The following is a 72,089-nucleotide window of genomic DNA, read 5'->3' on the forward strand; positions in this document are numbered from 1 at the left end:
CATCATTAGAAGGTGTTCAGGAGAAATAAGAATTACTTCAAAATGTTTTAAATATAATTGGAAGAACTTAAACAAACTATTATATATTTGATCAAGACACTGCAAAGAGATTAGGAGCTGATAATGGAAAGTTCATTCAAATCCTTATGGCCTATATATAGATTATGACTGCAACCAAGTGGCCTCTACTAGATTGAATTAAAGAAAATTACAGGAAAAACCTTAGTCTCTGCAGAAAATGTGACAGGACTAGAAAAAGGTACTATTTTCTATAACAGAGTCCATTATTTTATGTTTATCTTTACAGCAAAACTCATACTTCAAGAAAGAAGTAAACGATTTTTTTTTAACTGTGGATTCAACAACCAGCTTTCTTTTCATCCTGGGGTTGTATCTGTTTCGTATGCTGAGAGAAAGACCAACCCTGATCACACCTTTCTCATGTCACATAAGGGTATGAGGATAATGGTTCAAGTAGGTGGCTTCCTTTAGAAGTGGTTTCAAAGTAAAACTCCACAGGTTTGCAGCAAATCTTATTTATTTATACTTTTACTAAAGTTTGAGAGACTACAGAGTCTGTAAACATTTTTTTCTCTTAACATGAGGCACAAGAAGAAAAACTAGCAATCACAGTCCACACATAAGGGCACATATTCAAAAAATGCACCTTCATTTTATGTTTATAGTCATCATTACTATGCATACTAGTATTTATGCATGCTATGCACAAATGATGATACTGTCTGGGAGGAAGAATTTTTCCTTTACCCTTCTAGGTTCTTCTGGCTAGTCTAAGAATTAAATTGACATGAAACAGATAAACAGGAGAAGATCACAGAAAAGTTTAATAACATGAACATATGAGAGAGACCTAGGAAACTGATTAACTCACCAAATGATTAACTCACTAAATACCATCCACAGCTAAAGACAAAAGAGGATGTTGAGGTGGGTAAAGTCAGTTATGGCAGGCTACTAGGAAAAACACAGTAAACAAAGGTAAAATTGTGACACAGATTTAAGTTGCTGCCTTCTCCATTGATGAGTTTTTAGAGATTTGGTCATCTTCCTCTTCCACGTACAGCAAAGAAGACACCAGTACAAATGGAGATTTCACTTACAAATGTAAATGCTTCTTACAAAAGAGTAAGTACTACTTGGTTTTCAGAGTTTTTCCCACGTCTGCTCTTTCTTCAAAAATAACCAGTTCAAAAGAATTAATAGGCCAAAGAGACATATTTCAGGGTTGCAAATTTTGCTCCCCTACAATACTCAAGGGAATCTGAATACAGATCCCCAACTAACAAAACTACATGAGTATTCGTGTAACAGAAGTAAATGATTGATTTCTTATTCTCTCACAAAATCATAACCTCACATTTCTCTTCATATATTCACAGCCTCCCAAAATTTAAAGAGAGAAGAGTTTAAAGCAAGCACTGCAGCTTATTACCTCTAATATTTTTGCCTTTAGCATCAAGTGTATAGCTGCGGGGCTTATCTCCTTAGAAGTCAGGGAAGGAAAAAGGCCTACTGTGCTATGGTCCAAGGCTATTCTTGCTGTTTCCGAAACTCAGCCTCCATATCCCGCTTACCAAATTGAGACTCAAGGACAGAGTTCTGGATGAAGTAGAAAAGGCAGCTTTATTTCTTTGCCAGGCAAAGGAGGTCACAGTGGGCTAACGTCTCTAAGACTGTGAGCCTACTGGGGAGAGAAGGCAGGGGGTTTTATAGCAAAAGTTCAAGAGTTCAAGGGCATAAAGGGTAACAAACTGTTGCAAAGTTATTCTTGTTTTTGCAGATGCAGTGATCCCCTTCGCTCTACTGAGTATGAAGTTCACTTCCAGCTTTGGGACATTTTTAATATTCTTGTACCTAGGGCAAAGGATGCATAGGAAGGGGGGCCAAAGAAAAGAGCTCTCGAGAAAAACTTGTGCAGTTTAAAGTCAGGTTGATAAATGCTTTTAGCCTTCTAAGCAGGCTCAGACCTGTGATCTCCTGCTGCAGGCTGAGACCTGCATCTCCAACAACAGAATACAAGTAAACCACAAGGGGCCAAAAACAACCGCAGACATGCAGTTGGGGCAAGTTATGAACAAGATGCACAAAACATTCATGCCATTTCTGAGGTGTCAGGGTCAAGAGGAGGGCACTGAGGGTAAAAGCAGGACTCCGAGCACAATCCCCGCACAAAGCACCATGAGAGGGTCGGGCAGACCACCCAAGTCCCCCTCCTCTCCAGCCCAACCCTGATTGGGAAGAGCGTGAGAAAAACCCTTTAAACCATTAGACAGTTAAGTAGTTACAAACACCATTACAAATGCCAGATGGTCACTAATGACAATAGGGTCCTGCTCAGTTACATTGCTACATCAGGATGAAGTTACCAGTGCCATAGAGATCATAACCTCTTATTGATTTCTGTCCAAAGCAAAGAGGAAGTAATATCAAGAACCTAGCTGTCAGAAGTAAGCCAAGATTAGGAACAATAACACTCGATGAAAAAGTTACGAAAACATAACTTTCACTCTCACTGCCAGGGCAAGGGAGAGACCTAAGAGGCAGGTTCTCAGCAAAGGCAGACTTATGAGGGCTCATTATATCTGGTGAAGGGAAGCAGTATATGACACCCCAAAATATTCCTCTTTACCATAAAGATTATCTTAAGCTGGTTATTTTTAAGAAACAGCAGATACCTGAGAAGCTCTGAAAACTAGCAGAAATTACCTCTTTATAAGAGGTATTTGCATTTATAAGAGAAATCTCCATTTGTAATGGTGTCTCCCTCTCTGTACTCAGAAGAGAAAGATGACTAAATCTCTAGGGAATTTTATCAATGCTATCTGCAGACAACCTTACCCTTGTTTACCCTACTTTCCCTGATAACCTCCCATTACAGCCCCCCTGCAACCTCTTCCTTCTGTCTTCAGCTAAAGACGGTATTTGAGATGATGGCTTGGGCCATCTTGGGGAGTTACTCAGTTTTCCTGGGTAACTTTCTAAAATAATTTAGATAGAGGGCTTGTTCACAGAATAGAGCTGCCACCATAAATATCTGCAAAGAATATGGGCTAAATATGGTGGGGGGAACTCTAGCAGGGCCTAGAGATCAGAGTCCATTCTGTGTCCCATTGTCTTCTGCATGGCCCAGCAAACATTTGTTTACCAAACATCTGCCTTTCCATCCCCATGTGAATTGCCTTCCTCTCCTATGAAGTCTCAAACCACTACCCTCAACAACCTCTACAGTCTTTGGCTGAAAATGGTACTTAAGGTGAGGGCTTCGGCCATTTTGGCAAGTCACTCAGTTTTCCTGAGTCTCTCCCATGTATACATGTTATTAAACTTTTGTTTGATTTTGTTTGATTTGTTCTCCTGTTAATCTCTCTTATGTCAATTTAATTCTTAGACCAGCCAGAAGAAGCTAGAAGGGTAGATGAAGGGTAGAGGAAAATTTCTTCCTTCAGGGGCAATGTGTATAGGTTACAGATTTTAAAGTATCAGAAACAAGTGAAAAAGAAATCTCAGCACTCTGTATTCCTTGTGTCTATTGAAAACATTATTTTACCACACCAGTATTTTGAGCATAGCAGTTAAAACTGTTCTAAAATTACATAGCAGAACTAATCTCAAATTAGTTATCTGCCTAATTTCTCTATATTAAAAGAATCTGAACTATTTTCACTTTATTTTGTTTTCAATTTAAGTCAAATTAAAATGTAGGTCTATTTTCCTTACTAATAAAACACCTTTATATTTCATCATTTAAACATCTTAATCTATTTCAGTACCTACTGACTGATAAACTGATTATTCGTAATGAATAAGTATGAATATACTGGTAATAAAACCTTTGTGATTTTACAAAATAATAATAGTTTTTTAAATGTTTAAATATATGCACTTGTTTTATATAACCTGCTCTGGAGACTTCTGAAACTTCATGTCCAATCAGTTATCTAACTGTATTTTCTTTCCAGGCATGCTGATTTTAATGCCCTCAGAGTAGAAATGCTTATAGTGTTGTACTTATAATTATCTGATACCAATTCACACAACTGTAATCAGATAAAATTATATTTGAATGAATTCACTGGCAGTATAATAAATAAGAACGTAAATACAAAACATTGGCTTATATATGTATTTGTATCTCTATATAATATATTGTGAAACTATGTTTCAAATTTCCAAACTATTATATTTTCTCATTGTGAAATTCTTTAAATAACACAATCTATAAAAAAAATAGGAGCATAGCATCTGATAATACATATCAAAATGTATTCTAAAGAATTGTGTAAAATCATCACATAAGGAGTCTTTTACCAATATCTGGAACAAAATACTGCATAAAATATTCTGTGGTTCTGAAAAATAACTCTTTAATTTACAGATGGTTGTCAGTAAACACATTTAATTATTTTAACTAAGATATGTGTCAGTGTAATACAAAATTAGCATGTTCAGAACATATGTTAAAACACGGCATTTCTCAAAGTGTGTTCTGAGGAATGATTCCATGGGATATTAAGAGATAATATGCTATGAAGCAAGGGAGAGTTTGTGATTAAAACATCAAGTAAGTATTGGAAATGACATGTTAAAAGAAGTTAAATAGTGTTGTATGACTTCTCAAAATTTTAATATGCTCATGTCCACTATGATTCTCTAAAAAGAAATATACATGCCTTTTATTTTTCCAAATTCAATTGTCCATGGAACAAACCTTCTTATCTTAAAGTACTTTAAGACAATTAAGATTCTATGGAGCATTTTTGAACACATGTTGCTATAATATGTAAAAACCTATGTGATAACATATATTACTAACAGCAACAGTCTTGGCTAAAGAACTAAATTAACAGAGATTATCATGTACTGACAAAGCAAATCAGAAAAAGGTAAATCAATAAAATGTCCTTTTTCTGTGTCTGACTTTCTCAAGGATTCCTCATCTTAATGGAGAACAAAAAAAATATGTAGTAATTTGAGTGACCATCTTCTCAATTCTTTCAAGGATAGCACATAACTACAGATCTTCCTGGACTTACTTACAATAAGGTTAAGTCTCAATAAACCCATCATAAATTGAAAATACTGTAAGTTAAAGACGCATTTAATACACCTAACCTTCTAAACATCAGAGCTTAACCTAGTCTACCTCAAAAATACTGAGAACACTTACATTAGCCTATAGTGAGGCAAAGTCATCTAACACAAAGCCGGTTTTATAATAAAGTAGTGAATATCTCATGGTATTTACTGAATACTGTATTGAAAGTGAAAAGCAGAATGGTTGTTAAGTGTATGGGCTGTTCACCCTGGTGATCGCAGAACTGACCGGGACTGCTATTCGCTGCCTCTGCCCAGCAGCATGAGGGAATGTAGTAGCACGTCCCACTAGCCTGGGGAAAGATCAAAATCCAAAATTTGAAGTATGGTTCCTACTGAATTAATATAGCTTTCACCCATCATAAAATCGTTAGGTCAAACTATAAAAAGTCAGGAATCATCTGTAGTACCATTCTTTATACATAGTAAATAAGTATGGCTTCTCTTGTAGAATCCCACTGAAAGGGGAGATTGTCCTTAGAGCACTTTTCACCCCTCTTAAGGCAGTTACAACTTGTATTGTCCCATATTGCGGTTATATATGTTATTTTAATGCTCCGCCCAACTAGATAGGAGCTCCTTCAGGTCAGAAACTCTGTATATCCAGTATGAAGCAAAGTACCTGGCACATACTAGGTACTGAACAAGTGCCTCTGAAATTTCTTCATTTTTAATAATGCTTTAGACATTGTACAGCACAGGGAAATATAATCATTATTTTGAAATAACTTTGAATGGACTATAATCCATAAAAACATTGAAAGACTATGTTATACACCTAAGACTAATATAATAATGTGAATCAACTACACTTCAATTTAAAAAAAAATGCTTTAGAGGAGTTTCTCTAAACTCTTATGAATTGGTGTTAATTAGTCATATTACTACTCTCCCATATATTTAGCATTTAAGACACCAGGGTCAGGCATGATAAAGCATACTTGAAGTTTAAGATTTATAGTCTCCTTAGGATCCAGCCTCAGCAGTACTACACAGAGGATTATAAAATGGCCCCAGTGAAGCCATTGCCTGCACTAGGCTAGATTTAATTATTTAGAAGAAGAAACATCTATTTTATTCAAACAGAAGGAATTCATTCTTTATTCTTGCAATCCCTCAATTTGTCATCCTAGAGAATTTCTATCCTTCAAGATCCAAATTAAGTGGTTCTTTCCCTGGGAAGTTTCTTTGGTCAGGCTAAATTGATCACTGTCCTTCGTGCCGCCATTTTTTCCTGAACTTACTTCTTTCATAACACTAATCACACTAAACTACATTTTTTTTTTTTACTTGTCTGTGTTTTTTCTATTACAATGTAAGTTAAAACCTTGTGTGGCTTTAACTTTGTGATGACAGGGGCCAAGTTTATTTCATCATTGCTTGATGTGTCTCCACCAACTAAATTATAAAGTACAGGAGTGCAGGGCCCACATCATTTGTTTTAATCGCCACTGTATTCCATTTAACAGGCATTTATAAAGTGCTTTCTTCTGTCAGGCCCTATTCTAAGTACTTTACAGATATTAACTCAGGTAATTTCTATCACTTAGCATAATTACTACCTACTAGTAGGTACTTAATAACTATTTGTTAAAATGATGAGTGAAAGGAAAGAAGGGAAATTAGTAAACGAAGTTGCCAATTTGTTGTTATTCATCTCCCATTTCAAATCAACTCAAAGATCCTCCACTGGCCTCCTTAATGTGCCAAGCATTATGCTAGACTTTTACATATAAGGGTAACTATTACAACAGTTATGCCTTTAAAGGGCTCACTACTGAATGGTCTTCAAGCATTTTGGTACTGATTAAACTACAGGCATAAAGCTGCTTTGTTCATCTATCTATCCATCTATTAAATAATTCCACAAATAAATATGTATTGTGTACTTACTCTATGCTAGCTACTCTGGCAAGCATTAGGAAATCAATGACAAGCAAAACAAAACAGCATAGTCACTTCTGTTGTGTGTCTTGTAGCGTAAAGGAAGAACAAACATTGATCAGAAATTCACACACATAACCTTACAACTAAGATTGGTGTTACTACTAAGAACAGGTAGATGGTTCAATGACAGCATAAAATGAGAAGCAACTGATCTAATCATGTAGATTAGGGATAGCTGATACCTGGAATTAACTAAACAAACAATAAAAAGAAGAGAATTGATTATGTTTTATATCTTTTCTGTTGTTTGGAGGAAGGTAGAACATTCAAATCCTAGGAAGCTGATTTCAGGGTGAAGAAGAAGGCAAATTCTCACCTGGTCTTCACCTCTATGGTTCTCTGACTTACCAATTTTTGGCTGTCAATTCTAGCTATCATGCCGGATGCTGTCTCTCTGGTTCTTCCTTGTGGGACAGGAGTATATCCCTTTGAAACATCACAGGCTTGAGAGAAGAAGCAACTCAGGGTAGGCACTAATATCCCATGTTATTGGCATAAAAACACACAGAGAAGTGGAATAGAATAGAGATCCCAGAAATAAGTCCACACACTTATGGTCAATTAATCTATGATAAAGGATGCAATAATATACAACAGAGAAAAGACAGTCTCTTCAAAAAGTGGTGCTGGGAAAACTGAACACCTACATGTACAAGAATCAGATTAGAATATTTCCTCACATCATACACAAAAAAATAAATAAAATGGATTTAAGACCTAAATGTAAGATGTGAAATCATAAAAATCCTAGAAGAGAACATAAGCTTCTGCCTATGACATAAATTGTTATAATATTGATTTTTGGATTTGTCTCCTAAGGCAAAAGAAATAAAAGAAAAATGAAACAAATAGGACCTAATTAAACTTAAAAGCTTTCTGCACAGCAAAGGAAACCATCATCGACAAAATGAAAAGACAATCTACAGAATGGGAGAAAATATTTGCAAAGAATGACAACTAAGGGGTTAATATGCAAAATATATAACAGCTCATACAACTCAATATCAAGAAAATAAACAGCCCAATGAAAACATGGGCAGAAGACCTGAATAGGCATTTTCCAAAGAAGACACAGATAGCTAGTAGGCACAAAAGCACATGAGAAGATGCTCAACATCACTAATTAGTAGAGAAATGCAAATCAAAACAACAATGAGATACCACCTCACACCTGAAAGAGTGGCTATCATCAAAAAGTCTACAAATAACAAATGTTGGCAAGGATGTGGAGAAAAGGGAACCCATGTACACTCTTGGTGGGAATGTAAATTGGTACAGCCACAGTACTGAGGTTCCTCAAAAATCTAAAACCAGAACTACCATATGATCCAGCAACTCCACTACTGGGTATATATCCACAAAAAACGAAAGCACTGATTTGAAAAGTTACATGCACCCCAATGTTCACAGCAGCACTATTTACAATAGCCAAGATAAAGCAGCAACCCAAATGCCCATCAACAGATGAATGGTAAAGATGTGGTGTTGTGTATACATATATATACACAACAATTACTCAACCATAAAAAATAATGAAATAATGCCAATTGCAGTAACATGGATGGACCTAGAGGGTATTATGCTTAGTGAAATAAGTCAGACAGTGAAACACAATTACTGTCTGATATTATACGTGGAATCTAAAAAATAATATAAATGAGTGTATATGCAAAACAGAAACTGATTCACAGATACAGAAAACAAACTAGTGAATACCAGCAGGGAGAGGGAAACAAGGAGGGACAAGATTGGGATATGGGATTAAGAGATACAAACTACTGTGTATTAAAATAGATAAAGCAACAAGGATATATTGTACAGCACAGAGAAATACAGCAACTATTTTGTAATAACTTTAAATGGAGCATAATCTATGAAAATATTAACTTGGTATGCTGTACACCTGAAACTAATACAATATTGTAAATAAACTATACTTCAGTAAAAAAAAAACTAGTAAAAGGTGGGGGGTATAGTTCAGTGGCAGAGCACATGCTTGGCATGTACAAGGTCCTGGGTTCATACTCCAGTGCCTCTGTTAAGGGGAAAAAAAATAAAAAGTAAATAAACTGTAAAATGAAAAATTATTTTTTTTAATTTTACCTGTATCATTGACAACTTATATCTATCCTTTATAATATTAATAGCTCTTAAAAGTTTCAAATATTTCAAACTCCTTTGTGAACTTTATTTAAATACTGAAAAATTACAGGAATACAAAGTCTGCTCACTGACAAGTAAATTAATATATAATTTAAATATTTATATGTTATAAATAACACAAAATATCCCTGAGAAAAAATAATTTGGCTTCTTTCTCTATAAGACATTCCAATACATTGTTTTCATTTTTCTTGCCACATTATTTGATGGAGGGGGAAAATTAGTTTCCCATAATTCATCATATTATTTTTTGCATGTGCTTTCAACAAATAACTATTAACTATTATATACCTAAACTGATACAATTAATAGAAAACAAAAGACCTCCCACAAATCTAGTAATAGATGATAGTCTATCAAAACATAAAAGCCTGATTTTACAAAAATGTGAACATAGAGAAAATATAATCTCAGTATGGATCAAACACCTGCCCTTTAAATGTCATTCCACTTATTGGACACTTGGTCTCCAACCTGTTTTCTTTCTGTGCCATGACTGAGTGAATCCTTATAAACTCAGACCTTGCATCTCAATAGGGCTTTTGAGTCAAACAGACATGGATTTGATTCCTAGCTAGACTATCTATTAGCTATGGTTATTCATTTGGCAGTAACATTTCCAGCCCTCAGTATCATAAATTTTTTAAATGAACCTTATAAACCCTAATCTACGTGGCTGCTGTGAAGATTAAATGGAGTTTCTTGAAATTCCTTTGTACCACATTTGGCATATAGTTGACACTGAATGTATGCTAAGACCTCTTCTCTTCCCCACATCAATCACCCTGTTTAATAGCTACTTCTTTTTACATTTGTTATATTTCTTGGACTGAAATAAGCCTTTCATAACACCTACCCTCAATTACAATTACAAATACCAACTTAATTTCATCCCCAAAATGCCAAACTGTGTTTATAATGTTCATGTTCCCTTAACTTTCTGTAGGCTAATTTATGTCACAGCCAGAGCATTATACAACCTAGACTAAAACAGAAAGACCAATTTTATATTCTATTACCTAGAACAGGAGTCATCAAACTATGACCATGGACCAAATCTGACCCACCTCCTATTTTTGTAAATAATGTTTCATTGAAACACAGTCACATTCATTCATTCACATACTGTCAAGGACTGCCTGTCAAACCTCTACAAAGGCAGAGTCTGAGACTTGCAACAGAAACTACATGGCTCACAAAGACTAAAATATTTTTTATCTGGTCCTTTTTAGAAAGTTTGCTGACACCTGACCAAGAACATATAGAAAGCAGCTCATTCGAGTGATAAAGTACCATCATCAATAATAACCTAAACCCAATTATTTTCTGACAAAGCTTTTATTTTAATATAGTGAGAAAGTACCATTTCAAGTCAGCAGCTACTTAGATTCTTCTATAGAATGTCAGATACAGATAGCAAGGGTATCAATAACATTTCTATCATCTTGCTGCATCAATTTCCATAGTACACTGCTCACCAGAAAATGTACATGACTATTCTGCTTAAGACTGAGAGTGTCACAGTTGTTACTAGGTCTCTTTCTATGAATTAAAAAATAATAATAATAATCAAAGAAAAAGAATAATTTTTCCAATCCTATTTTTTAAATGCCAAAATATCTGATAAGTATTTAAGATAAGATTTACGAGAAGTCAGGCTATTATATTTACTATACAGGGGGCACCAATGCAAAAGACATACATCCACTTGGAAGTCACAGAGAGCAGTCTAGAAATATGTAAACCTATTGAAAATAGCATCAAACATGTGCTTCTTTAAGCTGAAAAAGCTGAAGTTTAAAAGGAAGAATGGAACTTTTTGGGGGGTGGGGGAGTAATTAGGTTTATTTATTTAGTTATTTGAATGGAAGTACTGGGGATTGAACCCAGGACTGTGTGCATGCTAGGCATGCACTCTACCACTGAGCTATACCCTCTCCCCAATTCAAAAATGAGCAAAACACCTAAATAAGCAATTCTCTAGTGAAGACATACAGATGGCCAATAGGCACATGAAAGGATGCTCAATATCACTAATTGTCAGAGAAATGCAAATCAAAACTATAATGAAGTAACACCTCACACCAGTCAGAATGGCCATCATTAAAATGTCCATGAACAATAAATGCTGGAGAGGGTGTGGAGAAAGGGGAATGCTCCCACACTGTTGGTGGGAATGTAGTTTGGTGCAGCCATTATGGAAAACAGTATGGAGATTCCTCAAAAAACTAAAAACAGGCTTACCCTATGATCCAGCAATCCCACTCCTGGGCATATATCCAGAGGGAATTCTAATTTGAAAAGATACATGCACCTCAATGTTCATAGCAGCACTATTTACAATAGCCAAGACATGGAAGCAACCTAAATGTCCATTGACAGGTGTCTGGATAAAGAAGTTGTGGTATATTTATACAATGGAATACTACTCAGCTATAAAAAAAAATGATAAAATAATGCCATTTGCAACAACACGGATGGACCTGGAGATCATTATTCTAAGTGAAGTAAGCCAGAAAGAGAAAGAAAAATACCATATGACATCATCCATATGTGAACTCTGAAAAAAGAAAAAAGAGGACACTAATGAACTCATCTATAAAACAGAAACAGAGTTACAGACGTAGTAAACAATCTTATGGCTTCTGTACGAAAGGGGTGAGAAGGGATAAATTTGGGAGTTTGAGATTTGCAAATGTTAGCCACTATATATAAAAATAGATAAAAAACCAAATTTATTCCACATAGCACAGGGAACTATACTCAGTATCTTGTAATAACCTTTAATGAAAAAGAATATGAAAACATATATATGCATGTATATTCACGACTAGGACATTGTGCTGTATCCCAGGAACTGACACACTGTAAATGACTATACTTCAATTAAAAAACAAAGCAAGAATGATTCAATATCTTGAAATATAACCAAGATATGGATCAATAAAAAAATATAATTAAATGCTAATTGTAAGTAAGCAGAATTATTGACCAGCATTCCATGGTCTCATATCGATCTCAAAATTTTTCTGAGACAAAATAATCTTCTCCAGAACCAGAACCTTAGGATTTCTTATATCTCTTTGTACATATTTAGCTCTTTGCATATGAATAACTTTCCTGTGAATGTAAAATAAAACTTTTAAGCTTTGTGTCTTCAAATTAGAAGAAAATGACAATGAAAAATATTTCCTTTGATAAGCAGAGAAACATCTTATAGGGAGGTACCAAATTAAATATTAGAGAGGAACAAGGTCAAGGCCTATACTTTATATAATTCTGTAACCGCATTTGTGTTCACCACAGAAGTGGGCAAACCACAGTTCAATATCAGTGAAGTATTTATTAGTTTATTGGTTGTTGAATAAAAATCTTCTAATAAAAATGTCACAAAGCAATCATTAGAAATCAAAGATACTCTTTAGAATTAGGAATCTTATCCCTCCCCTTCCCCCAACAAGGTAGCTAAAAAATCATATATATATCTAGGAACTCTACCTATCATTATAAAGTAATAGCCTAACATGAAATACTTTCATATAAAAATATCACATTTTTGCCATTTATAAGCCCTTTTTCTAAAGCTCAAAACCAGGAAGCTTTTATATGAAATCTAAATTTCATAAACAAACTTCTTAGAAGCAAATTTCTACGATCTAGAATCAGAAAGCAGACTCACTTAACCCATAGCAGAAACATCTTCTGTGGGTTTGTAATGAAGAAAAGTTTCCTGTACAAAGAGGAATTATTAGGAGACTGTAACTCATCCTTATTGTTCAAGGATTAGACTGGAGATTTAAAATGTACTGAAAAAATAAAATAACATAAAAAATAAATAAAATAAATAAAATTTTAAATAAAATAACATAACATAAAATAAAATAAATTAAATTTTAAAGGAAAAGAAAGAAGTTAAATTGATACAAAATAAAATAAAGTAAATAAAATACAAATTTAATTTAATTAAAAATTAAATTATAAATAAATTAAAGTAAATAACATAACATGAAATAAAACAACAGCATAAAATAAAATAAAATAAACTGTAGTGCTCAGAGTTCTATGCCACTTCAAATTACACAAGAATAACCAATATAGCATTACTATAACTATATACTTCCAAAGGTCTGTTGTTCAGTCTGTTTTTTTTGAGAGATCAGCATAATTCTTTAGTGAAAATGTTGTCTCATGAGCAAACAGATCACAATTTAATTATTAACTTTTAAAATACTAGAAAATTTCAAGTAATTCCCATAAAATTAAAAACCAACACCCTGAAGCATAGTTTCTCAACAGCAACACTACTGACAATTAAGGCAGGATAATTCTGTACTGAAGGAGACAAGGGCTGTTCCATGCAATATATACAGGATGTTTAGCAGCATCCAGGCCTTTATTCACTAGATGCCAGCAGCATCCCTCCACCCCAATTCTGACAATCAAAGGTGTCTCCAAACGTTGTCAACTGTCCCCTGAGAAGAAAATCATTCCAATTAAGAACTGCTGCTAAGCTAATTTTCTCAAGTTCTACTAAACAATTTCATATTTTATATTTAGATGTGCACTATCTGTAGTTAAAATCTGTATATTTATCCAGGTCCTCATTCCTCTTGCTTATTTCACTGTCCTTTCTTTTCTCCATTTAGTTGTTGTATAGAATTAAATTTGTTTTCTGGAAGATGGAATGTTGTAGGGGGCATGTGAATTATAAACTGGACCCACGACCTGGTACCACTATTCTATCTTTGTTTAAAACAAGACATAAAAACATAAAACACAGGCAGGAGAGGGGTATAGCTCAGTGGTAGAGCACATGGTTAGCAGGCACGAGGCCCTGGGTTCAATCCCCAGTACCTCCATTAAAAAAAAAAAAAAAAACACAAAATAAAATATAAGAATTTGGGAAATATATGTATTAACAGTAGAAGTATAATTTCTATAGCACCCTCATTCCTAGTGAACTATTTTAAATAGTAATCACTTCCTAGGATAAACAGGATTCTACCTATCAATTTAGAATCACTGTTAACTACTTTACCCCCCACAAAGTTAAAGCATTTATTCTAAATGTAAAAGTTGAAATTAAAACTGAGCAATTTCTTTTCATAATATAACCTCCTAAAAATGTCAAACTGTGTTTATAATATTGCATAACAGTACATTTTATTATTCCCAGACCAACCTTGTACTGGTAAGTAACAAAGGTCATTTATTAGCTTGTACTCCTTAAATTTCAGTTATACATATGTAAAAAGATCACTATTTATAGGGTCAGGTTTTCTACGGTACTCAAGCCAAAAAAATTTTTTCCTTAAAAGACCCAATGAAGTGAAAGGCATAACAACTTTTCATAACCAACCTAGGCAGTAAGTATAACATTCTGAATTTAATGTAAGCCCAGGTGATGTATAAAAGAATTCCAGATTTGAGAGAAAGCAGTATTCTTTCATATAAACCACAGAAACATAATTTTAAGATTATTCAGAAGCACTGGTCCTAGCATATTTAAGAGACAAGTATTAAATTTAATTTGAAATAGTGAAAAGAATACCTGCTAGTAACATAGTGTCATTAGGCTGTATTTTAATTATTTATTTCATTAGCACAATGTTAAAAGACTTAGCAGAGAACAGATTTCCAGATGGTCTCTTCCATCTAGCTGTTAAAAATGAAAGAAAATATAATTGACCAATACCACTTTGTTATTTTCATTATCTAAATAGTTGAATGTTATTAACCTTTCAATATTCCATTCAATTCTTGGTGATATCTTTGCTATTAACCAAATCTCTAGTGAATGTGAATGACAGCAAAATTTGATTTTATGACATCCCATTGGCAGTTAAGGGAGAGAGGACCCTGAGAGAGTGAATAAAGTACTGATCTGGTGAATTCTGATTAGAGAGGGGAGAACAACTAGAGATAGGGATGGGGCCAGTGAGGACCTAAAACAGGAAGGCCTGAAAGTAGCTCAGGGTACACGCAAAGGGTTGCCTGAAAACTACAGATGAACTTTACCTGTAGTATGATTTTCAGAAGTCCACTCAATAACCAGGTCAGAATGTCTCACACTTCCTCAAATGATCAAATGCTTAAACCCTAACTGTATTTCTGAAGATGATATGAAGAGTGTTCTATTAAAGCTCTTCAGTGTAGTACATGCTCCTCTCCTTTTAAAGGATACAAATACAAATATTTACATATGTGTGTTTATAGGTAGGCATTCACTACTTAGGTCTTTATACATTCATTTGCCCTCTGTTTATCCATCCAACTACCCAACTATCATTTTATCCATCCTAACGCATTTGCTCATAGGAATATAGGGCCACTTGGGAAGGGAGAGAAGTTCAGCTGCCCTAAGTAGGATATGATGGCAGTGATGGGCATACAGGTATAAAGAACTGTATTTCCTAAGATCATGTTATAGACTGAATTGTCCCCCTCTAATTCATATAATGAAGCTCTAACCCCCAATGTGACTGTATTTGGAGACAGGACATTTAGGAGATAATTAAGGTTAAATGAGGTCATAAGGGTGGGATCCTAAGCTGATAGGAGTGGCAGCCTTATAAGAAGATATAAAACAAAGAATGCTGCTCATCATCCAGTTCTGCAAAGATTAAATCATTAGTCACTACAGTCGCTGATGGGTGATTAACCCTGAGACTAATTCAGGACAAAAAAACTGGATGAGGCACTCTGCTTTGGAAAAACAGGCCCGTCAAATAGTCAGATGTGTATCTCAGGAAGTTTTCATGAACCCAGATTCATGCATCTTCCCATACGTAGAAAAGTGCTAAAATCATTAACTTGAGTTATCTATTCTTGGTGACTAGCAGTAATCTTTTACCAAGAAGTATGCTTGACTGCATGTACTCCCTAGCCAAAAATCATATATACACTGATATCTCCCCTACCCCTTCAGAGCAGTTTTCTCAGAACTACTGGGCTGTCTCCCAGGCTAAAGTCCTCAGTAAGACCCTGAATAAAATTTAAACTCAGCTCTTACATGTTTTCCTGTCAGTTGACAAAAAGAAAGAGGGAGAGATCTCTCTCCCTCTTTTATCTTTCTCCCCGCCCCTTCTATCCGCCATGTGAGGACACAGTGAAAAGACAGCTGTCTGCAAGCCAGGAAGAGACCTCTCACCAGAACCCAACCATGCTGGAACCTTGATCTCAGACTGCCAGGTTCCAGAACTGTGCAAAAGGAAATTTCTGTTGTTTAAGACACTCAGTCTACAGAATTTTGTCAAGGCAACCAGCGCTAATACAGAATGAGACTCAAATGGTATCCCTCTAGAGCTACAGTCCTCAACTTGAGTTTTTCTCTCCCTGAAATTACAAATTGTGGGGCTACATCACCCATTTTCTCATTACATCTCTTTGGTTTACCCTATTCAATAGTGGTACCCACTTTTACTTCACCTATATTTTTTATGACTCTCCTGCTTTACATCAGAAGACGTTAATGCTAACAAAAGGTAACTAACCTGAATTTTAACTGCTCCCTGAATTAGCTTATGTACACCAAGTTTCACTATACCTACTTTTCATGTATTTATAAATCAGAGAAAATAAGTTCTTCAATGAACATTCTGACAGATATTTAACTATAGAACCATGGATTCTGACACCATAATTATACATAAAGATGTATTAAACACTTTGTGAAGTGTCAAGCAACAAGTTGTATGAATCAGATGACGTCTTATGCACTTTAGCGGCAATCAGTTCTGCTGACAACAAAGCTGAATGACAGTAAGCTTCTTAGTTTAGGAGACCAAATATGACAAGAGACTTTTCTTTGAAAATGTGACATGCTCTATCTCTCTTTCATTCCTTGTATCTCCTATCTAGGACATTAAAAAGACAGAGTGGAAATGTGCAGAGTTCTTTCATAAATCTAATATTTTTTGTGGCATTGCTTATAGCATGTAATAAGATAGCAATAGAATAAAATAAGTATTTCTGCACAAGAGTAGCCCATGCCTGTCTTGTTCATCACTGTATTCTTGATTCAGAAAAACCTAGGTTCAAAAGGAGGCTCTTTGAACTATATTCAATATCTTGTAATAACCTTTAATGAAAAAGAATGTGAAAACATATATATGTATGTATATACATGACTGGGACATTGTGCTGTACAGCCCCAGACATTCCCAGAATGAGAAGCACTGGTAGGATAGTAATAGTGTTTCCAGTATGACCTACACTCTATAGGAAATCCGAATGGACTGAACTCCACAGCTGCCCTGGAAAAGAATGGATAGAGAAAATGGGCATAAGAGTGACTCTAAGGAGGAGTATAATACACTGCAGATATAATGCTCTGATGAGGGGGCCAACTGCCTTAGCTACCCATTAGTTTCCTCGCACAAAACACTAGATTTTCTGAAGAATTCCTAGTACCTAAACCATTGAAAACGTCATATATTCCTGCATATTTGTGACCTATCCATGATTTTAAATTAAAAACTGTTCTTTTTAACTTTGTCTATCACCAACTGTACAGGACAAAATTTTGCCTGGGTGGGTTCAGCTCTCTTCAAATACTCTTCTCTGTACCTATATATTTCTGTTGTCAGTTGTTATTTTGAAGTTCATTTAAGTTTGATTAATTATATTCTAGCATAGCCTGGCACTGACTAGAAATAAGATAAGGGGATCAAATTGTTATAACTTTGAACCAATAGTTTAAATAAATAAACATTTTTGTCCTTCAGTAAAATCACAGTATGGAAAACCTCACTCTGGAAAACTGTCATGACACAGGTTGAAATTTACCTTTGTACTACCTATGTGAAAAAAAAAAAAAGTCTAGTGTTACTGTCATTTCAATGGTAATGCTTATCTGCTTGAGAAAAGTGTTTTCCATCATCTCAGAAGTGGCCATGTGCCTAAGATAATCATAACATAGACAATTCCATTCAAAATGTAAGTGGCCCCTTGGCTTCAGAGCCTAGTTATACTTTAAACCCTAACCTCTATACTATACAAACCATTAGCTCTGCTAAATTCCAGGACCCTTCAGTTTCTGCATACTTTCTAAGATCTGTATTTCATCTTGCTTAGCATGCTGATTCTTGCTTAGATCAGAGAAAAGAAAATGATAAGTATGCAATTAAAGAATAACTAGACCTTTCCTCCAGCACCTTTCCTTAAGCAGTCTTGTGAGTAAGCTGTGTGACCAAGATAGCATCAGAAAAGAACAATGGAGCCAGCTAGTCTGCACACAGTGGAAAAGGATGAAGACTCTGACCTCTTCCCTAAATGATTAACTGTTAGTAACATCCCCTTTTACTCTTTAGAAACTGTCATGGTCAAGCAGAATCTTCGGAGTTGGTTCTTGGACATGAGTCTGACTTCTCCTCAGGTTGCCAGCCTCCTGAATAAAGCAACCTTTCCTATACAACCAACACTTGCCTCTTTAGTATTAGCTTTCAAACAGCGAGCAGCCAAACCTGAGTTCGGTAACAAAAAATCATTAATTAAATCACATTAGTCCTTGCTTTAAACTTTCCAGTGGTTTATCCCACTCAGAGTAAAAGCAAAAGCCCTTAAAAGGTCTACCAGGTCCAACAACCTCTCCCACCACCACCTTTACCTTTTTGCTATCATCTCCTAATACACTCCACATACTCCCCCTTAATCCTCCACTGTGGCTACACTGGCCTCCTTGCTATTCTTTGACTGATGGGCTCCTGCCTCAGAGTCATTCCATCTACTCTTCCCTCTTCTGGAATGCTCCTGCCCCTGACAACCACATGAGTTAGCTCTCCTCACCTTCTTCGGATATAAATCCAATGGCCCTTTCTCAGTGAAAAGCCTTCCCTGGAGATTCTATCTAAAAGACAAACCCTCATATTCACCACTCCTCTTGCTGGCTTTATTTACTCTTCTGGGCTTATCACCCACTAACAGCATATGCATTGCTTATCAATGTGTTTACTGTCTGCTTCCCTCCTTTAGAAAAGTAAGCTCCAGGAGAGAAAGGATCTTTGTTTTGTCACTGTTGTATCCCCAGCATCTAACGTAAATGAGTGTTCTGGCACAGAGTGGTTGCTCAATAATCTCGATTTAATTACTTAAATCAGTAAGTACTGGTTAGTTGCTATGTAGGACACACAGTAGAAACAGAACCTATTATTTGAAAATGACCATTATATGATATTGTAGGGGAGTAAAATTTGTTACCCCAATATATCTTTTTAGCATGCAGATTATTTCCAACTGAAAATAATCAAGACCCAAAAGACTAGGGAGAAACTCTGACCTTCTCACTAATCGCCAAAAAAAATCTAGAGGGCAAGTACCTGGAATAGCGCTGTCACCAGAGCTATCTGCAAAAAATATGGGCTAGGTATTGGGGGAGGGAAATAGGGCCTAGAGATCAGATTTCACTCTGTGCCCCATTGTCTCTGCATGGCCCAGTAAACATTTATTTATGGAACATTTGCTTTTCCATCTCCAGGTGAACTGCCTTCCTCCCCTTTGAAGTCCCAAATGACTACCCCCCCCAACAAGATTCTCTTTTGTCTTTAGCTGAAGATGATATTTAAGGTGAGAGTTTCAAATATCTTGGTGAATTAATCAGTTTTCTGGATCTCTTCCATGTATACGTATTAACTTTTGTTTGATTTTCTCCTATTAATCTGTCTCATGTCAATTTTAATTCTTAGACTAGCCATAAGAACCTAGAAGGTACAGAGAAAATGTCTTTCTCCTTAATAATATTTTTACATATTCTTTAAATTAAAGCTTCTACTAGACAATCTTGGTTACTCTACTTGAAGTTCATGTACAACATTTAAAATAATAGTGCTTTTCTTGTAACATATTTTAAAATTCAAATAATTCACAAAATCCTATATCCCTTCCCTACTTTCTAAATTACACAGATTATCAAGTTTTAAGTTATATTCCAGGTCTGTTTCTGAGGTGTCTAGAACCTTAAGCTCTTATTATCTCTCATGTAAACTGTCTCCTGATCAGTTTCCCAGTAACCAGTTTCTCAGTATCTAGTCTAACAACACAACACTTTCATCATCCTCTTATCCAATAAATACACTCAAGCTGCCCCAATCATCTTTATCACTAAGTGGCTTAAGATCTCTTAATGATTCTCCACTACCATCATTAGAAAATTTAAAGCCCTTAGTATAACCCCCAAGATTTTCCATGGCTTGTTTGGTCCACTGTACCAGAGATCTTTAGACAATCCATCAGAGATAGGCTGCAAGCTTTCTTGCCATTATTATACCGCTTGTGTATTACTATGTTATTATATACCACACATGTGGTATAATTGGACTGCATTTGTGAACACAGAGAATTATTAAACTATCACTAGGTGGACATGGTACAGCAAGGCTTAAGCCATTCCATTCCTATGAGATAATTCGTGTAGGTTTTAACAAGTGAATAGACAAGAGTATGTTATGTTCTCCTGTCTTATATCATTTCATATTGTCTAATACTATCTTACATTATCTTTATATTCTTTCAAGGATTTCTGTTGGTTACTTCAGACTGTTCTGGAGAGGACAGAAGCTCCTTTTAGTGATGCAATTAAGAAAGAGAAAACTTTAGTTGTCTGTTGTCACTGTCAATCATTTTGGTATATAAAATTGTTCAACAAAGAGAAAGCCTTGAGCCTTGTACTTGACAGGAGGCAACCCTCTTATTCTTTACTCCTCCTGAAGATGGCAGTGTGGTCTTGAATCTCTGCTTGAAACTTTGAAATACAATTGCCCTTTGGTATCCATAGGGGTTTGGTTTCAGGAGCCCCAACAAATGCCTGAATCTGTAGATGCTCAAGTCCTTTATGTAAAATGGTGTAGTACAATGAATACAGTCAGCCCTGTGTATCTCCAGGTTTCACATCTGTATAGCCAACCAACCATGGATGGAAATTTCGATCTGTGGTTTGTTGAATCCATGGATGCAAAACCTGGGAATATGGAGGGCCTACCAAGGGACAACTATATATTTACTGAAAAAGAAATCCACATATAAATGGACCTGTGCAGTTCAAACCTGCGTTGTTCAAAGGTCAACTGAAGTTTGTGATGGCTAGTTTTATGTGTTAACTTGGCTAGGCCAGAGTACTCAGATATTTGGTCAAAAACCAGTCTAAATATTGGGTGAAGGTATTTTTTAGATAAATCTGACATTAAAGTAAGTAGACTTTAGAGTAAAGTAGATTATCCTGCAAAATGTGGGTGGGCTTCACCCAATCAGTTCAAGGCCTTAAGAGAAAAAGACTGATGTCCCTGAAGAAGCAAGAAATTCTGCCTCCAGACTGCCTTCAACTCTTGCCACATCAACATGTCCCTGTGTCACCAGCCTGTAGGCCTGCTCTGCAAAATCTAGACTTGCCAGTCCCACAATCACATGTGCCAAATTCCTTAAAATAAATCTCTGTCTCTCTCACTGTGTACCCAAGTCCTGTCTCTATACATAACATACACATCCTATTAATAGCTTCTGTTTCTCTGGAAAACCCTGACTAATAGAAAGTTCAACAGTTAGAGATATTTTACTATTGAAGGGCCAAGAAACCCATTCAGGTTGTATCTGACCATTTCTGCATCTTGCCTTTAGTAGAAAGTAAAGAGAATCTATAGAAATATTTCTCTGACTGGTTGCAAACATTTCACTCACTGGCTCCTCAAAGACAGGAGTCTCCCAATTTCATCCTAAAATGCAGAATAAAAAGTTAACATTTAATAACATAAATATCAACTTGCTGACAATTTTGAAAAAAAGTTTGAGAAATCTGCAATTCATAATAATATGAATATAAAAATCTGAAGTGGGGATTTCATGTTATGTGAGTATATTAATCTTAATAACCTATCTTGCTTTCTCAAATCATCTTTGGGGAAAAAAAGAGAGAGCTGCAGTACTACCTATAAAGTAACATAAAGTTGTGTTGCCAGTTGTCTCCTTTTAGCCACAGGAAACTTGACAGTACCTCAGTGTTCTCAAACATTCTAATAACTTCCTTACTGTAGGCACAAAGTTAGAAGAGAACCAGGAAATTACATCTCTGGCTTCTAGCCCAGTAGACCTGACTACCTCTCTGGAACAATCTTACCTAATTCCGGGGTGCTCATTCACATTCTGAACTTAAAAGAATCCTTATAGCCCTTAAAAAAAAAAAAAGAGTACATTAGATTGTATAGCTTTAGCTAAAATTGTGAACTAAAAATGTATAAATGTATGTTAATAATTACTTTTTTTTCTAATTAAAACTATTAACTAGCCCTTCTCAGTATAAAGATTTGAGAGCTTGTTATTCAATTATTTTCCTCATTTTGGAACTTACCACTTGTCAGGCCTGGAATGCCATTAATTTTAATCCTTTTATAGAAATTTGTCTGCAACATGTAAAAATTGATGGCCATGGCATAGAGCAGTCCAGAAGGAAATTATTAAAAAATAAAACAAACCAAAAATCCAAAGAAGGGGTTTTTCTCATTAGGCCATGATATTACAAAAACACACAGGTAAAAAACTTGACACCTTTTAAAAAATCTTCTTGAAATTTGTCTTTAAGAAACATATTTAGAAGAGAGGAGGAGGAACTAACTCAAGTGTATATAAATGTCAACCATTATAAAAATAATTTTACTAACCTGGAACTATTGTCTTGTGCTTTTGACTTTAAAGGTACACTGCCATTTTCCAATAAGAAAAGTCTGAAAACATTCCATCTTTTTAAGCCATGATGAATGAGCATCGATTAAAAGTAGCTAAAAGAAGAAAAGCCATTAATGTATTTTATACAGTCACTGATCAGTTACTGACATGCAATATTTCATTTTTTTAAGACATTATAAGAGATGTTGTGTACCTAAAAACAACAGCTTGCATGATAGTACATCTATCATTACATGCATCATAAAAGCAAGAAGAACATAAATTAGTTTCTGTCTATTAAAGTCTAATTATTTGTAAAATCATTACTTGGCACTTTAACAAATTGACACAATGAAGTTAATGATCCTTAACATATTAAAATTTGCAATGTGTTTTTGCCAAACTCATTCCTAAACCTCAGTCAATGTTTAGAGGAGTGCGTGACATCATATGGAGGAATATAGCTTAAATTTCTCTGCCAAGTGATAATAGTATCACTACTATTATTCATGCATGTGTTTATACAACTCTTAATAAAAATTAAAACACTGCTGATAGGTCAGAGTTCAGTTTTCATTACATTGCTAAACCTTATTGATAATATAGCTTCATGGACAATCATAGTATTAACTACTGTAAACAAGGGTATTTTCCTGGCATAGAAAATGACCAAGAATGAGAGTTTATTGTGAAATATTCCAAAGTAGATTTTTTTTAAATTTTAAGTTCATTTGGGACACTATTAATTTTAAAAAGACAACAGGGCTAAACCTAATATTAAGATATACAAAGTATCTGTACACATTTAGCTTAAATACAGAAGGTATAGCATCTTGCCACATGTATTCAGTGGGTTTGGGAGTTTGAAAAACTCTTTCAAAACTCAGCAGCTGTATAGCTGATGAGAAAACATCTGATCTTAACAAATGTGATAGAATTTAAGTGTGAATAATCTGCCCTACTGTATAATAGATATAGCTGAAAACAGTTTCAAAGTTTTAGACACTGCCAAGTACATTAGAAGCTAATGAAATCTAGATTATTTTAGAACCTTAGATTTCCTTCAGTATCTGTGGTACTATTGTTTCAACTCCCACAGAAGTTTAAATAATTTGAAATCTATAGTGACAGGAAATAAAGAGAACAGCAAAACTTACAGGAAGGCAAGGTGGTGTAGAAACAAAGTATGGAGTGCCAGACTCCCTGGGTTCAAAGCCTAGTTTCAACACTTAATATCTGGACAATCTGTTCAAGTTACTTAATATTCCTGTATCTCAGTTTCTTTATGTATAAAATGGCAATGAAAATACCAACTTCATAAGTTTATTGTGTAGATTAAACAAATTAATACAATTAAGTCACTCAATGTTTGCTTTAGTTTACTGCTTTGCCCTACAGATAATCTGTAAAGACTCTTTTACATGAACCTTTTAGAATAAGACAAAATAAAACACAAGAACAGCTGTATACTGAGAGAAAAATCTCTACTTCGTCATATGGAGGTTATTTTTGGAAGCATCCAAAAGAAAATATAATTCCTTTTTCGAGTTTGGGGAATTAGTAGGGAATTATGGAGTTACTGCTAATTTCCTAAATTTGGGTCCAAGATTCATTCTCCCTTCACACATATGGTGCAGGAATTCCCCAAACAGGGATGGTCAATAAGTAGTCTGGAGAACTCATCTCAGTTCTCCTTAGTGTCCCCTAATTCTTTCTTACTAATTTTATGTGTAAAAAAGTATTAGTACATCAGCAAATTTCTATCAGTCAATTCGAGAGAGACCAACAATAGGATTTTCTTCCACTTTGCTCTAAATGTGGTATTTTCCTACTGATATTTCAATTCTTGAAAATGTGATTAGCATCGAAAATTATCCTATTAAGCGGCTGGTATTTATTCCAAAGTAAAATTTTAATACCGAAGACAAGTAGTAACATGCCTAAAGAAATGTGATGCTATCAGGAAATAGTGAACTATGCATTTTCTTTAATTACAGTTAAACACACATATTTTACAATTTTTTTCCTTAAAAAAACCTTAAAACCTAAGCTGTTGTAGTCCACACTGAGAATTTTTTTTAACATCGCCCCTCCCTTCTTGACACGCCCCCCAAAAAGACTTAAAGAAAACACACACGGAGGGGAGAGAGGAGGGGGGAGGGGAGAGAACGGAGAGAGGAGGGGAGGGGATGGAGGGGGGAGGGGAGAAGCGGAGAAAGCTAGGGGGAAGTAAGGAATGAGAAAAAGCAAGGAAGTCGGGAAGGGGGGAAAAAAAGGACCCCTGAAGCTCGTGCTTTTCTACCTGCCTGGAGACTTACTTTCTTGCCTCTGAGGAGCCCGCGGAGCGGTCGCGGCCGAGCCAAGGAACTTCCGGCTGTAGCGTCCGGCGTAGCCACGCCTTCAAAGGCCGCGCGCTCGCCTTCCTCCCCTCCGCGCGAGGCGCTTGCGCACATGAAGTCAAACAAGCACAGGCTATGTCACAATTGGACAGGCTGAGAGTCTATGGGCGAGGTTAGCCGCTCACCAGAACCCTGGTCTTCAGTTTCCGCCCGCTGTGGGCTGGCCCCGGTCTGGCTGCGCCTCCTCTGCGACAGCGGTGGTGGCCCAGCCGAGCACTCCTGGCCTCCATTCCTCTTTTGATTGACTCTGCCTCCCACTGATAGAGGCCAAGTCCTTGAGCCTCGCTGAGGTCTCACTCAAGATCTGATTTAAGATGAGTGATTCGGTTCCACACTTTGAAATGTCCTCACTGTATGTCGGAGACCTACATCCCGAAGTGAATGAGGCAATGCTGTATGAGAAGTTCCGCACTGCCGGGCGGATCCTGTCCATTAGGGTCTGCCGTGATCTGGTCACTCGCCGCTCCCTGGGCTACGCATATGTGAACTTCTTGCTGCACGCGGATACTGAGAGGGCTCTGAACACTATGAACTTTGATATTATCAATGGCAAGCCGCTGCGTATTATGTGGTCCCAGCGTGACCCATCACTTCGGAAGAGCGGAGTGGGCAATATATTCATCAAAAACCTTGCCAAGTCTATTGATAATAAGTCCCTTTACGATACATTTTCTGCCTTTGGAAACATTCTTTCTTGTAAAGTGGTATCCGATGAAAATGGATCAAGAGGTTTCGGATTTGTGCATTTTGAGAAATCAGAAGCCGCTAGTAGAGCCATTGCAAAGATGAATGGGATTGTGCTGAAAGGTAGCCGAGTTTTTGTTGGGCAGTTTAAACCTCGCAAAGAAAGGGAAGCTGATCTCAGAGCTAAAGCAAACATATTTGCAAATGTCTACATCAAGAATTTTGGAGATGATGTAGATGATAAATGTCTTAAAGAGATTTTTGGTGAATTTGGTTCTGTATTAAATGTGAGAGTTATGACTGATGAAAGTGGAAAATCCAAAGGCTTTGGATTTGTGAGTTTTGAGAATTTTGAAGATGCCCAGAAAGCCATCGAAGGAGTGAATGGAAAAGTCCTTAATGGAAATCAACTTTATGTTGGTAGAGCACAGAACAAAGCAGAGAGACAATCTGAATTAAAACACAAATTTGAGCAAATAAAACAGGGTAAACTTACCAGGTGCAAGGGTGCTAACCTTTATGTGAAAAATCTTGAAGATGGTATTGACAGTAAATGGCTGAGAAAAGAATTCTCCCTCTTTGGCACAATCACGAGTGCCAGGGTCGTGATGGAGGCAGGCCGCAGCAAAGGCTTTGGCTTTGTTTGTTACACATCTCATGAGGAAGCTAATAAAGCTATCAGGGCAATGAATGGAAAAACTGTGATCACCAAACCCCTGTACGTGGCTATTGCACAAAGTAAGGAGGAACGTCAGGCTCGCCTCACCAAGAACTATATGAAGAGAATGGTGGCTCTGAAAGATAGAGGTTATCCTACATTCAACACTGACAAGATGGTAGCATCATCATCATCAGGTAACAGCATGCCAGCAGTTCCTCAGCCTCAACGTGGAAGTGCACATCTTTGCAAGCCTGTGGTCAACAAGACCAAATGTCATTCATCTCAGAACATGCGTTATTCTATCCATTCAGCAGGAGCACCTAAGCCATCAGTCAGCACCTCCAGCCCATCACAAGTGCAGGGAGTCAAGTCAGCCTTTCAGGTCACTAATACAACAACCCAGACCCTGGCTGTTCACCCTCAAACTTCTGCCTTGGGACCACGTGCAAGTCAGAGATTCGAAAAAGTTGCAGGTGCTGCAGGTGTTCACAGTCCTCTAAAATTTAAAGTAGGAAGGCCAGCATCCACCCAAAAGCCTGTCCCTGTTTGTACACAAGGTCATGATATGTTGAATGTGTCTATATTGGCATCAGCTGCTACTCAGAAGAAGCTCTTGGATGAAAAGCTGGTTCCTCTGGTTCAGTCCATTCACCTAACTCCGACTGGAGAAATCTCTGGCATATTCTTGGAGATGGATGATGCTGAAATGCTTTACATGCTCAAATATCCTGAGTTTCTCCGTGCCAAAATTGATGAACTCATCTGTATTCTGCAATCCAGCCAAGCTCAAGATACTGCCCTGAGAGCTAACAGCACTCCCAGTATTTGACTGGTATAAGATGAAATTCCCACTTGCAGAAAGTTCCAAACAGTGAAAAACATAGCATGGGAGAAAATGAGAATAAAAAATGTTTAAAAGAAAAATAAATTTATACTTTACCATGCAAATTACTGGTGTGTGCTTATTTACATTTTAAATACAGAATATAGAACAGGAAAATTTTAAATGAGGGTAAAGAAAAAGAATTAAAACATAGTATTTTCATAGGATGTAGTCAGAGTAAGGCAAAATTACACTGAAAATAATTTAAATCAGTTTTAACTTTCATATTTTTATTTTCATATTTTTCTTTACTGTAAACAGTGCAAAATGACACCGGTATATTACATTTCAGAACTATAATATTTGGATTTTAATCATCAATTACCCAGTAATTTCAGAAGGAAATGTAATTTGGATTTTAAAATTCTTATTTAGCAAAAAATGAACATAAGGTAAAAACATGAACTATCCCAATAGCTACAAATACCAGATTATTTCATGAATAGCTTCACAGAATAACACAGTATAAAATGGAAAATAACAAAGGGAAATTTTAAAAATATATTTTGCATTGACCTAAAATGAGGCAGATTGTTTTAGGAAGGGAGTTGGAGAGAAAGGGAATAAGAACAGAGACTATGACATGTAAACGTTTTTAAAAAGTAAAATCTCCTTTTTTATTGTCAGTATCTTATATTAAATCCATGCTGTTGCTCAAAAACAAAAGTAGGTCAGAAAAAAAAATCTGTAAAGGTTTTTTTTCGTTTTAAAATGTTAAAGACGTCACTTTTGGCGATACAGAACAGTTTCAGATTTCATAATAACAAATGATAGTAAAAATTGCTGTTAAGTATAAAAGATAGTTTTGGATTTTTTCATAATGAAGTTATTTAGCTAAAAAGATTTTTAAAGAAATAAGGTATTTGCTATCTCAAACTTATGATCTAATTTTAAAAAGGCCAGTTAATGGATGGCACTCAGTAAGTGCTATTCTTAACAAATGATTTTTAAAATTAAGGAAGTTGTGTTTTGAACTATATTTCCTTGGTATGCTTCATTCAAAAATCTCTATTACTAGGATTTCATATATATTTTGTAATTAAGTTTAGGTAACTTAAACAATATAGCTTAGGCCAGAAGAAGTGACAGTTAAACTCTTATCTAAATGGGAGGAAGAAAATGCTTACCTCATAAATGAAAGGAAAAAATAGTAAATTGAATTTTTAAAATATATAGTTTCTTGTATTAAGCTTGGACTATTCCAGTGTCTCAGGTGTTCTCTGGGCATGTGTATATAATTCATATTTCTTAATTGGGTATTATGTTAAACTTCTCCAGTAGTCAATAGGGTTGCTCCTTCAGGAAGAGCTCCAGCATAAAACCCATCCGTGGCAGCAACAAATCTATCTGGACTGATTCCAGGTCTTTTAGTTTCTTCCAGCAGGTCTCTCTACTACCTGGTAAGAATGGTGTCTTATAGAGGAGTGTGTTTATCCCCAAACACAGATTGTCCCTCTGGTTGAGAAGCAGGGATTTGACCTCTGATCTAAAGAGGCAATAATTGTTCAAACTCAGTGCAGCAGTACAGTTAGAACAAGGAAAAGTGATGAGTGAGATGTCAACCTGCCCAACTGGCTGGCATTAAAAAAAAAAAAAAGCATTGGACCCACCAATAAAATTTGAATCATGAATCACTCTGGGGCTGGGGGAAAAACTCAGTTTTACAGTTGTTGCTTGCCTAAGTGAAGCTAATATTGGGGCTGGCCCAACGATATCCACTTTCAGCTGGACCAGTAATAACCTGGCAGATTTCATTGTAGTCATTTAGGCCCATGGATTGAAGATTAAAAAAAAAAAGTTTTTCATAAATAAATAAATAAATAAATAAATAAATAAATAAATAAATAAATAAATAAATAAATAAATAACAGGGTTTCTCTCTTCAAGGGTATACTGGGTAGGATGTGTAAACTTCAGAGATTTATTGAAGACTCAGTTTGGATGAGGCCATGTGCCAAAAGGCAGTGGAAAATCCAGAGAGATCTCCTTGGATAGGGAACTGTAAAGTAGTGATGGAGCTGATGGGAAAAAGTAAGCAGAAGCAACAATGACAGGTGATATTAGCTTCATAACAATGTCAGACAAAAAAAAAAAAAAAAAAAAAGCCAAAGACTTTGAAATTGAGGAATGGAGAAAGGGAGAAGTGGCAGGACAGAGTAGAAATAGCAGAGTAAGAATAGGGAGCACTTCTATGATCAGCACTTGGAGATAATTTTAGAGATGTACAAATTCAAGATTAGGATAAAATGGGAGAGACTAGTGTTACAGCTGTTTTAGAATTTGTTTGGCAGGTTTTCGGGTCCACACCGGAAAAAAACCCACGCATGTCGCTCTCAGCAATAGGGTAACTCTGGTTGGTGCGAGATGGTCTCCAGCTACCAGGCTGGTTAGGTGTTGGAAGTCTAACTCGCTCCTGGGAGTTTAAGGGGGGGGGGACTCCACCGGGGGACTTCCGGCTTCCGGCTTCAGCCTGAGGCGGCTTCCCCTCCGCCCCTACCCGCCTGGAGATCCTCTGTAGGAGGCGGTTCGCTTTCCCTGAGCGTTTCCCTGGCGCTGCGGCACGTGCATCTTCTGTCCCATGGCGTCCACCTCTGCCCAAGCCGCGGCCCTGAGCACCGAACAGGCCAAGGTAGTCCTGGCCGAGGTGGTCCAGGCGTCCTTCGCCGCTGTACGCATGGACGAGGCTCGGGACAGCGTCTGCAACGACATGGGCAAGATGGCTGCAATTTCGTGCTGCCCGTGGCTACGCAGATTCAGCTGGAGGTTCTCAAAGTCTATGGCTTCAGCTGCGACGGGGAAGGTGTCCTTAAGTTTGCCCGCTTGGGCAAGTCTTACGAAGCCCAGGATCCCGAGATTGCCAGCCTGTCGGGTAAGCTGAAGGCGCTGCTCCTGCCTCTCAGGACCCAGCTGCCCCACAAGCCTGCTTCGGGTGGCAGCGTGGCCGCCTTCTGAGTTGGCCCTCCCATGACACTGCAGGGGAAGGGAAGACCTCGGTGTTCCAGAGGATAATATACGTGCCTGTAACTTTAAAAGAAAAAAAAAAAAAAAAAAAGAAAGAAAGAAAAGGCGAAGGGGTAGAGACTAAATTTGAGGCAGAGCTTTTGTTCCATTGTTCTGGGCAGAAGCTGCTCACGATCTGACTTCATCTGCCTTTTCCAGTTTTTATGGGAAAGCTGTCTCTGTGCCATTTATGTGCTTCAGAAAAATTTTGAGAAACCTCATTTTAGGGACTCTGGTTAAAGTACAAGTTGAGTTACTCAGAGGTGGATGTCTCTTCAGCTGGGACATGAGGATCAAAAGATCTGTATGTACGTTGTAGCTTGTCTGCCCTGTTAGTGCTAAGAAGGACCTGGTAGGTGTCCTTCTAGTGGGGCTCCAGGGCAGTATTTTTGTTCGTGTCTATTCCAGTAGACTAAATCGCCTGGTTTTAAGTTAAGAAGGTGGCTTCTTTAGAAAGGCAACTTGACCCTGTTGACGATAAGTCTGAGTATATCCCATTAGTCCTTTACATTATGGGGCTACATTGCTGGCAACAAATATAGAGTTACAAATAGGGATGTAGTGCCCAGTTTCCTTGGTCTGCCTATGACAAATCCATAAGATCAGACTCTGTTTGCTGTTAAGGTCTATAGGGAGTAGTTTAGGCCAAGGTAGTTTTATGTCTTCAGAGAGTTTAGCAAATTTTAATTTTAAAGTATTATTAGCTCTTTTGATTTTTTCCTGAAGATTGAAGATGGGACAGTATAATTTTTGGCCAACAGGCAACACTTTACAAAATTCCTTAATTACAGTCCCAGTAAAATGAGTAGCTCTTCACTACAAAGTTAAGTAGGGATTCCCTAAGTAGGAGCAACAAAATCTAATCATTTTAAGCCACAATAACAGCAATTTCCAAGTTTGGAAAGCCTTTCACCATCTAGAGAAGAGGTAGACAAAAATAAATTCATTTTCAAAGCTTTGTGATGCAGGGTGTTATATAAAGTCTATTTGAAAGTGTTCAAAGGTTCCCTTGTGGTTCCTACCTATGTACCACTTTTACAATTTTTCCAGAGTTATGAGTTTGGTAGGTGGGACGTACACTGGAGGCTCTGCTCTGCTGCCTAATTAAATTAATTAAAATTTCCCCATTAATGTTGTTCCAGAATAGTTTTTAAGTTTTCTTCACTGTGATGGGTCATTGGGTGCACATTTTTCACCAAGTTGCATTTCAGAGGGTCCAAAGAGGTCAAGTGGTCATCTTGCTAATCTCTTTATACAGAAGTGAAGAGCACATCCAGATTGCTCCAAGTATCTTTTCAGAAGCTGATTGTTGTGATTTTACTTAGCTCAAAACTTCATAAAATGATCTGGATGAACCAGATCATTTTAATTTGTTCATCTAGGTGAATTTAGTTAAGAGTACCTTGGTTAACATAGTGGTCAGCTGAAACATTTCCTTTTCCCATATGGGTTTGTTCTCTAATATGAGCTTCATTGTTAAGTATAGTCAATTTTGGGGGCAGAAGCAAGGCATTTATTAAAAGTCAAACTTGCTCGCTGTAATTTATGAGAACAGCAGCAGCAGTTAAGAAACCACATTCCTTCCATAGTATCACTAGACACACCAGAAGCACAGCTGCAGTCTCTGCGTGTTAGCCCTATTATCCTTTGCTATCTGAGGGGCTCTAGTCAAATTAGTTTAGCTAGTTGTGCTGATTTGATTTAAGGAAAGGAATTAGATTCAGTAAACTCTTGGAAAGTGGTAAAAGCCTATCCAGCTTGAAAATCTCCTTGTTCACCCTTAAGAGTTTACCTGTTTATAAAGAATTCTAAGTTTGTGTCTTATAGAGGATATCCAAGTGAAGTAGGGAACGTTCTTGGGATCATGTTAAACAGTTCCCTCCTCTGGAAACTGAATTAATGTTATGATAACTATAAATGTGTTACCCTTGCTCCTTGCTGGATCTGCTGTTCTCTTTCATTAAATGATATCAGATGTCAAAACACTCCACACAGAAGCCACTGGTTGTAAGTCATTCAAAGGTTTATTCCTTTTTCAGGAATTTGCAAAGGAAGGGAAGTCCCTGAGTGAGACAGCCTACTGGCAAGAGGGTCCTCTGATGTCCAGAAAAGAAAGAAGAAATGAGCCTGATCCTAAGGACTTCTATAGGACAGGCGCCTATGGCTGGAATTTTGTTGAATGATGTTAAGTGTGGTCTAATTTCAGATCAGCCATCCTGTGTAGGGAGTGAGGAATCAAAGGGATAGTTCTCCTAATGTTTCAGATTTTAGGGTTCCTAAAGGAATATAAGGAGAGGAAGCATGGGTTTTATATTGACTCATTAAAGTTCTATATTTATTTTTCCCAAATCTGTAGATGAGGTAGCCCAGAGGAAATTAGGTATTAAAGAAAGTAAATTAGAAAATTTAGGTAATTCTAAGGTGGAAGACACAAGAGCCTAGAGTAGTTAACTGGAACCATGTAATATGGTCAATGTTGACTGGTCAGAGTCTAGGATATCAAGAAAAAGTCTTTTGGATGTGCACCTAATAATAGTTACCGATTGAGCAAAAAGATCTCATCCTAATAAATTATTGAAGGTGAAAATAGGAGGAAGTCTCATTGAGAAGTTAATATTCCCAAGGAAATAGGCAAAGTGGGAAAGGAAGAGAAAGATGAGGAAGAGATAATGTGTTTAGTAAGTCTCAACACCAAGACCTTTTTGTTTTAATTGAAGTGCAGTCAGTTTACATAGTTGTGTCAATTTCTGGTGTACAGCATAGTGTTTCAGTCATCCATATACATACATATATTCCTTTTCATATTCTTTTTCGTTATAGGTTATCACAAGATACTGAATATAGTTCCCTGTGGTATACAGTAGAAACTTGTTATCTATTTTATATTTTTATTGCTCTGCAGAAGGGTGGTGGGAAATTGGGAGAGATGATCAATGGGGAGTGTGACTCCAATGTCTACTAAAAACAAGATTGGATAGCCATTTACTAATATACTTATTTCTCCTTGTCAATGCAAAGACAATTCGGTCACTGGAAGAGGCCTTCCTCAGAGAGGAGTTATTTTCTTTCTGATTGAGCTGATTGTGTGGCTTGTTTCCTGGCTGAAAAAAAGACAATTGTGGACACAGTAGCCTTTTTCTTTGCAATATATTCAAATATCCTTGCTTACCTGTATTTTGTCTATCAAGCTGTTTTAAATTGCAGTGCCATAATTTTGAAGTATGTGGTTTTCTTTCTTTCTTTCTTTCTTTCTTTCTTTCTTTCTTTCTTTCTTTCTTTCTTTCTTTTTTTTTTTTTTTAAAGGTTTCACTTCTTTAAATTTTAAAATTTTTGTTGGGGGAATGATTAGGTTTATTTATTTATTTTAATGGAGGTACTGGGGATCGGACCCAGGACCTCATACATGCTAAGCAACCACTCTACCACTGAGCCGTACCGTCCCCTTCTTTTTGTTTATTATGGTTTGCTCAAAATGCTGGGCTAGATGGTCTGCCAGCCTACATTATGCTTCAGAATAACATCTGTTTAGGTCAGGATTGCCTCTGGTTGTGTTAATGGAAAGGCCAAACCCTGAGTATTTCCTAAAAGTGGTTTCTAATTGATGCCTAAAGTTGAAAAACAGATTAACTTGTTGACAGGGTTGGATTATTTGCCAGTAAATCTTAGGGGGAATCTTTCAGGAATTGCCTTTAAAAGACTTTCTTCTACCCCCAATTATTTCATTATTTGGAAGGGAGGGAGTGAATGTCTTACTCTAAAGGTGAAAAGAAGCTGGGAAGAAAAAGGAGAAAAAGTCAGGATGGAGGCTGGGGGCAAAATGGAGGGGAGGCCAGAAGGGAGTGGCACTTTAAGGGGCAAAAACACAAAGTTAGAAAGGAACAGGTCTTTGGGGAGGGAGAAGGCTGAAGGTGTTTTAAGAGAGGCCTCCATAGAGTGGAATCTCTTGAATTGTTCCTTTTCTAAGCTTCTTTATACCAGTTAAAGAAAGCTTCCTACTTTAAGTTAGGTATCTTATTTCCTGTTTGCTTTAAGGCTCCATGACAGGGGCCACTAAATTCAAGATTGTCTTCCCTGAAGTTCACACTACTGTCTGTAAAAGGTTACAGATAGAAGAAGGGAGAAGGGCTTTTTCCTACTGCAGGGCAACCATCTAATTCTCCACTTGGCAAGTTATCCCAGAAAGATGAAAGGGAAGCAGACATAATGAGTCAAGAAAATGGGTTAACCCTTTCAAAAATTCAAAATCGCAAACTTTGTGTTGCTGGAAAAACTGGAGCACAAGAGGAGGAGGAAGGACTACTCAGCCCAACTGTGATCCCAGAGAAGGGAGGAAACCTGAGCTCCCGGGTGTTCTCTGTCCTAGTGTGGAATCTCAGCAGGGGAAGGGTTCATCCAGACCGGATCTGTGTCACAGAACAAAATCATCAGGGAAAAAAAAGTAGTCAAAGTGGCTCAAAGAGAAGTTAAAGCGTCTATTCAGGTGATGCACATGAGAAAACACCTTAAGACCTGGTGAATCCCTGAACCAAAGTAGAACTGGAGTTTACAGGCTGAGGAGAAGAGAGAAGTATGTGACTGTCAATGAAAATAATCAATAAAAAAATCTGTAATGGGAATAGGGAAGAGTTTTATTTGTGCTAAACTGAGAACAATAGCCTGGGAGGCACAGATTCAAGAAGCACTTGAGTTATGTTTCGCCAGACCTGTACAATCACTGTGATTCTCCTTGGGGTATGTCTGCCACAGTGACCATGGTCTTGCCCAAGATTTTAGATTTCTTTATCTGTAACTGCTGCAAAACTTGGAGTTGGAATGGTTGGACATGTTTGGATTTTCATGCTGCCTACTAAGTATTATTGGTGCAACCTCATTATTTTTGCAGCTGTCAGAACAGTGCTTTCAAGAGCCATTTTTTATTAGCCTTGCAGGCTGTCTGTTAGCTGTCTAATGCCACTTAAAGTTTAGAGGAAGGTGAGATCAAAAGTTAAAAAAAAGGAAAAAGAAAAGGAATGGGGAATAAGGTAGGAAAAAAAGAAGGCAAGGGTAGAAGCAAGGAAATGTGGGGCCTTTTAAAATTCTTTTGCAGTATGTTTCAAGTAAATGTTAGTTTTCTTTCCTTTTAGTAACAGACTTAACGTACTCTTCTAGGGAAAGTTATTGCAATTTCTGCCATGCCCGATACAATACCAGGCATATATTAGATGCTCAGTAAATAGTTGCTTACTTAAATAAATAGGGTGAATTTCAGTTTCATCCATTATGAATTATTCCTGATACTGAAACAAGCCACATAAATTCAGTTTTAGCAAACATTTCTCTTGCTCAAGACCATATCTTATTCTGAAAGTGATGTAAAGGGTGACCATCTTAATGACTGAGTTAGGACAACTTTAAATCAATAGCAAAGACTCAGGAATTAAGATATAAAATTATTCCACTGAAAATTGGATTTTCTTGTCTATATAAAGCCCTGGACCCTTTCTAAATAGTGCATATTCATATTTTAGGTTGTATACTCATAGCACAACCAGCATGGGAAACGGCTACTGTCAACATCATAGTATTTTCTGGTGCTCTACTATGCTTCCAATTTTAAGAAATCCTAACAGACTCTGCCACCAATTTCTATTATTTTAGTATCTTTTAAAATACCCCCATGTTTTCAAAATAAGGAAGGGTATATATACTTTAATATTGGAAATATTCCTAACAGGATTTCTGATATGCTGGCAATAGATATTGTAATTATTTAGGTAAGAGTTAAAACAGTTTATAAATGCTAAAACAAAGTGAGAAGGGATTTATTTCTATTGAAAAATAGTACTGCTAACTAAATGAAATGCGTATTATAGTATTGACCTCCAAATTGTAATCATAACAAAATATATTTTTAAAAAGACAAAGACTTGGTGAATGAATAGGGCTTGCATTCAACATATTAGAATGAAGTTTTGGGTATTGCTATCATATAGAAGTAAACAAAGTCTTGACATTGGATGAAATGATCTTTGTAGAATGTTATCTTTTCTTCATATAATTTGGTAATTTGTAATTTTTCTGTCTTCCTCTATAAAAATTGTTTTGTAAATTGTTCTGTAGAATCGCATTAAGATATAAAATATCCCACTGAATACTGAAAAAATACACTTTGTTATTCTTATATGTAAACATGCAGATAGTCATAAATAGCTGGATGGTTCACGTATACCCACAAAATAAAAGGACAGTTCAGTTTTTTATTTATCATCTGAATGTTTAGCATTTTGTAGAGATACTTGTGATTGAAATATACGATGGGGGAAGGGTGTGACTCAAGTGGTGGAGCACATGCTTGGCACCCAAGAGATCAGGGGTTCAATCCCCAGTACCTCCTCCAAGCGGAAATCAGTGAAGAAACCTAATTACCTCCCCTTCATAAAACAAACAATACAAGCCTATATATATATAAAATGAAGTATCACCATTATTTTACATCTTAGTCTATGTCTACATATGCAGAATTTGTTGATTGAGAAGAAAAAAATCCATTTAAATTCTTTGGGAAATCACTACTGCCTGTTATCTCTTCTCCTACTAGGGTTGCTTCCAATCAATTAGGCACCTAACAAATACTTGATGTTTTTCTGAAACCAGCTATGAAATGAGATATCAGGATTCTCTCTTGTTTACCACTCTGATTCCTTGGTGATGCTACCATGCTGTTGATTTTGCTTAGTGTTTTGGCTACGTAAGATCATGTTAAGGTAATATAGTGTCTTCACTCTGATATAAGAAACTCACTCCCTGCTTTTGTGCTGCTCCAGAAACTTTGCTTTATTTGATTACCTCTCCTCTTCCTCAGCAACTGTATCAGTTTTATAGGTGCATGCTTCCTCTGAACATCTCTTACATGATGGGTACTGTTACTGAAAAATAATGCACAACCTGAAAGTTGACAATTATATTTTATTCGGCAGCCTTACTGAGAACTATAGCCTGGGATGGCAGCCTCTCAGGTAGATCTGAGGGACTGTTCCTAAGAGATAAGGGAGGAACCAGGATATATAGAGATTTTTGCTGAAAAAAAAAAAAATGTAGTGAAACATCAGAAGATTACTGCTAATTACAAAAAACAAACAAATCAATCATTTTAGTGCTTTTCTATGTATGGGAAGATGCAAGAGCCTGGTCTTATTAAAATCATTTCTTTGATATGCATATTAACTATCTAGGGCCAGTATCCTGTTTTTCTCCATCCTGAATCACTGCAGGGTGCACAGTCCTGGTGGCTGCAGAGGCTAATGACTTGATGCCAACAACATCCTTTGTTTACTGAAATGGTAGACGATATTCTTTGTCCACAGTACTATGTAAGAGACAGAGTAAGATACTAGAAAGAGCTCTGGATTTAAGAGTTACTAGCTGTGTAGCTTCAGGCAAATTATTACTATTACTATTATTATTTTAATAGAAGTACTGGGGATTGAACCCAGGACCTTGTACATGCTAGGCATGCACTCTACTACTAAGCTGTACCTAGTCCCCAGATTACACTCTTGTGTGCTACCCCATCTTAGGAGTTTGTTATATATCAGGTGAGATAATAATGTACATTAAGGTGCTTTTGTAAAGTGTAAGAAATACCTCATAAAAATAATAGCTGGGATTTACATAGTGCTTATCAAGGTCCAGATATTGTTCTAAGCACTTGGGATATATTATTAACTCATTTATTCCCCTCAAAAACCTTATGAGATGTCTGTTGCTATTAACTCACTTTTGCAAATGTGAAACTCAAAGCCCTGAGATGTCATATCATTTTCCAAAAGTCATACAGCTGATTAGGGGCAATCAGGATTAAAAACACAAGTAATCTGGGTCTGGAGTCAGCAATCACTACCTTACACTCCCTCTCATAATACACTGCATTAAAATATTATGTAATATTTATTTAATGTCCATTATTTACCAAAAATTGCTGCAAATGCTTTACAAACATTATTTAATCTTCACAGCAACATTATGAAATGATAATATTATCATCACCATTTTACAGGTGAGAAAATTGAAACACACAGGGATTAGACAGTTTACTTAAGGTCACACAACACCTACGTGGTAATGTTAAAATTCAAATTAACCACTCTAGGTTTGGAGTCTATGAGAATAAGCACCATGCTATGCTGTGAAAACAGCTGGAAAGAATGTTTTAGGCACTATACAAATATGAGGCAACATTATTATTATTAAAATAATTCTACTAGCAATGGTTTGAAGATTAGGAATATTGAAATACTTTTCTGATCCTTAGGAGGCAACATGGTATAATGGAAAAGGGAGGGTCTTTATAATTAGAACTGGAATTTGACTTCCATCTCTACCACTGTACTAGCTTTCAAACCACGTTATTAAACTTTCTCTCTGATCCTGTTTTCTTATTTTTGAAATAACATCTAACAGAATAGTGAGGACACAGTAATGTGTGATTAAATATAAAATCCTGCTGTAGTTGGCCCTCAATAATTATTAGTCTTCCCATGCCTCAAGTACCTCTCCACTGCTAATAACCAGATTCTTCTCTTGATCATTCAAATTTTTCTCTAAACTAACACTTCTGTGGAGGTGTAACCCTGCATCAGGTGGAGGGACAATCACAAACTAGCAGATACATAGACAAGCTAATTTCACATGCTCCAACTGGTAAATTCACAGCAGAGCCATTCAACTCTTTGAAAAGAAGATAACACAGTCATCCCAGCAGCTCCCCCTGAAATCCTAAGATATATTACTCTTCCTCCTCAGCTATTCTATTTAACTTAATTTACTGCCAAACATCTATTCGTTGGATACACATTTTGTGTAAAATCCTGTGCTATGTGATGTGTGCTAAGTATGCAAGAAAAGGGAGAAGCATGTCCCTTGCTCTCAAGGAACTTCCAAGCTAACTGGGACAATAATACACAGTGAAACAATAAAAGAATAAATGGTGTTGCTTGTAAATTTAATTGGAGTTCAGAGAAGTGAGCTCAACATACAGTTGGAAAACAATCTGGAGGAGGTGGAACTTTGGCTGGGGTTGGAAAGAATGGGCAGAATTTGGAGAGACACAGAGGAGGGGCAAAGCGTTTTTAAGATTTGGGAAAAAAGCTTGAGCAAGGCAAACAGCTAGAATGCATGTAGTGTATATAGTGTAGGATAATGGGATAATGAGGCAGACTACCTCTAAAATATTCCCCAACTTTTCCCACTTCCTGGTATTCATGTCCATGCACTTGCACTTTGAGCATGGACTGTACCTACTGACTTGCTTCTAACAAATAGAATTTGGAAAAATTGATGGGATATCACTTCTGAGATTAGATTGCATAAACACTGCAGCCTATTTTGCTTGCGATCTCTGGCTCTTCCCACTTGTTTATTCTATTGAAGCAAACTGCCATGTTGTAAGCTGCCTTATGGAGAGACCCATATAACAACCAAATGAGGGAGGCCTCTGGCTAACATCCAGTAAGAAACTGAGGCCCGTAGTTCAGCAACCCAGAAGGAATCAAATCCTGGCCTCAACCACATGAGTTGGCTTGGAAATTGACCCTCTCTCAGCCTAACTTTCAGATAAGACTACAGCCCCAGCCAACATCTTAATTCAAACCTGAGGCAGCAGCATTCAGCTAAATTGAATCCAGGGTGTTCTGACCCACAAAAACCATGAGATAATAAATATTTGCCATCTTAAACCACCAAGTTTTAGGATAATTGTTACACAAAGTGGGTAACTAATATGAATATGATGGAGAAACACACCTAACTGAAGCAAAGACTGTGTGCTTTTCAATACCCAGTGTTGGGGCTCAGGGTGGATCTTCCCTAAATATGCCACAATGGCATATTGACTATTTTGAATTAAAGTTACTTAAGAAATGGCAAATCCAAGAGGGACATCCTGATCCTCCTTTCTGTCTCCATGAAAGCAGGTAATGTCTCTTATGTGAAAAGTGTACTCCCTGCATCTGGAGATAGGAGGAACCGTTGTTAGAGCAGGCAGATAGCTAGATATGAGCAGAGAAAGGGGGACACAGGCCAAATGGCAGGAATTGGGCAAAAAGGGAGAGGCACAGGCCAATAAAGGAAATCATACATCATGTAAACAGCAGGGGTCCTTGGGCAGAGAAAAGCAGAACATGTGGGCTGATAAGCGGTCAGACATTTTGGGGTGACAAGTGTCCTGGAGGCCAACAAAGAAAGGTGAGAAATGGTAGGAAACTCTAGTGTCTGAATGTAACCTTTTGCTCATTATGCCCTCATTTTAATAAAATTAGCCTTGCATATTAGAAGTGCCCATCATGCACTGACGCCATGATGCTTCCAATCAGACTAAATAAGGACAAAAGTCCCTCCCCACCTTGGGAAGGTGGAGCTGGGATGGAAATCAGGGAATACAACTCCTCAATGAATAAATACTCCTACTCATTTTTACACCCCATATAACCAGCTTGCCGAAGAAACTCATGGCAGCTGCTCACATGAGCCTGCCCACTCTCCCCTTGTTAGTGTACTGTCTATCTCTTAATAAATCCCCACTTTATTTTCTTAACGTCTGTATCTTGTCTCTGAAATCGTTCTGCAAGGAGACAATAACCTAATTGTTGACAACACTGTTATCCTCAGAGATAGGGAATTCAGGCCAAGAAGCCTATGTAAACAAACCTTGTTACCTCTTTAATTTACCACTGTAAGCCCAAACTCTGTTTAGATTCTCCCTTAATTGAGCACCCCAAACCTAAATTTCTTTGTCCTGTCAATTCCTTACAATTGTATTGTTTTGTTGTCTGAAAAGTATAAAAGCTACTTGCTTTGGCCGCCTTTTAAGTCATATTTCTATGAGACCTCCATGTGCACGAATTAAAATTTCTTTTTCTCTTGTTAGTTTCTACTGTGTCAATTTTATTAGTCCAGCCACAAGAAGTCAAGAGGGGTAGAGGGGGGAATTTCTACCTCTCCAACACCAGATACAAAAATAAACTCTTAGACAACTTCAGATATATCTCTACCCAACATTAAATTATGCCTGACTTCAAGACGAGCATTATTACTACAGTTAGCTGCCTGTGAAGGGAGCAGGTGACAAAATCAGAGTCAGTGATTGTGGACTTAGGTATGAGTCAGAAGTGGGCCAAATCAGGCAGCATCCAAAGGAGTAAGGAAGATTGACAAGACTTATTCTTGTGAAAATAAATCAGAATAAATTTGCAGAATGGAAATTAAAAATAAACTACTCTTGGTGGAATAGTGCATCTTTGACTAAAGGATGAAATCCAGCTATGAACTCAGCATATATAGTTGAACCCTTGGACCATGCCGAAGGTTTAGGGGTGCTGACCCTCTGCACATTCAAAAATCTTCATATTAACTTAGAATCCACCCTCTGTATAAGCATTTCCTCTGTGTTCATGATCTGCGTTCACACTTTCAACCAACCTCAGATCACGTAGTACTGTAGTATTTACTATTGAAAAAAGTTTATGTATAAGTGGACCTGCACAGTTCAAACCTCTGTTCAAGGTTCAACTGTACTATTCAATCAACTTAACTCTATAGAGATAGCTATATCTTAGTACTGTATATTCTCATTGTGATGGCTCTAATAATCTACTAAAGAGCAAGTCATGCTTGTAGTCAATGTATTAATGACTCGTTAAAAATAATACTGGATGACCAGAGAATGAATGGAATTAGTTATAAGGTTAAACAAGCTTAAATTCATGTTTCTTTGATTCTGTCATCTCTTCCAGCATTTCTTACTTTGTGGCAAAATATAACAGCCTACTAAGGAGAAAAGTGAGCTATTTCATGAAGGAAAAAAGATACAGGCATGCATGCATCTTTGGCATCCTTATTGTTAAATTATCCATGGCGATTCAGGGCCAGAGGTATTTTCAAAAATCTTATTTACATATTAGAAAGATTAGTATATGTATCTAGTTTCCTCTTTTTTTTATAGAGATACAATGAACTATTTTAAAGTGTACAATTCAGTGGGTTTTAGAACATTCACAGAATTGTGCACCCCTCACCACTGTCTAATTCCAGAACACTGTTATCACCCTGAAATGAAACCCATTACTCTCTAGCTTTCCCTTTCTCATCACCTTTCAAGTTTGCATTTTGGTCTTCTCAAAATTGTGACTTTTAAACTTTTGTGCTCAGCATTTAGGAAAAGATTTTTCATCAAGAACAAAATGCTTAAAGCAAGAACTTTGCTGGCATCTTCCAATATTTCAAGCAAGTGCTATTGCCTAGCGTTAAGAGACCCTGAGAACTCTGAGCAACGCCGGGACATCTGTCTAGTACAGATTAGCAAAAAAAGATGAATGAGAGCATCTGTTACTTTCAAAGTGGCCAACATTTACAACTGGGAGGAAATGTGAAGCATTTGAGGTTTGAAACAAGGCACATTGCCTCCCTCACTAGTAATGATAATGTGTAACTGCCTCACAAATATTAAGAAGCAAAACACAACATAAACAAATCTACAATATTTTCTGTCTCATTCTTATTATTTATTCCATTATTATTACAGATTTTGTATGTATTTCCCAATGTTCAAGGCCAAACACAAAGTCATCTGTTGGTTTTTCTGCTCTGCCTTAATCCTTATTACCTATTACCCAAGAAGTGTAATTCCTTTGAATAGATATTGGGTAATAGTTATAATCTCTTCTCAGCAATGAGTGCTTTCTATTGTCATCAGTCAAAATTAAATGTATGTATTCTGTGGTAGGCATTTTATGGCTAATGACCAAACCATATCAATAGAGGCAAAGTTATCCATTCATGTCCAAGACATATTTGATAAACTGGCAATCTCATGTTTATGATATGGATGTCAACCATTTGTGTTTATACACCTTGTAGGTGGGGGAGGTGGACAAAAAATAAGCAAGAAAATAAAATAACACAGATTGTGAAGAGTGGTGAAATCAAACAGGATGCTGAAATGGAATGACAAAGCTTACTCTAGTGTAGTTATGGGAAGATCTTCCAAAGATGTGCAGTAGTGTTGAGCTTTAAAGGTTGAGAAGAACAGAAAAAAAACCCAAGAGGAAACATGACTAAGATTCCAGAAGGGTTGATGTTATATAGCCAAGCTCTCACACTTTATGTGTATATTCAAATTTAGTTCCTTCATCTGTAAAATGGGAATAATAATATGAAATACGTTCTTGCAGGCAAAATGTCCAAAGAAATTCTGGGCATTTCAAATAATGGTACTGTGGATCAAAGGAAATTATTTTACTCATAATTTATTAAGCACCTATAGGAATATAAGAATTAGTACAACAATATTAACTAAACTACAGGCTGTATTAAGATGTCATCGCGTTTATTCACTAATGCTCCAGGAGCCCACATTGCATTTAGTTTTCACATCTTAGTCTCCTCATATCTATGACAATTTTTCAGTTTTTCCTTTTTTTTTTTCTTTCACGACCTTGACACTTTTGAAGAATACTAGTCAGATATTTTATAGAAAATTCCTTCATTTTGATTTGTCTGACATTTTCTCCTGATTAGATTGAGGTTATTTTTTGTGAAGAATACCACAGAAATGAGTAGTCTTCTCAGTGCACCCGTCAGAAATAAGCCAGGCACAGAAGGACATACTGCAAAAGTGCACTTCTCTGAGGTATCTAAGATAGCTGTGGACAAGGAATGTCTCCTCCCATTTTAGAAAATAAAGGATGTTGCACGTATCAAGCCATCAGCCACTGCAGCCACCTCTGACAGTGTGCTCTGAGGGGAATTTCAGATGGAGAAAAACAGAATACTGGCCCTGGATAGTTAAGTTTCCTATCAAAAGGATGATTTCAATAGTCCAGACTCTTGCATAGTCCCATACATAGAAAAATGCTACATTCATTAACTCCAGATGTCTGTTTCTTTAATTAGCAGTAATCTTTTCATGTTCACTACCTTTCTCCACCCCCCCTCCCCCAAAAACCTTATATATCCAGACTCCTCCCTTACCTCTTTGAAACAGTCCCTCAGACCTATCTCAGAGGCTTCCATCCTTGGCTATAAATTTTAGTAAGGCCGCTGAATAAAACAATTCTCAACTTACAGATTGTGCTTTTTTCTTTTTTTTTCTTTTTTTCCCAGTTTTGGTGACCAACAACTTTACCCAGAGCAAATTTCTCTCCTTTGCCTGAACTCTACGAGGAACTGGAGCCTTGGTACCAGCAGAGGCTTCTCGTGCCTGTCCACCTCCTCAGAGAATCCAGACCTTTGGGTGAGTCCTGGTTTTTGGATCTCCCAATTACTGGTTGATAATCCTGAGTTTTATTTGGCAGTGTATAACAGGTACCTGGCTCCCCAGATGAAAGATAGTAGAGGAACCCAGTTGAAAGACACTGGAGTCGCTCAGTTGCGAGACATTGAGTGGTCTGTACTGGCTGATTACGTGAGAAGCTAGAGTCAATAAAAATTCAACTATTAAGAAGAAAAAAAAGGGAATTTTATTCAAGTCAAAATGAGGATTATAACCTGGGAAGCAGATTCTCAGAAAGCTGAGAACTGTTTCACCTGTTAGAAGTCAAAGGCACAAGTTGTATACATTTTTGAGACAAAGGATCATATGTCAAAATGACATACTGGTATTTTACAAAGGTCACCAAGGATATATAATCCAGGTGTTGCAGGTGACTAGATTCTTTTCCTGTTGAAGAAAGACTTCAGAGATGGGATGCTGAGGTTAAGAAAGTAAAATGGGGATTTATGAAGGGATAGACAGTACACTCTCAAGGGAAGAGCGGGCAGGCTCAAGTGAGTGGCTGCCCTGAGTTTCTGTGGCAAGTTAGTTGCATCAGGTGTAAAAATGAATAGACAGAGTATTCATTGGGAAGGGAAGGGTTTGGGGTCATATTCCCTGATTATCATCCCAGCTACCCCTTCCCAAAGGGAGGAGAGATTTTTATCCTTATTTAGTCTGGATCGGAAGTGTCATGGCATCAGTGCATGATGGGTACTTCTAATCTGCAAGGCTAATTTTTATTGAAATGAGGACATAAGGAGCAAAAGATTACATTTGGACACTAGAGATTCCTGCCTTCTCCCACCTTTCTTTGCCTGCCTCCAGGACTTGTCACCCCAAAATGTATGACCACTTATCAGCTCGGAGGTTCCTGCTTTTCTTTCTCTGCCCAGAGACCCCTGTTGCTTACATGATATGTGGTTTCCTGCATTTGGCCTGTGCCCCTCCTTTCTGCCCAATTCCTGCCATTTGGCCTGCATCACCCTTTATGTGCTCATACCTGGGCTATCTGGTCTAACAAAGGTAAGCATGTACAAAGCGAGCGGCAAGTTACCATGACCCTCTACAGAGCTAGAAAAAAAAGCACTATTTCTTCATGAAGTTACATTGCTAGCATCAGAAGAAAGGAAAAAAATGATCTTTACAGTTGAGCGGGCACTCCCATCTTTGAGGCTATATGTAATGCAGATGCACACTGCACATTAGGGAGGGAGGGGGCCCAAACAAACAGAATTTTGTTTAATTTTTTTGTCTTGAATTAAAATATAAATTTTATTTCATCACTGGCTTAATATCTTTTCTAAATGAGCGGCTTCAGAAAGCCATTCTCCAGCTAACACCCTAGCCAGGTTTACGTACATATAAAACTTACACTTACAAATACTTCCTTGATTGGGGAAACTAAACTGTCGACTGAAATAAATGTACAGCCTGAAAGTTGAGAGTTATGTTTTATTCGGTGAACGATTCTGAGGACTCAGCCTGGGATGACAGTCTCTCAGATGGCTCTGAGGGACTGCTCCAAAGAGGTAGGGGAGGATCTAGGATATATAGGAGTTTTACCACAAAGACCAGGTAGTTGGAAAAATAAAAGCTTGCTTGTTTACTGAAGAAAACTAGACATCTCAAGTTAAAGAATTTAGTGCTTTTCTATGTATGGGAGGAAGCAAACGTTTGGGCTCATTGAATTCATTCCTTTGACAAGCACCTAGCCATCTAGGGCCAGTATCCTGTCCTTTCTTATTCTGAGTCCCCTCAGGGTGCACCATTGTGAGTGGCTGCAGAGGCTGGGCTGCAGGCTTGGCTTCACTGGGGGGTGGTGGCAGCCACTGATGACTTGATGGCTTCAGAATTCTTTGTTTAGTGATATGGTTTGCAGTATTTTTCGTTCACAGTACTAAAAGAGATGTCAACCTAAAATTGGCTAAATTGGGGGCTCTTTTGACATTCCAAAGCCAATTTGTGTGAGAGTGTGTGTGTGTGTGCGTGTGTGCGTGTGTGTGTGCGTGTGTGCGCGCGCACAGATAGAAAAAGCCAGTTAAAAGGTTGATAAAACATCTTTTCAGAATTCTGACCTTGAAAGAACAAAAGCTCTTTTAGGGGGAACTTGCATTTCTCTCTGTGTCTTTGAGATGCAAATATTCTACCTGATCGTAGGCTTTTTTTTTTTTCCTGTGTTTTGAGAGCTTAGTCTCTGCCATTCCGAAGGTACACCTATGGTGTACATTTGGCAACCATTTGACTAGACTGGAATTCTGAGCAGTTTTGTTTTTGTTTTTGTTTCTTGTTTTCGTATTTTGGTCTGGCTGTACCAATTCTCATGGAAATTTGACATAGGGAATCCCAGTCCATAAAGGATCCTTGTCGTCTTAACTTTCAGTGTCCACCTGTACAACAAAGGCCTTTACTTTTTTGGATTATATTTAAGAGTAAACTTTCTAGATCTTGTGAAGGCTGCATCCTCTATACTCTCTTGAGTTTATTGGTTTGATTCGTTATTGAGATATAGCTCATCAATGGCCAGACGATGGATCCTTTAAATTGGAAAAACTTATAAATTGGTTATTTTTTAGAGCTCTCATTATAAACAGCTGTTTTATTATTACCTATGAAATAACCAAATTTGAAAGTAGAAAAAAATATATAATGGTTAATCTGAGAACTCCTTTAGTTTAAAACAAACAAAAAGTGGTTTGGGAAGCTTATTTGTGGTCTCTGCTTCCCCTTAATAGGTCTTACAGATGCTAATAAAAACATTAGGATAATTAATGCTAATTAGGTTGATTAACAGGGAAATAAGAAAACTGAAGGTAACTTCTAGAGGCTTCTTCATAAATAAAGGTGAAAAATTTAAAGGAACTCATCCCAAAGGGATAAAAATCTTTGAAACCCAGCAGGACCCTGTGGGGCCATCCTGGGTGCAAATCCTTTCTGTGTCCCCATTTCTTTTTTGCAGGACATAGGTTTCATTCAACCTCTTTGACCTTCCCTGAGTTCCAAAGGGCAGATTCAGTTTATATCTGCACTATTGTTTCTTGATTGCTCCTTTATTTCTGCATTCCCTCCCTTACCTGATTAGCAACTTTTTGAATCTTCCCTTTGGAACTCAGGGAAGATCGGAAGGCTGAATGAAGCCTATTTCCTACAAACAAGAAACAGGGAGAAAGGATTTGTATCTAGGAGGGCCCCACAGGGTCCTGCTTGGTTTCAGTACAACACTGCCTAAGGTTGGATGGGCCAAAGTGACCCCCTATTGGTCCCCAACATTAAAGGACACCAAACAACTCCACTCTACCCCAGTTTGAAAAATGCATGTATTTAAAAAAGAGGGAAGAAGATTACAGTGAGATACCCGACAAACAACTGTCTGGGGCAACAGTTAGGCCAATTAATCAAATTAAAAGATAAACAAAAGAGCTTGAGTCCCTTGGCTCTACCCCTCACTGGGGACCCCAGAGCCTTTTATACAAAAATAGATAAAATAAATGGACAGGAGATAGAAAAGAAAGCTTCTAGGATTCCTTGTAAGACCAAGGCTTGTTGATGGGGTCCTAATGGAAACTAAAGTTAAATGTATAATGTATAAAAGCTGATAGAATTGAGATAAAAGTTTATTTAAAATTTTTAGTATATTTAAATGGGCTTTATATAAGATGGTTACATCTCTTTTGTTTAATTATATTGTGGAATAGACATTATGACTCACTGGGAGTGCTTCCTCTGGCTGGTATTATAAGATAGGGCAAATAAATCTGCCCTTCAGGAAATATTAATTAAACATACTAAAGGAAACCAATAGGATTACCTGAGCCCACACATTATAAAGTAAAAGTAAAAACTGGGAGCTAACATTCAGGGGCTAACAAAGCATTTATATATATATATATAGCTTAGGGTTTAACCTGTGCACCCAGAAAGAGGGCCTTTTTTGAATGCCTTGTGGAAACTTTTGAAGGCATGATAAACTGAACCCTAAGGTTCTAGAACATAGAACTCTTGCTGTATTTTCAGTTTAGTTGGGAATATTCTCACTGATATGAAAGAGTAAATTTAAAGAATACAGTTGGGCAAATCCATCTTTCAGTATCATTTAGGCAGCAGAGCAGTTCTTTGGGGGAATTAAAAGAAACTGTGTTTGTCTTGCAAATCTCTACAAATCAGAAATGTAAATACAGCCCACAGTGACCTCAGCCTGAGCCTAATTAGCTCAATCAGAATCTGAAACCAAAGAAAAAAGGGCCTTTTTAAACTCAAAACACTGGAAAAGCTCCTTCACCCAAAATCTAATTCACAGCTTCCTTAAGGCTTTATCAAGGACAAATACAAATCTTAAAAGTCTTTTCCAAAAATAATACTTAGTTTTCTGGGTAAACAAATATACTTATTCCAACTGTTATTTGTAAACTAGTAAGTTTACATTGCAATACCTGATTCATAGCTAAGTTTTTAAAGTAAAGCTATGCAATCCCTAGTTTATATGTCTCTGTGTACATTTTACATGATATATCTCTACCTCTGCATAATATTGTTATGGGGCACAACAGGGCAGCCGGTTGGTGAGCCAGTGATACGTGGGTTGGTAAAAGAATTTACTAGAGATTGAATACAAGAACAGAAATGAGTTTATTAGGGTACACTATCATAGACAACAGCAGGCCACAGGGGAGAGGTGTCTGTGTGAGCGCCAAGGCCAAGAACAAGGGAAAAGTTTAGTAGTTTGGCTGCTATAGGCAAGAGCGAGCGACAGAGGTGAGGGGTGCCTGCATGAGCACTGAGGGCCAGTTGTTCGAATCTTTTTATAAGGTCGGGTCACAAGGTGCCTGATGGGTTTGTGCACAAGTTTCTGATTGGCTGTAGGTGAGGTAATGCCAGAGCAGGCAGAGAGCAGAGAAAAGGGGACACAGACCAAATGGCAGGAATAGGGCAGAAAGGAGGGGCACAGGCCAAATGCAGGAAACCACACGTCATGTAAGCACCAGGGGTCCCTGCGTAGAGAAAGAAAAGCAGGAAACTTTGGGCTGATAAGGGATCACACCTTTTGGAGTGATGAGTGGCCTGAAGAGGAACAAAGAAAGGTGAGAAAATGCAGGAATTTCCAGTGTCCGAATGTAACCTTTTGCTCCTTACGTCCTCATTTCAATAAAATTAGCCTTGCAGATTAGAAGTACCCATCATGCACTGACGCCATGACACTTCCGATCCAGACTAAATAAGGACAAACATCCCTCCTCCCTTTGGGAAGGTGGAGTTGGGATGAAAATCAGGGAATATGACCCCAAACCCTTCCCTCCGCAATGAATATTCCACCCATTCATTTTTACACCCTATGTAACTAACTTGCCAAAGAAACTCAGGGCAGCTGCTCACCTGAGCCTGCCTAATCTCCCCTTGAGAGTATACTATTCATCCTTTAATAAATCCTGACTTTACTTTTTTTAGCCACTACATCTTGTCTCTGAATTCTTTCTGGGACGGGGCAAGAACCTGAAACACTGGTTACGTCTACCAGCAACAGTAAGAGGTTTAGGGTTAGAGTTAGGGTTGTGAAAGCAATGGAGTTTGACCCTGATAAGGTAGACATTACCTGGGGCTATTAGTTTTTTAGGGGTAACGTGCCCATTAAAGAATGTACTTTATATGAGAGCCCAGAAATGCAGGTTGTTGGACTTTGAAGGACATCAGTTTGCCCAACAATTATCAAAATTGAATTTATAAAAGAGCTCTATTTAATTGACTTAAAAGTGTCAACTGAAATAAATGTGCAGCCTAAAAGTTGAGAGTTAAGTTTTATTTGCCGGGAGGACTTGAGCCGGGATGACAGCCTCTCAGATCGCTCTGAGGGACTGCTCCGAAGAGGTAGAGGAGGAACTAGGATATAGAGGAGCTTTACCACAAAGACCAGGTAGTTGGAAAAATAAAAGTTTACTTGTTTGCTGAAGAAAACCAGACATCTCAAGTTAAAGAATTTAGTGCTTTTCTGTGTATGGGAGGAAGCAAACATTCGGGCTCACTGAATTCATTCCTTTGACAAGCACCCAGCTATCTAGGGCCAGTATCCTGTCCTTTCTTATTCTGAGTCCCCTCAGGGTGCACCATTGTGAGTGGCTGCAGAGGCTGGGCTGCAGGCTTGGCTTCACTGGGGGGTGGTGGCAGCCACTGATGACTTGATGGCTTCAGCATTCTTTGTTTACTGATATGGTTTGCAGTATTTTTTGTTCAGAAAAGTAAGGGCCTACAAATTAAATATTTCTAAATATGAAGGAAAAAGGTCACAATGAATTTCAGTTCACATGACCTAAGAAGTTTTCGACATCAAATTAATATCTGGTACAAAGATAGCTTGTTTGTCGGTTTAATCAATAAATATATGTATTACTTTTATTGTACTTAGGTTTACTGAAGGTCAATAGGTTCATGTAATTCCTCTTGCAGTTTATCAGCAAAAAAATAAATAAGCTTGATATAATGATATTGTCATTAATTATAAAACAAAGGTAAATGAGATAAAAGTTTTCAGGTGAACTCTAGAAATAATTATGTTTTAGGTATTTTTATCTTAGTTTCTCCAGATTTTTGGTCATGTGAGTTTTGCTGAGTAAAGTTAAATGATGGAAATTCATGGAATATCCATGTCATTTCAAATAATGTAAAATACTGGAACATTAATTGCTAAGCAGTTCTAAATTTACCTAGTTTTGTCTCCTTACAAGAGGGAAATTAAAGAGTTTGAGTTTATTAGACACATCTTGCACCACATTCAGGAAAGAAATTGTGCTATGAGAATGTGTATATTTCTTGAAGTTATGGAATATTCCTAAGTTTGACAATCAGGAAATACTAATATGACAGACCGTTCACAATTACTTGCTTGTTCGTTTTCACTAGAGATTAAGGTTTTTAGGAGTTAAAATTGCACTATGTGTAATTAAAGTTGTTGGGATAAAAAGGGAAATATGGCAGTATGCAAAAAAAGTAGGATGTGTATTTTCAACAAAAGACAGTATGTGGAATGGAAAAGCATTTTGTTAAAGGGAAAGTGATTTTTTTTGTCCTAAGGCTGGTTATTTCTAAATGAAAATTAAAGAGACAAATTATTATAGATACAGAAAGTTGTGTAAAGTTTGTGCAGAGGGAGCCCTGAGGAAAGAGTTTTGTGTATGGTCAGACTGAGATTGGATTGAATTTAATTAGGTAAATGAATTTTGTTACTAATGTGAAGGAAAAACTGGGCTGGTCTGACAAGATAACTCATAAGTCTAGGAATGTGAAGGAGAGGCTGGGCTGGGCTAACAAGTCTAAGTATTGGAATACTGATCTGAGTTCTGCTGGACTAACTTGTAAATCTAGGTTAATTAGTGTTGGTTTGCTGTTCATGTTTTTTTGCTAGCCAGCTGGATTTTCAAAGATACATATCTGGCTTTGGAATGTTGGTTTGCTGCCTCCCCGCCTCCACTTTTGTGATGATGCTGCTGCTAAAGCTGTTCCATGCCTATTGGCCGAATACCCCACGCTTGTACTTTACCCTATAAAACCTCATGTGCACATCTTGAAGGTGCTCAGAGCTTTGGAGCAGAAGCCCCTCTGAGCCCACCGGCGTAATACATCTGAGTACTCCAACCCTCCGAGTGGTGCTTGTTTCTTGACTGGCCTGTCGTTTCCATAACACTAAGAGTGGACTGGTGCAGGACTAGAGTTTACTTCTTTCTCTCTCTCTCTCTCTCTCTCTCTGTTAAGAGAACGAAGTTTTCTTGGATTGTTGACACTAGCAAACTAATTGAACCCAAGGAGGAGGTCATGGGAACGTTTGACCTGTAGCCAGTTGGTCAGAATCACAGGTAGCAAACCTGGACTTTTGACTGGCCTCTGAAGTGAGTAGGGGGTGGTCTTGTAAGACTGAGTCCTTTACCCACAGATCTATGTGTGGAATCTGATGCTATCCCCAGGGAGATTATCAGAGTTGAACTGAATTGTAGGATATCCAGCTGGTGTCTGAGAATTGCTTGGTGTTGTGTGGGAAGTCCTTGGTATACACATGCGTGCGCGCTTGCACGCGTGCACACACACACACACACACACGGTAGAATTGGGTCCAGGAACCCAAAATACTGTCTTATTTCTCTCTCTCTCTCTATTTTTCTCTTTTCCTATTTACCTATCTATCCAACTGTAGGCAGATAGAGTAGTGGGTCACCGAAGAAAGAGAACCAGGCCTAGCTTTCTTGACATAAGATAAGCCATTTTAAGCCTAGGCCAGGAGCAAGCAGTTATTGCCAGACCAGGGAAATAACCATATCAGCGAGAATAAATCAGTAACTAAGACTCCAAGTTCTGTTTCAAAGTTAAAGAATAGCCTGACACATTTTTGAGCTGTTTTACAGGGTCCAGACCCTCAGCCACCATACTAACGAGCCATAGAATTGATGATGCTGACCTCTGCTGGCCCTAGTGACTTCTATCGACTAAGACTTGAGCTCTAACCTAGGGTGACTCTTGCCCCAAGACTGTGCTGAATTCTTTTCTATGCAAGTCCCCTCACGAATATGCATAAAATTAAACGCTTCTCCAATTTTGCTTCTCAGGGAGACATTGCTTTGGGAAGTATCCCTGGTATTCTCCTTACTTGTTGCAAGTAATAAAATTCTTCTCTTCCTTCTTTGGCTTGGTTGTGTCTTTTGGCTCCACATGCACCAAGAGGCAAACCCAGGTGTTGGTTTATTGATTCTTGCTCTTATCTTAATTATTTCCTCCTTTGTGCTTAGGGTTGAATTTGCTCTTCTTGTTTTAGTTTAGATTATTACTGATTTGAGACTTCCTTTTTTCTAATATAGCCATTTAACACTATAAAGCTCCCTCTAAACATCCCACAATTTTGATATGCTGTATTTCATTTTCATTCAGTACTTTTATTTTTTAATAAACTTTTCCTTTTGGCTTTCTCTCTGACCTACAGCTTATGTAAAATATGCTTTTATACACTTCCAAAAACCTGGAGATTTTACAAATATCCTTGTTACTGAATTCTAGTTAAATTCCACTATGATCTGAGAATCTATTTTTATGATTTTATTCTTTTAAATTTGTAGATATTTCTTTTATTACCCCAAATATTACTTATTTTGCTGAATGCTCTAGGTTCACTTTGTTGACCTAAGTTGAAATAAGTAGTCTGCAACATATTTTTTAAGCAAAGGTGGGTTTCTCAGAGAATTGCAATTTAGGGTGTGCAACCATGGCAAGCAACACACAAGTTCCTGCACAGCAAGGAAAAGAGAACAGTTTTTTACAGAGGAAAAGGGAGTTGGGAGGACCACAGTAAACAGAATCCATAGTTTTTCTTGGGCTAAGTCTTTGCCAGGAAAGAAGAGGAGTCTTCTTCCTGTGGAGTTCTGCTGTCATCCCAGGGCATGAGAGCTCCCCGATCTGGTCTCCTGACTCTATTTAATTGAAGTTACTTTTTATAAATCAATTTTTTAACATTTCCCCCTCTTGATCAAAATCTTTCTCTGAACATACGCTGATCAAGAATCAGGTTTTCTAGTTTCAGTGACTTTCTCTCGCTCAGTATCAGGAAGGGCTTTTCCTGGGTGTAACGTCTCATAAAGAAAGGAAAGTACACAGACTGTAACCTATTAAGGTCACATTCAAGTAACAAGGTGGGGTAGGAGGGAGACCTCTTGGGCACTTTTTATCTAAAGTCCATATGTTATCAAGATGATAGACATTGGAGATCATCTTAAGCATTATGTCATCCTCAAAGATTTAACAACAGACTCCCAACAGGTGTCATCTACTTCAATTCCTAGAAATGTTTAATTTCAGCTCACCAGATGAAGTGCAGATCCAGTCAGGGCTTGGCACTTTCTTTAGGTGTGTTATATAAATCCAAGAGTTTATTCCTTCAAGTTTGGTGGCACAAGAGTAGGTTAGCAGTACCTGATAGGGACTTTTCCAGTGAAGTTGAAGAGAGTTCTTCTGGAGGTATTTTTTCCAATAGATGAAATTTCCAGGTTGCAAGGTGTGATGCTTAAAGTCATCATCTCCTGAGAGCACACTGTGAAAAGATTGCTCTACCAAAGCACAGTTATTTTTAGTAGAAGCAGTTAGACCTTTGCTATATTGGAGTACCTCTCCTTTTCTCAGGTGTAGGTCAGAGGAAGCAAAAGCCAAGTGCATTGGGTGTCCTGTGATTATCTTAAGGGGTGAGTTCTGAAAGGAGTGGATCTGAGATTGAGAAGGACAGTGGCAATGCTTTTGGTCACGGTGTTAGGAGGGCCTTTACAAATTTTGCCATTTGAGTCTTAATGCCATTAATGCATTCAATTAAACGTGAAGATTGAGGATAGTAAGCACAGTGAAAGTATTATAAAACTGGCCAAATAGCTTAGACTTGTCAAAGTACCTGGCCGGCTAAATGGGTTCCTCAATCACTACAAAGTTCAAGAAGTGTTCCCTGGGTAGAGATAATCTTTTCCAAAAGGACTTTATGCACAGAAGAGGCAGTAGCCTGTCTGTAATGGAAGGCTTCAGTCCAATGTGAAAACGTATGGACCATGACCAAAACATATTTATATCTATAAGACGGAGGCAGTTGTATGAAATCAATTTGCTAGACCTTGAATGGTCCGTTAGGCAGTTTAAAATGTCTGGGAGAAGTACAAACAGATTTTCCTTGGTTGTACTTTAGGCAAGTGGGACAAGTGAAGTAGGTGGTTTTTTTGTGGCCTTGTTAATGTTTCACCACCAATGTTGATTCATAAGGCTATCTTTTCATCAATAGACCAATGGTTTAATGCATGTCCAGGGGTACGGAGTACAAATTTTGGAGTTTCTGGTAGGACTAGGTTATTTGGTCTAAGCTAGACCTTTCTCTTTTTATCAAACCTACAATTGTTGAATTTCCAATCTTGTTTATTCCCTTTTCTGAGGCCAATTGTGAGGCTTCTCTAGCTAGTTTTTCTAAATTATCTTTTGGGGAAATATTCCTTTGGACCATGACAGAGATTTGGCTGCTGTCGGTTTCTTTAAAGGCAGCAGCATTCTTTGTGGAAATGTCAGCAAATTGACTTCCCTGAGTTTCCAAGGAGTCAGGTTTAGAATGCCCTAGGATTTTAATAATAGCAAAAGTGACAGGTTAAAGTATTGTATCCAATAATTCCTGAACATTAAATTTTATTTCCTCTTGAAATGAGGAAGCCATGTTGATTCCACAACATTCTAAAATCTTGAGCCACTCCAAAAACATATCTATTATCTCTATAAACACTGGTGGTTTTGCCCTTGGCTAAAGTACAAGCCCAAGTAAGAGAGTATAATTCAGGCTGTTGGACTAAAGTAGCCATAGGTAAAGATGCTGCCTCGATCAAAAGGACTTGTAATAGCATTCCCAGAACAATATTTGCCATTGTCACCTTTTAAATAAGAACCATCAGTTAACCATTAAGAGGTCATCATTACCTAAAGGAACTTGCTGCATATCATCACTAGGAGTCAGGAGGTGGTCCATCAGTGTTAAGCAGTGAGTAGTGACTTCCATCAGTGACAAGAAAGGATAAGAGTAGCAGGGTTAAAGTAATTATGATGTAAAAGAGTTATATGAGGAGCAGTTAACAAAAGGACTTCATAGGAGTTTAGGCATCTGCTGAGAAATGTTGAGCATAATGTGAATTCATGAGCATTTCTACTCTGTGAGGTACAAAAATGGTTAAAGAGGATCCCACAGTAATTTTCTCAGTGGCCTTAACTAAATGGGCAGTGCTCATAATGTCTGTAAGGCAGAGAGGGTATCCCCATGCAACAGGGTCCAGTCACTGGCTATCACACCCTCTGAGTGGATAGCAGTCCTCGTGTTTTGGGCTGAGTAACCCAAGGGCATTCCTTTCCCTTTCATATTCAAAAAGGAAGAGGGAAATCTTGTCATTGGGATTCCTAACTGCAGTGTGTTCCTCAAACTCTCCTTTAAGGCCTTGAAGGCTATGTCATCTGGTTCTCCCCATAAAAATGGGTCAGGCTGGTTACTGTTGAGTAAAACATGGATGTTTGGCCATAAGAGAGGAATTTGGAATCCAACGACAACAATAACCAACTAGTCCAAGAAAACCTTGCATTTGGCACTTAGTTTTTGGTTTGGGGAAACTTAGAACACCATGAAGTCTATCTGGTGTAGCCCTTGTTCTAATATCAGATGCCCTAAATACCAAACCTGGGTTTGGACAACTGCAGTTAATTTTTCTTTAGTGACCTTTTTGTGCCTTTAAGGCTAAACAATCTGCAAGTGGATGCTGTCTTTCTGTGAGGAGAATTGGGAAGAAGAGCAGAAAAGAAATCATTCACATATCGCAACAAAGTAGAGCCTCTAGAGAACATCATATTATCCAGGTCAGCCTACCAGATTTGTGAGAAATAAGGAGGATTCTTAGTAAAACCATGAGGCATTACTGTCCAGGTGAATTATTATTATTCTCAAGTGAAGGCAAAAATGTATTGACTAACTTCATGAACTGAAACAATAAAGAATGCACTGCATAGATTCATTATAGAAGAATTTGCTTCCAATTGGAATGGATGTTAGTAACATATGAGGGTTAGGAACCACAGGGTGTTAAGGGGTAACAGTGTTATTTATTGCTCAGGGGTCCTGGACGGATCTCCTCCCTTGGTCCTTAGATATTTTCACCAGTAAAATGGGAATATGACAGAGGCTAGTGCAAGGGATTATAGGATCTTGAGCCTTGTAATCTTCTATTATGGGCTTTATGCCTTGAAAGTCTTCTTTACATAAAGGCTATTGATTAAGTCTGGGAAGAGGTTTTGGGTGATCTGTTTGAATCTCGATAGGGGTGTGCTGTGAATTTTGCCAATATCAGTTGGAGATTTTGCCCATAAGGAAGGTGGTAGCTGATTCAACAGGGACAAATAATAAGTTTCCAGAATCAGCTCTAATACTGTCAGAAAAAGAACAAATGAAATATGTCAAAGGATTATTTAATTCACCTAGTTGGTTACTTTGACTACAGTCAAATTCTAGAATGGTTTCTCCACTTTGACAGAAAGAAATTCTAGCGAGATACTTCTTTAAGAAATCTCAGCTTAATAAATGGGTAGGAGTGGCAAAACTAACAAGAAAAGTGTGTGTATCTCTCAAAGGGCCTAAACAATGGGGAGTAGGTTTAGAGACAGGAGTTTCATTAGAGATCCCCACAAGTGAAGTGTTTTAGTACTTCGAGGCAGGGCCTGTTTTATAGCAGTGGGGTTGAGCGCCGAGAGTGTGGCTCCAATGTCAATTAAGACTGAAAGAGATTCCTTCGCAGTCTGGAGAAATGTTTCTTCAAGCTGATTAAGTGGGAGGATTGGGAAGAGCTCCATCATTAAGAATTGGGAGGGCATAGGAAAGGCTGGTTAGAAGGCTGAAGGTACCTGAAGCTCTTCAGTTTGTAAAAATCTCTGTTCCATTACCCTGCCTCTTTGCAATAATAACAGAAACTAAGAAGGTTTTGGTTTTAAGACCCTTCATTTGCTGGAGTTGAAGATTAAGAATTTGTTGTCTTCCTTGGAGATGATTCATCCAGAGTGTGGGAAAGCTGGTTTGCTAGATTAACTGAATCTGGAGTGAATATAGTTTCCCATTCCATCCTGGTGCTTTTTACAAGAAGAGAAAGGTCTCAATTCAGCCTATTAATAAACACAGAGTTAAAAGGTAGTTAGGTGCAATCAACATTTGAAGGAAGACCAGAATTTTCTTTAAAAACAATCTGAAGTCAGTTGTAATAAGCATGAACAGATTCATCAGATTTTTATGTTGCAAGCCTGAGTTTTGTTCCAATCATCAGGCTTTGGAAAACACTAGGAATTGCTCAGTGAAGTCACCTAGCCATTGCTCGAGCCCGATCATATAAATTAGTGGGCTGGTCTCACAGTTGTAATTCTAGAGACCATTCAGGATTTTCCCAGTTAGCAGTTTTGATCCAGTGCTGGGCCTGGCCTTCACTGACAAGCATATGAGCTAGCGGATGTATTTAAGTTGGAGAAATCAGGCTGATAAATTTGAATGACTATATTAAATTCCTCAGCAAGTATGTGAGGATCTTGGGTTACTTTGGGAAAATCTTTGACTATGGCTCAATTTTTAAGAAAATTAAATTTGAGGATTTCAGAAATTCTTCATAAGGTCTATTGGTTTTCTAAATTGCCTTTGGTCAGGTTGGTTCTTGTAGTTAGAAATGCACATGAGAAAGGATGAGGGTTTTTAAACATAATATTGGCCAGAGTCCCTGGTAGTGGGGCACCCTCAAAATACTTAGATAACTGGGATTCCATTTCTCAGAGGTTTTTTCTCTAGAGTAAAGAACATTTTTCAAACAGCTTAAACAGCTTATAGTACAAACAGCTCAATTCTGATAGCTAACAAGCCAATATCGGCCAGTACTAAAAAGACAGCTTGGTCCTGAGAAGGAGCCAGGCTGAAGGAATGTTTTCCACTCAGGGAGCTGGCCTTTTTTTTTCCCCCCGCCTTTTCCCTTTGTCACAGGCTACCTCTTTTAATAAACAACTTTTCTTGCCTAAGAGTCTTATGAAAGCAATATTCATTTCTAAGGTATTGATGTCCAAGAATCTGGAAAGGGCCCAATAACAACTGTACGATGTACATCTACTGCATTTTGCTTAACCACCGTGCAAACACTACTTGTATGTGTGAACTTACAGACTTGTTTGAGAATTTCTTTGCATATAAATCCAGTTTTTCCAAACTTTGAAAAGAACCTATATAGAAACATAACTTAAAATAAACAAGATAAAAGGATTAGAAAGAGCAAAGCTTTTGACTGTCATTACTCTTCTTTATCCAAACTCTTCCTTTGCCATTACTACGATTATTGGCCCGATTGCCTGAAACTAATAGCAATATCTATGTATGCATTTGTATATGAAAGAACTTTGTCACCAAACAGCTGGGGAAATCCTAGAGAAACGTTTTTTAAAATGTGGGTTCTGATCCATGTCACGTGAAGAGATTTTACCCTGTTTGCAAGCTAACAATTTATCCTGCCACAGTTTTGTAGATGTTGGAAGGATGGCACGAAGCTTCCGGGTCAGAGAGAAAGAGTTTTATTACTTAGAACACAATAGGCAGCATGAGCTTCAAGTTTTTTTGTTTGTTTTGTTTGTTTATTTTTTAATGGTGGTACTGGGTATTGAACCCAGGACTCGAGCATGTGCTCTACCACTGAGCTATACCCACACCCACCATGAGCTACATGTTTTTTTTATCAGTTCATGTCACCAAATCCCACAGGAGAGATGCAGAGCAGTTGCAGGTGAATGCTACACACACAATGGGTTTGTGTCACAGCTGAGAAACCAGGAATTTAGGAAACTCCTTGATCTTACAAAGGGGCTGCTCAAAAACTTGTCCAGTGTTTGCCCCAGAGGATGACATTATCTTTATTATACTCGTCAAGAAATAAACCAACCCTCTGCCCAGGAGAGAGATTCTACATCTTACAAGACTTCTTTCCATACAATCATACTTGAAAAGTTAGTTTAGAATAAAGGCCATTAGTACCTGCTATGGTCTGAATGTTTCCCTCCACCCCCAATTCATACACTGAAGTACTACCCCTCAAGGTGTTGATATTAGGAGGTGGAGCCTTTGGGAGGTAATTATATCATGAAAGTGGAGAGTCCTCATGAATGGGATTAATGCCCTTATAAAAGAGGCCTGAGAGGTCTCCCTTGTCCCTTCATATGAAGTTACAATGAGAAGATCATGTAAAAGGAAGCAGGATCTCACCAGACACCAAGTCTGCTGGCACCTCAATCTTCAACTTCCCAGCCTCCAGAACTGTGAGAAATAAATTTCTGTTTATAAGCCACCCAGTTTATGGTATTTTGTTATAGCAACCAAGACTAAGACAATGCCTATGCTTATGGAAGCATGAGATAACATGGAGAATTGTTTCTAGATGATCTATTGGTGTGTCATGATATCTCTTTAGTAGGTCACAGTCAGCACAGTAAAACAGTAGAATGGAATACATGAGTGCATAGCAGGTAGCATGTTTACATATTGTTTAATGATACTTGTACCTCTCATTAATACATATATACATGTATATGTAATTGGTCATGATGAACAATGTATTTCTTTATTTTAATTTTTTTTTTTTAGTGGAGGTGCTGGGGATTGAACCCAGGACCTCATGCGTGCTAAGCATGCACTCTACCACTGAGCTGTACCTATCCCCCAAAAATGTATTTCTCACTGTGGGTTACAGTCACAGAAATTTGAATGCCACTGCCCTAGAACAGTTTAAATTGCAGAAAGTTTTATTGAGCTAAGAATTCATGAAAAAATTAGGGGTCTGAATTGTATCTTACCTTGCCATTTTACTGAGATGTTGGGAAAATCTTTATGAATACCCTATAGTGTCATGAATGCTATGAGTTGGAAAATTATTTATTTTATTTGCTTGTTGATAGAATTTATAGTGGGTCTATTAGAACTGCTCATCTTCAGTTTCTACTTTTGGGAAGAAAACCTCGTTTACCAACTAGATAAAAGTAATTCAGCTATTGAAAGATTCAACTATTACTTAATCCAACTTAAAATAGCACTGATGCTCATGGCCCCTATTTTGTTTATCTTGAGGGCAAAACTGATAGCTCAAGTAATTGAACTTAGAAATCCTTAAGAAAGCTCAAAGAGCACAGTTGGAGAGATATAGCTATTGTATTTTTATTTGTTTTGTTCTCATGGTGAATAATTCCATTTTGCATTGTTACAAGGAGTCTTTCATTTCTTAATGATGTTAGTTGTTATTCTTTTATCCAAGCAATATAACTTAGCAGACCAATGCTTTCTTCAGTTGTTAATTGAAAACAAAACCAGAGCCGTTGACTTGACTTCCGGCAGTCACTTATTAGTGTTCTATGATTATAAGGAAATTAATGCTAATTCCTTTTTTAAGGGCAGCACATTTTCCCCTTCATTTTTGCTGTTAGGGAAATCTCTAAGAGATGAGACAGGCTTAGCTTTCCTAGTGTTATCAGGACCATTGTATAAATGCATTTAATAACTTCACTTTGAACCAATATACCAGTGACTCAAAACTATATGCCCAGCTCCAGAAGATCTAAACAAGCAACTCTCCAATGAAGACATACAAATGGCCAATAGGCACATGAAAAAATGCTCAGTATCACTAATTATAGAGAAATGAAATCAAAACGAGAATGAGGTATCACCTTACACCACTTAGAATGGCCATCATTAAAATGTCTACAAACTATAAATCCTGGAGAGGATGTGGAGAAAAGGGAACCCTCCTACACTGTTGATGGGAATGTAGTTTTGTGCAGCCATTATGGAAAATAGTATTGAGAGTCCTTAGAAAACTAAAAATAGATTTACTATATGATCCAGCAATCTCACTTCTGGGCATATATCTGGAGGGAACTCTAATTCCAGAAGATACATGTACCCCAGTGTATATAGCACTATTTTCAATAGTCAAGACATGGAAGTAACCTAAATATCCACACTATTTCAATAGTCAAGACATGGAAGTAACCTAAATATCCACTGACATGACCAGATAAAGAAGTTGTGGTGTATATGGATATGTAGTGGGATACTATTCAGCCATAAAAAAGAATAAAATAATGCCATTTGCAGCAACATGGATGGACCTGGAGAGCACCATTCTAAGTGAAGTAAGCCAAAAAGAGAAAAATACCATATGATATCAGACTTACATAGTAAACAAACTTATGGTTATCAGGGAGGAAAGGGGGTGGGAAGGGATAAATTGGGAGTTGGAGATTTACAGATAACTAACTACTGTATATAAAATAGATAAACAAGTTTCTTCTGTATAGCATGGGGAACTATTTTCAATATCATGTAGTAACCTATAATGAAAAAGAATATGGAAAGGAATATATGTATGTGCATGTATGACTGAAACATTATGCTATACACCAGAAACTGACACAACATTGTAAACTGACTATATACTTCAATTGAAAAAAAAATAAACTATATGCCCAGCTCAAGCTTACTTCTTAGGCCCCATACTCAATAATTGATTGATAGAGGAATCATCTAAATGTCTCACATAGAGATCAACTCATTTAATATATCCAACTCAATTGAACTCCTTATCTACCCTCCACAAATCTACTACCCTTTTGTGTCACTTCTTTAGGAAAAGGCAACATTCTCCTGGTTGACTAGTTCAGAAACTTGGGATTCATTCGAGATCAGTGCATCTCAAACTTTTGCTCTCAGGATCCTTTTACCCTCATAAAGATTATTGATGACCTTGTGGGCAGCGAGGAATAATTTTTCCTCTACCCTTATAGGTTCTTGGCTGATACCCACTCTGTAAAAAAAAAAAAAAAAAAAGATTAACTGGAGAAAAATTTTTAATAAATATTTTTTTGAAAAGTGATTTATTTATTTAGGTGGTTTGTTTTTTTGTTTGTGTTTTGTTTTTGTGGGGAGGAGATAATTCAATTTATTTAATTCTTTGGTTGTAGAGGAGGTACTGAGGATTGAACCCAGAACCTTGTGCATGCTAATAAGCATGTGCTCTACCACTTGAGCTATACCCTCTCTCTGAAAAACAAATTTAAAATCATACTCATGGGGTTCCTACAGAGATATGAGACCCAAAGGCAACCAGGCAATTGAGGCTTATATACCATCCTGAGATAACAAGGGGATTGTGGTCTGGGAATTCAAAGGGGAAGAAGGCAATTTATAGGAAAGTGAGAAGAGCAAATGTTTGGTAAACAACTGTTTGCCCTGCCATGCATATAACTTCCTCAAGGTATAAAATTATATCTCTTGTAATACCTCTTTTCCTGGTACAGGCCCTCTTTTAAAATTTCTTTTAGGCAGTTAAGGAGGGGGTAAAAAACTTCTCTTAAGTCTGCTGGGTCTTGATTGCCCTTAGGAACATGTGCTAAATAAAGTGGCATCTTTGGAATGGCACATTCTGCTACAATTCAACCCCAAACAGCCCCAAACAGATTTTATTTACATGGGTCATATATATTGATATTTACATGTTAAAAATTAAAACAGAAATTTCCAAACTTATTCCAAAATTAACAATAAATACTCTACATATTAAAAGAATCTATTTTTAAAGACTTCATCATAATTTTATTCTTTTTTTAAAAATTTAAGTGTAATTGATTTATAATGTATTAGTTTCAGGTGTACAACATAGCGATTCAATATTTTTATAGATTATATCCCATTTAAACCTATTACAAAATAATGGCTATATTTCCCTGTGCTGCACAATATATCCTTGTTGCTTATTTATTTTATACCTAGTAGTTTGAATCTCTTAATCTCCTACCCCTATCAAGGCCCTTTCCCCTTCCCTTACCACACTGGTGACCACTAGTTTGTTCTCTGTATCTGCATCTGTTTTTTTGTTATATACATTCATCTGTTTTATTTTTTAGATTTCACATATAAGTGATAACATAGAGTATTTGTGTTTCTCTGTTTGACTTACTTCACTAAGCGTAATACCCTTTACATTTGAGAGAAGTGGCTTTGTTTTACATTTTTAGAGATTTCTTTATTTTTCTGGGTTAGTGAAGACTATGGAATTTTCATATCTGCTTCTGCATGCAAGCTGTCAGAAAATATTGTTTGGGTTGAAGTATGGTAAGAAAATGTGCCCTCACACAGACATGTAGTTAGAAAGAGGAGGACCATGCAGATTGTCTGAGAACTCAAAGACACGAGGGTCCTGGGACCTCACTTTGAGAAATGTGGCTTTATGTAACTCTCTCATGCTACCCTCCACCCTGCCATGCAACCAATATCCTAACCTTGTCAATTCTATATTTAAAAAAATATTTCCTGTCTGTCCTGTCTTCTGTATCCTTATGAACACTACTTTCGTTCAGACCCTAATCATCTTTCATTTATCCACAAACACCTTCCAATCTGGCCTCTGTATTTCACGTATTCTCAGAATGATTTTCTAACAGACAAATCTGACCTTATCACTCCACAGTTCAAATTATTGTTCTTTAGGAACAATAGGACCAAGTCTAATCATCTTTAGCATGGCTGATAAAACCACCCACATTCAGGTCTCTATCTGTCTCTCCAGTAATTTGTGTAGTCATACTGAATGTGAAGAATAAGCTATTTCTTATTTACAATATATTTTGTGATGCTTTTGTACCTTTGTGTTATGTTCCTTGTCTTTCTTTCTTTCTATCTCCCCCTCTCTCTCTCTATTTATTTTGGGGGGAAGTAATTAGATTTATTTATTTATGTTTTTAGAAGGAGTACTGGGGATTGAACCTAGGACCTCATGCATGCTAAGCATGTGCTCTACCACTTGGGCTATACTCTCCCCTGTTCCTTCTTTCTATAATGCCCTTTCTGTCCCTTATCCACTTATGAAATCCTACTCATCTGTCAAAGTTCAATGTAGGTATAATTACCTAACAACACACTCCCTTCCCATCTCCATGCCAGAACTGGGAGGCTTTTTTGTATCTCCAGCTGAATAGGACTAGAGAAGACATGTATTAACACTTCACAAAATGCTCATCAAATAAGGCACATTCAGGGGGAGGGTATAGCTTAAGTGGTAGAGTGCCTGCTTAGCACACACGAGGTCCTGGGTTCAATCCTCAGTACCTCTTCTATAAACAAACAAACAAACAAACAAACTTATTACTTCTCCCCACAAAAAAAAATAAAAAAAAAAAAGGCAAACTCAATGAATGTTTCATTTTCTTACTGTCGTGTGGAAACCCCTACTTCTTTTTGGTCCCTTACTATAAATACTATATGCTTTATTTGCACAGTTATCCAAGGTAAATTTTAGGGGGAGGAGGGAAAAGTTAAGTGTAATATAATATTTCATAAATGCTTTCTTGATACAGTTTTGAAATAATGTGTAAAATCTCTCAGTTCCCCTATGCAGGCAATTTGCTAAGCTCCCACACTCTGGGGTTAGGTACCAGACCACCAAGGATGGCCCTTATGCCCAGGAACCTGGGAAATGATTCAGTTTACACAATCCACAGGGAGCTTGGGAAACCTAGCTAACTCCACCCCCACTTGCAATGTATATGCTGTCATTGTTCTGTGTCCCGTTGTCCCTGAGTGCAACTCCCTGTATAGCAGCCTTGTCTAGTTTGTAACTGTAAGTAACAAAGAGCCTTTTGTCTAAGATTAGTTTGTTCTATCCCACCATCAAAAGAATCTTTAAATTTTATAAAACAGTAGTGTATAGTCTAAATTTTTAGAATAATCTTGTTGAAGAACTTCCAAACATAATTGAGTTACATGTTCACAGATTTAGTAAAGAAATGCTGCTTCCTATAGTTAAGTGTGATGGATAAAGAGAACTCAGAATAATAGCTTCAGTGGAAAGCAATATTCTTTTCAAGAGCTCACTCAGAATTTTTCTAAATAATTTAAACATTTATTGCGTTCATCATTTGATGAATCCAAGGGCACACTTAATTCCTACCTTTTATGCAATCTGTAATGAGGCCGAATACCTCAAATTCTCTTATTTGCAAAGCTCTTAAGTATTTAAGCTATGTCTATAATGAGAGATAGGTTTGAATATTGCCAGTCAGTAAAGTTAACCAAAACATTTAAATTTAAAAAATAAATTCACTTGGGTAAGAGGTGTGCTGGTAACAAAGTCAAAATATTTGGCAATCTGCATTAGTACAGATTCTCACCCTCTTTTGTTAACAAATAATAACTCAAGTAGTGCAATGAAATACACTATCTGTCAAAGAGTGCTCATATTCCACCTGCTTAAAAAGCATTTTTGATGATTGTTAATACAGATTACTGGGCCCTTCTAGAGGTAGGATTCAGGAGTTTGCATTTTTAATTGATTTAATTTGCATTTCAAATTGATTTCTGTGTACTTTAAAGTTTGTGTGTATTATTTTAGGGGGAGACATGATGTTATATGAAAGTGTGGTTCAGTATGTGAACTGTCTGTTACTGGTTTACGATGAGACAAGTACAGAAATCAAGAATATACATTTAGAATCATTTACAGCAATTTTCTGAGCCATCCCAGCATATGATTGGTGGGTTTATTATCTTGCATGCCTTTGTTGTTTTATTTCATTTTCCTAATATTCATTTTTATTATTTTACAAAAGGTATCAATCTGTGATGGTTAGAAATAAAAATTTAACCCCTCTCGAATAAAGTTTGTGTATATTTCTGAAAAAAAAAAAAAAGGTGAGAAAGGATACTTCTCAACTTTGTGTGAAATCCTTGCAAACACCCCTTATCATGAATTCCCAAGTCAATTTAATTTACAGATTCTCTTAGTCCCTGCCTTCTCCCCCAGCCATCCTAGGAATATTGCACATCTATAGATTTGCCCAGTGAAATCATCTTGCTGGCAGCCCAGCATAAGCTTATCTGAAAAGAATAAATATAATGAAGAGAAATAATAAATACAACTCCATTATTGAATGTGTATTCAGTGATAGAGGTGAAGTATTTTTCATACATCATCTTATTTTTAAAACCAGAAAGTGTTATAGACAATATTCTGGTTTAGTATTTGAAGAAACTAAGGTTCATTGGGGTTAAACAACTCATTTAGGGTCACACAACTAGTTGTTGGTGGAGCCTGGATTAGAACACAAGTTTTTGCTTCAAACTCTCATGCTTTTTCCACACTACCTCTGATCATAAAAAAGTTAAATTAATAATTAGGAAACAAGATAAAAGAAAAAATTGTCCCCAAGTCACCAAATCCTCAATTTCTTTCATGATACAGTAGCCACTGGCGATTCATGGCTATTCCAATGTAATTAATTTAATATTTTAATTTAAAATTAATTAAAATTGAATAAAAAATTCAGTTGCCTGGTCACACTCACTAAATTTCCAGTGGTCAATAGCTTCCTTGGCTCGTGGCTGCTGTATTGAATGGTACAGATGTAGAACACACCTATTTGACAGCACTGCCTGAATGTATAGGTAAAAGGAAATTTCATATTTGAGGTGTTAGTACCTTTGGTGCAGAAACAAAAAAAATTCTCTGTATTTACAGACTTATTCTGATAAATATTTTTTTGTCCTGTTTGCAGTATCATACTTGATCATCAAACTGCTGCTAGAATGTTCACACCTATTACTGCAAATGCAAAACCCAGGGAAAAAACTCTCCTGGGAATTTACTTCAGGTCAGGGTCAGGCTGCCTGGTACAAGGGATAAATAGTTTTTAAAAATCTTAAGCCATTAATGTTTTCATGTTTTTACTTAGAATTATAATCTCCCTCCACCCTTGAAAGAGTAGATTATAAAGCTTTTTTTTAAAGGTTCTGATGGCAGTAATCTGCTTGTTGCACTGATCAGACATTCTTGAATGTACAACTTCTAAAGGGAAAATTGGATCTTTTTCAGCACACACAAATATTTTCATAAAATTAATTTTTCCCTTTACAACCAGATAAGATCCAAGCAGTTAAAACTGTCGGGGTGCAGTTCTCCATGGTGTTTCTACACATCTTGTGACAGCATTTGTCCTGGACTATCCTTTCAAGGACGTCTGTATAGCAAACAGACTTGGAAGATAGAGGGCCCTCCAGGGCAGAGGATGGATTGTTTCCTGAGCAGGTTAATAAAGATTACATTTCCCTCTGGGGCAAAAGTTGGTTAGGTTTGGTAAATTTCCTCTTTAAAAGATTAGGGGGTTCCTAAGCTTGGGGTCGCTCAGCTGTGACACACACATCCTGCTCTGCTCTACATCTCCCCCTTGGGTCTTGGGGGACCAGAGGAACTGATGTCAGTGAAGCTCAGGCTGCCCACTGGGCCATGACTAATGAAGTCTTGTCCCTAATGCAGGAGTCTGTGTCATTCCGCTGGCCTCCATGGGCTCACGTGTAGGCTTACAAGCTGGGTAAAATCTTAGAACTTAACACAGTTGTTGAGAAAACGAGCAAATGAGTGCTACTAGCTATGTCCTGAGAAGCAGCCTACCATCCAGAGTGTAGGAGAGAGGCAGAGTGACAACAAGGATGGGGACTGAAGGAGTGGGAAGTGGAGAAGGCTGGGAACAAAACATATCATTTTATTTTGTAACAACTTCTAATCCATTTAATTTATCCAGTTATACCTGGACCTCAAAATAGAGGATGTTACCAGACCAAACTTGGGTCCACTCACCTGTGCTTTAAAGCCAATCTACTGACACGGGGTTGTGGTGAAGAAGAATGCAGCATCAGACAAGAAGTCTGGGGCAGCTAATGGTCAGAAAACCCCAGCTCCCCATAGGCTTTAAGAAAAAGGCAAGGTGAGGGAGGGGAGTCCCAGGGTATATGATCAGCTCGTGCATAATCTCTGATTGGTTGATGGTGAGGCAGCAGGATGCTGTCACAGGGATTAGCATCACCAATCCTCAGGCTCTAGCTGGTCTAGGGGCTACATGCTCATGGTCATTGTGTAGTTAACTTCTTCCTTTTGATGGGTGTTTTAGCATCTGTAAAACAACTCAGGAAATGTGCATCGGATACTGTCATCTCTGTATTTCAGGGAGGAACTAGAGATTCTGTGACTGCCATTGAGCTGATATACTGTTTAAATTGTTATCAGTTCTCCTGGCTCAACTGCTACTTTTGTCACTACCTGTTCACATCCTTTCAATCATTAATTATTGAGCCAGGTTTTTGTGGCTCAGGGGAGGCCTTGGGAGACTACAGCTTTTCTACAAACAAAAGGCAGGCAGAGGACACAGTGGGGAGGGGTCTGTCATGGGGAGGACCCATAGGGTCATGCTCAGTTACAAAGATATAGGTTAATATTTATTTACATATTTATATATTTATTTATCTTAGTGGAAGTACTGGGGGATTTAATCAGGACCTCCTGCATGTTAACCACTGAGCTATACCCACTCCCAAAAACTTCCAGCATTTTCTGTTAGAGGGATACTAGATTGTTGAGTTTTCTTGTTTGTTTTTTCCTCTCTTAGTGGAGGCACTGGGGATTGAACCCAAGACCTTGTACACGCCAAGCACAGGGGCTCTACCATTGAGCTATACTCCCCACCCCAAAATAGTTTAATATTAACCTTGGTCAAAAACAGAACAAAACCCTGAAGTTGCTTTAGAATAAAATGGATGCCTAACTAGTTTTGTAATCTTCACTGGGTTTTTCCTCTCCACTGTCAACTCTAAAGGATTCCACATTAAAAATTACCCCACTAGTTGGTGGAACTGCTCCCCTTATCCTAAAGCCACTACCCACTTGTTCTTGCTTTCCCAATGCTCAATCAGTAGAGCTTTTAGTCAATATTAGATTGAAACCGGTTTCACACTCACCCAAACCCCCAATCTTACCCTCATGCACTATACCACCTTCACCACCACGCCTGGACTCCCTTGACACCCTTCTACACACATCCTGATATGGAAGGTGTGCCACATGTGCCCGGGAGGGAGTGATGGTTGGTTCATTGAAAGCAGACAAAAAAATAACTAACCATGCACAACTAAGATTGTAAATCAACTACACTTAAATAAAAAATGGCAAAAAATAACCAATTCAACTGCCAACTTTATTAAAGCAATGGGATTATCGTGTAATTTTAGATTACATGGCATATTTCTGAGTCCATTCGCGAGCAATTTGGTCATACTTCCTCCTGTCCTTCATGTACATCTTAGCAATTTCCGGAACCAAAGGGTCATCAGGGTTGGGGTCACACAGCATGGAGCAAATGGATAACAATACTTTGGAAATAGTTAGTGCTGGCGACCACTCAGATCTAAGGATGTCTAGGCAGATGCTTCCGTTTTTGTTAATATTTGGGTGGTAAATTCGAGTGATGAAGGCAATCTTGGGTGGTTTGAAGGGGTAATCAGATGGAAGTTGGATCCTTAGGAAGAAGACACCCCCTTGGTAGGGGCTGTCATTGGGCCCCATGATGGTCGCCTGCCAATGGAACATATCGTCACCCACTGGACCTGCTGAGCACTGGTCCGGGGGGTCGCGGGACAGGTCGAGGAGCTCCTTGTGGATGCGCTTTAGGGCCATCGTCTGCGACACGTGGCCTGTCCTTGGTGTTGGGCCTGGGGACAGATAGAAGGCGACAGTGGTGATTACGGGGTGGGAGGAGCAGCGGCGACAGACGGCGTAGGCAAATGGGTGGGTTGAGGGCCTGCTGAAGGGTCAAGGGGGTCGTCGTTGGAGAGGGACGGTGGCGGGGAGGAGGACTGAGGAGGGATGGAGTTGGGCGCTGGATCAGACCTGATGGGATACTGGACACCGGTGGCTCTTGGCCACCGCCGCCGCCACCTCTTCCTCCGCGCTGTCCTGAGCCGGAGACTCCGCCTTCTGGAGGCCGCGCAGCCTCCAGGCCACGCTGCCCGGAGACACTGCCACCTAGAGATACCGCTGCTCCAGTCCCTGGCCGTCTGCCTCTGCTGCTGACCCCAACTGCCTATGCTAGGCCCCCGGGTGACAGGTGGGTATGCGTTCAGTGAGGTCACAGAGGCCACGCTGATGACGTGGCGCAGCGTTGCCCAGGCCGGGGCCTGTGGGGGTGGGGTGGGTTGTGGCGCAGTGGGGAGAGGGCGGGAGGGGGCGGGAGAGGTGAAGGGGGGAGGGGCCAGGGTTGGAGATTGGAGGAGGCTGGAGGTGTGGAGGGGGGTTAGCAGGAAGGGGAAGAAAGGGTGGGGAGGGGCTGGGGGCTGCCTGATTCACCCAGTGCTCCTGCTCTGGGCTGGCAAGTTAGGAAACACGTACCACCTGCGTCTGAGAGTTATATGAATAAAAAAAAGCAGTTCAATGAATTCTCCAGTCTTCCCTCACCCCGATTCACCTCCCCTTAACATTTGGCCCCATTGGACTTACACTGATTTATTCTCTTTGCCTCTCTTTCTAGAGAGAGTGTGTGTGTGTATGCCTACACACACACACACATACACATGCACACACACATACGTATACACACACATACTTGCAAGTGAGCTACAAACATCCTGGTCCTTTACTTCCAGATACTTCTGTGTATATTTCCTAAGGGAGATATTATATAATTAACTTTAGTCAATTTAACATCATTACAATAGTTTTATAACTTTATTTTATTTTTTTTATTGAAGAATAGTTGATTTACAACATCATATCAGTTTCAGGTGTACAACAGAGCTAATCAACATTTTTTATAGATTCTACTCCATTAACTTTTTAAGGTAAATTTATTTTTTATGAAGAAATAAAGCTTTCAAAAATTCAACAAGGGGCTAAAATCACTTTAATTTTT

At 37.7% G+C, this 72,089-nt stretch overlaps 2 protein-coding genes, 2 non-coding genes and 1 pseudogene across 4 annotated transcripts; 3 read left to right on the forward strand and 2 right to left on the reverse strand.

Annotated features, from left to right (window-relative positions):
- The first annotated feature begins 25,585 nt into the window (after nucleotides 1-25,585).
- LOC105069309 (polyadenylate-binding protein 4-like) lies at nucleotides 25,586-27,445 on the forward strand. The gene is made up of 2 exons (XM_010955418.2): nucleotides 25,586-25,880; nucleotides 25,974-27,445. Exons 1-2 carry the CDS (start codon nucleotides 25,586-25,588, stop codon nucleotides 27,443-27,445), a joined length of 1,767 nt encoding a protein of 588 aa, XP_010953720.2.
- Nucleotides 27,446-29,671: 2,226 nt separating this feature from the next.
- Nucleotides 29,672-30,480, forward strand: LOC105069310 (protein C10 pseudogene; annotated as a pseudogene).
- LOC123616968 (U7 small nuclear RNA) lies at nucleotides 29,757-29,821 on the forward strand. Its single transcript, XR_006725055.1, has one exon. It is a non-coding gene; the product is annotated as a U7 small nuclear RNA (small nuclear RNA).
- Nucleotides 30,481-67,898: 37,418 nt separating the features above from the next.
- Nucleotides 67,899-68,075, reverse strand: LOC123616969 (small Cajal body-specific RNA 16). Its single transcript, XR_006725056.1, has one exon.
- A 2,339-nt stretch (nucleotides 68,076-70,414) lies between these two features.
- Nucleotides 70,415-70,858, reverse strand: LOC105069307 (ubiquitin-conjugating enzyme E2 D2). The gene has a single exon (XM_045516971.2). It carries the CDS (start codon nucleotides 70,856-70,858, stop codon nucleotides 70,415-70,417), a length of 444 nt encoding a protein of 147 aa, XP_045372927.1.
- Nucleotides 70,859-72,089: the final 1,231 nt, after the last annotated feature.

Source organism: Camelus bactrianus, chromosome X (genome assembly GCF_048773025.1).
Source record: "Camelus bactrianus isolate YW-2024 breed Bactrian camel chromosome X, ASM4877302v1, whole genome shotgun sequence".
Classification (NCBI taxonomy): Eukaryota; Metazoa; Chordata; class Mammalia; order Artiodactyla; family Camelidae; genus Camelus; species Camelus bactrianus.

What these genes read in the sequence shown, in the direction of transcription:
- LOC105069307 (XM_045516971.2), bottom strand. Translation starts at nt 70,858, where the DNA reads ATGGCCCTAAAGCGCATCCACAAGGAGCTCCTCGACCTGTCCCGCGAC.
- LOC105069309 (XM_010955418.2), top strand. Translation starts at nt 25,586, where the DNA reads ATGAGTGATTCGGTTCCACACTTTGAAATGTCCTCACTGTATGTCGGA. An exon ending in ACTTCGGAAGAGCGGAGTGG is followed by an intron (nt 25,881 to 25,973) that starts GCAATATATTCA and finishes TTTCTTGTAAAG; the next exon opens with TGGTATCCGATGAAAATGGA.